This window comes from Trachypithecus francoisi, unplaced genomic scaffold, assembly GCF_009764315.1.
Source record: "Trachypithecus francoisi isolate TF-2019V2 unplaced genomic scaffold, Tfra_2.0 Lachesis_group3, whole genome shotgun sequence".
In the NCBI taxonomy this organism is placed as follows: Eukaryota; Metazoa; Chordata; class Mammalia; order Primates; family Cercopithecidae; genus Trachypithecus; species Trachypithecus francoisi.
Genome location: NW_022681468.1, coordinates 21,542,159 through 21,614,247, shown reverse-complemented (window position 1 = coordinate 21,614,247; position 72,089 = coordinate 21,542,159). Strand labels below are relative to the sequence as shown.

The 72,089-nt window shown below is 37.7% G+C and overlaps 1 long non-coding RNA gene across 1 annotated transcript; it reads left to right on the top strand.

Annotated features, from left to right (window-relative positions):
* The first annotated feature begins 19,791 nt into the window (after positions 1–19,791).
* On the top strand, positions 19,792–46,370 carry LOC117071143. The gene is made up of 2 exons (XR_004432155.1): positions 19,792–19,836; positions 45,982–46,370. It is a non-coding gene; the product is annotated as an uncharacterized LOC117071143 (long non-coding RNA).
* The last annotated feature ends 25,719 nt before the right edge of the window (positions 46,371–72,089 follow it).

Below are 72,089 nucleotides of genomic sequence, written 5' to 3'. Positions count from 1 at the left end.
ATTCTTAAGATATAAGATGAAAAAAAGCACAAGTTACATATCTTTTGCAATTACTTCTATGTAATTAATCTAAAGACAATGAAAAATCCAACAGCGTACTTGCTTTAAGAACAACAAAAATATCTACCAAAAAAGAAATAAAAAAGACCAAGCGAGATGTAAAGTTAATAAGCTAATCTCCTCTGATTTATTAGACGAGTATTTTTTAGATGTATCAAAAGATTTTCAATTTCCTAAATTTCTTTTAAGTAAGATTGTTTCTCAAAATGATACATATGGAAGGGAGGGTGGGCAGAATGCTTATACTTTAAAAAAATGTTTATACTTTAAATGGAAAGCATAAATTACATGGTGTGCAAACACAGAAATTTGAAAATTGAGCTCAAAAAGTTGATCATATGTTTAATATTATGTAGATACCTGTTATGGGCAAAATATTTGTGTAACCCTAAAATTGGTATTTGAAACCCTAACCACTAATGTGATAGCATTTGGAGACAGGGCACTTGGGAAGTGATTCGAATTAGATGGGGTCATGAAGGTGAGGATCTCGTGATAGGATTAGTGGCTTTCTAAGAAGAAGAGAAAGAATGCATCTGAGGAAAGTTCATGTGCTTACATGTGCTCACACCTCCAGAGCGCCACTGTCTGCAAACCAGGACAAGAGTCCTCACCAGAAACCAAATGGGCCAGCACCTTGCTCTTGGACCTCCCAGACTCCAGAACTGTGAGAAATACATTTCTGTTGTTTAAGCCACCTAGTCTGTGGTATTCTGTTATGGCAGGCCAAACTCACTAATATAATACCTTAAAAATCTCTTGCTGTATTATACAGGTGACAAGATAAGAAAGACTATCTTTTTATTAAACCTATGTCTTGTCAGAGTTAATGAATGAATTTAAGCAAGGAGTGGTAAAGAAGTAACTTTTTTAGAGACAAGATGGTAAAGAATCAGTCTCAATACTTATTTACAAATGATAAATCAACTTACTTAAGCCAAACAAGGTAACTTACTGGCTCATGTAAGTGAAAAGTACAAGTTGTAGCCACAGATACAGCTAGATCCAGGGGTTCAAGCAATCTGATATGGAATCGGACTTATTTTTTTCTAACACTAGGCCCTCTTGTTTACTGACTTCATTTCAAGAGGCTCTTTCTTCTTTCATTATGGTGACATGATGGCTACCTGCTGCTTAGCAAGAATGTCCTATCTTCTAAGGAACTCCAGAGGAAGGATAGCTTCTTTCTTGCAATATTGCCCTTAACGGGCCTATAATTGATACCCATTGGCCTAGGGAAATTTGAGAAGCAAAGAAACAAAAACTAGTAAAAGAAGTGTGAAATTAATGAGTAGATTCCTATTAGGAGCAACGAGGGCTCAATCCCACTGGGGCCCTCTGACTCTTGTAGGACTAGTGTTTATTTAGTCTGTTGCCTGGAAAATATATACCTGTTGAATGAACAAATTAGGGAAGCATTGAATAAATCAATGAATCAATGAGTCAACTGATCAATCACTGAACTCATCAAACCATGAATAAGTCAGTCAATGAGTGAGCCCCGGCTAAGTATAGGAATTTATGTATAACCATAATTTTCACACGTGTTTGGTTTATTCAAAATTCAGTTGCCCAGTTGGGCATGGTGGTGGCTCATGCCTATAATCCCAGCACTTTGGGAGGCCGAAGCAGGTAGATCACCTGAAGTCAGGAGTTCAAGACTGGTCTGGCCAATATGGTAAAACCCCATTTCTACTAAAAATACAAAAAAAAAAAAAAAAAAGCTGGGCATAGTGGCAGGCACCTGTAATCCCAGTTACTCGGGAGGCTGAGACAGGAGAATCATTTGAACCCAGGAGGCAGAGGTTGCAGTGAGCCAAGATCGTGCCCTTACACTACAGCCTGGGCAAGAGTGAGACTTCATCTCAAAAAAAAAAAAAAAAAAATTCAATTGCCCTTTAACAAACCTGAGTTCACAGAACAAACTGCAATATCACTATTACCCATGATGAACAGGGAAATGTCATTAATTGGTAAAATAGGCTACACTAAGGACTCCTGAGCTTGTCATGAGACACAGTAACTTCCCTGGTATTCCTGCAGGGGACAGAATTCTCTTTACTCTCCACTGATTGAAATCATTTCAAAATAGATAATATCCTAATAACAAGAGACATCAAAGAATCAAAAGAGACATCTGCTCTTTTTTTGCACTATACACTAGAGGTAATGGACATATGATGAAAATAAAACTAATGTAATTCCTTGGCTTAAATAAAAATGTAAGAGATCGCCTATCATTCGGTCCTGGAGAAGTTAAGCCATTTGCTTGGGGTTCACCTGATAAAATAGTGGCCAAGATGGAATGACAGCCTTGGTTCTTTGGCTCTCAATCCAGAGTTGTAATTTAGGTTGCTATTTAAAGTACAGTCAGTCAATGATTATATATTTCAGCAGTTTTTCAACCTTCATTGTACATCAGAAGCAGGGGAAACGCCGTTTAAAAATTCTTATATCTACCTGAAAACTTCAGATAATCATATTTACTTGGTCTGGGGTAAAGCATTTGGTGTCTTTAAAAAGTGATTTTAACATTTAGCCAGAGCTAATATTCACTATGAAAGTTGGTGACAAGGATGAAAAAAACAGTCCTTTTCAAAGATTTACTCAAAAGAATCAAATAATCAATGACACTTTACTACGTCCTGCTTGTGTATTCACACAGGGAATACCATTTCTAAACTTAATGTATTTTCTAACAGAGATCCATCAGAAGGAGGGATCTAATAAAATGTCTGATGATTAGGAATAACGCAAACACTTTTCACAGAGGCAGATAACCAAATGACTGCAATTTCTAAATTCTCCTAGCCATACTTATTTCTTGCACTTTGTGATGACTTTGACATTTAGCCAAAATATTTCATCTAAACAATGGAGCTGACTTTAATTGTTTTTGAGTTATCAAAGTTTGTTGATCCTATTATGATATTTATCTTTGCACTTCAGTTAAATGTACAACAGTTGCATATTAATTCCTATGGTATCTGGTTACCTATTAACAATATGGAAGGTTTAATTTAATGTTAGCTTGTTCAAGTGCCTGGAGATGCTCAGGTGAGAATGCATATGATTCTAATCTGTTTTCATAAGCCACAGTTGAATTAGTATCTCGCATTAGTGTATCATCTTTTCACAGTTTATCCTTTTTCAATCAGTTTGCCGTTTCACCTTGTTAGTTCTGACAGAGGCAAAGTAGAAATGCCCAAAGCTGTTGAATAAATGTAGCACTGAGTCATATATATCTCAACTGCAGACAACAAAATTCAATTCATTTTCATGGGTAATGTTGCTGTTCATTTTATAGGCCTTAATTAGAACCGATATTGTTTTTTATCCGCAAAGTTTCAGGATAAAGTAAATGCTCATTTTTAAAAAGAGAAGGGGGAACGTTCTTGCATTTAATCACACTAAACAAGCTCTTTAGACAATTTGTTCACAAATTTCCCTAATTAAAGCTTACCCTCCAGGTAATGTGGTGATCAGATCTACCAGCGGATATAAATTAGGGACATTATGCAATTAGCGCTAAGACCACAAATGGGAGTAACAGCTGGGTGGCTTTGAGGGACGCAAATAAACAGCTCCTAGGTGGCTCCTTAATATTAAGGAGTAGGTCTCCTGTTCGAATGTGCTGTGGTGATTGGTTCCTTAGCTCAATTAAGGAGGTATTTTTCTCTGAGTTTATGTCAGAAGATTAAACTTGAATATTTTTAAAAATTTGTTGCAGATAAGAACATTTAGCTTGAATTCAGAAATGGATCTTGGTTTCTATTCATTCAAAGCCTTCTGAAAGTTGTTGAAACTAACTTTACCCTGATACAAAAAAAGTCAAGAGATCAAGCAAAGGATATTTGGATATTAACGTAACATTTCCTTGGGAGAATTAAAAGGCTGAGAGACACATGGGTGTTTTTAATTGAAGTCAAGAGCAATAAGGCTGTATGATCCGCTATCTGAATCGAAGTTTGAAAATTAGTTCATATATTCAGAATTTTTTTTAAAGTGTCTCTTTTTTTGAGACAGAGTCTTGCTCTGTCGCCCAAGTCTGGAGTGCAGTGGCATGATCTCAGCTCACTGCAACCTCCATCTCCTGGGTTTAAGCGATAATCTTGTCTCCCTAATAGCTGGGATTATAAGTACCTGCTACCATACCTGGCTAATTTTTTCGTGTTGTATTTTTAGTAGAGATGGGGTTTTACATGTTGGCCAGGTTGGTCTCGAACTCCTGAACTCAGATGATCTGCCCATCTAAACCTCCCAAAGTGCTGGGATTGCTGGAATTTTACGGCACATTGGCCCTAAAAGTATCTATTTTATAGGATTTCCCAACATGCTCAGTTGTATCCACTCCCGCTCGCCCACAGCACCCCCACCCCATCATTTTCTACCTTATTAACTTAGCTTTCTAAAACAAACAAACAAACAAACGAACAAACCTTTCTGAGCTAGATAATGATTCTGATTTCATACCTCTCTTCTCACCTCTAACCTCACTGCACTTACTCTGTATCCAAAAGAGGCAAACCAAGTGGCCAGAGGCCTCTTTGAGGATACACAATATAGCAGGACGGGGTGTGAATGGTTTCCTAACGATGTTTTGGTGTCTTGTTGAGGATGTCAGATTTGAGAAAGAAAATAGAAATGGGACCAAAGTAGAACAGAAATGTTACCAAAGTGGAATGTTCTTTCCAGGAAATAAGATGTGAGCACCATATATATGGAATCCAATGAAACCCACTAGGCTTAAAGAAACTAAAAGGCCATTTTGAAAATGAATGCTCAGTTTTAATCTTTCTGAAAAGCAGAAAGTAGCTAATTTGCTGCCATTTTTATTTATTAGATACTTCTTTTGAGTAACATTTCAACCTCAAATAGTATTTAAATCTCAACAGGGAACAGCCATCTGAGCCGTTTTTAATTTCAACTAATTTGACAAGCTTTATTTCAACATGAAGTTATCCTCTCTTGCCTGTGCTTATGGAACACCCATTTATATGAGCAGGAGCTCCAGCTAATTGGCCTAGGTGAGATCAGCCCTTAAGAGGAATTAAGATCTAACCACTTAAGCACAGTTAGCAAGTCAAAATATTCTTTAGAACCTGTGCCAGAGGAACTCACTCAAGATAGCAATATCCACTTTTGGGATTCCTGGTTCAGGCCCCCTTCTAGTGTCATTTGCCATTGTGTGAAGTCAGTAAGTTAACAATGTTAGGCCAGTTTTTTTTTCAACAGCCACACTACTGAAATTTTGGGTTAGGTGACCCTCTATTGGGGTGACTGTCGTGTGTATGGTAGGATTTTAGCAGCATCCCTGGTCAGTAGCACCCACCAGTTAGGCAACTGAAATATCTCCAGACATAACTGGAGGTACTGTGGGAGGCAAATTACTCCCAGGTGAGAATCACTGCATTAGGCAAACTACGCATAACTTGCTGTGAACCAGAATACTTTAAATCTTAAGTTGCCCTGAGCCAGAGCACTTGAGCTGCAAACCTCAGCAGCCCTGGACTTAGCTCATCGCAGGACTTAAATCCTTTAATCAAGGATATGTGCTCATCTGAAAGACCTGCTGGTCAGTCACAAATGTAGAAAGAATTTCATTTTCATTGAGACCCAAAGTCCTATCATAATGGGTTTTACTAAGTTGCAAGAGAGATAGCTTAACCATAGTAAGCTTGTTGTTTGCCAGAGCTAGTCTGCTTTCATCTAATTTACAAAACTCCTTTTCACAAATCCACCAAGAAGGGCTACATTGAACACTGAAGTGGATGTGACTTTGAGAAAATTAGAAAATGAATCAAAATGTATCCAAAATTATTGCAAATCTTAAAATATCTATAGGATTCATTTTATATGACTTTCATTTAGTATTTGTGTGAATTTTAGAAGCTTTGTGATTGACCCTAGAGGAGTCCTGAAGCACCACCATGAAAGAAAATTCATGAGCCCTGCCCCTGCCCATATGCTCAGCATGACTGTGGGTCACTACAGCTCTCTGGGCCTCTGTTTCCTCACTTATCAATGAGGAGATTGGAGTGGAGAAAGATTTCCCAAACATTGCATCTGGCTGGCACAGCCTACTGGGAACAGCAGAGGCTCCATGCTTTGATTTAGCAATAGCAGCTTTCCTTTAATGGGATTCATCCATTCAGCTTCAGTTAACGATATTATCACAGGTAGACCCCTTTAAAGAGACACTGAGATGGAGACTGGGGCAAAAGGGTTTATCAGAAATCACCACTTGTGAAGAGAAGGTAATAGAAAGATTAAAGTGTGGGGTTTTTTTGGTTTTATATTTGTTTTTGTTTGTATTCTTTACAGTTTTGCAGGTTTTTGCATGTGAAGAGGTCATTTTTATTTTTACTTGAATTTTGTTTCGTTTCAATGAAGTCTTTCATATGCTTCATCCAGTTGTTTCACTTAAATCAAGACTGAAAGGAGCCTGATGAAAGGAGTTACAAGGTTTAGGAAGACAAACTGATTAATACAATACTTTCTTGGCCTTCCCAAACAATCTTGAAACTCCAGATGTTTCTCTGTTAGCTTTCTCCATATAAGCCCAAAGTTAGACCCCAGTATCTCCAATATTTCAGTATAGAGGATATAAAAGTATTCATACACAAGGCACTCATAATGAATAAAAACACAATTCAACCCTGAAATGTGTGCAAGGGTGAAGATAGAAAAATTATAAATCACAGTTTGGAGAGTGGCAGCCAATTCCTCATTCCCTAACACTGTCTACAAAACCAGTAGGATTAAAAGCTTGCAGTTCTTTTTTAGATAGCTTCTTGTCAGGCGATAGCACTCACAGAGTAGCTAGCCTTTAAAGGGATTTCCCGTTGCTTGCTAATTTAACACCGGACACAGGATAGCTTAGAGGAGAAATCAAGAGGTCATGACGAAGTTAGGAGGAAAGGGCTGTGTGTGTTGGGAATATGATACACTAGTTACAGTGAAATTCCACTAAAATGAAAACATTCAGATTACTGTACAGACCTCACACTAATAGAATTGAAACAGCAGTTTCAGCCTCTTCCCTAACTGAATCTACTTGAAACATTGCTGAAGGAAGTACGAAAAGACACGAGGAAATATATTTAAATCCACGCATTGATCAACTCAAAGGTTAAATATGTTAAGCACTTAACCAAAAGTGCATATTGGACTCTGGTTAATTCAGGGATTAAATCATTAAAGTTATTAAATCATTTCAGTTTTTTCTTTGGCATTCAAATATGCTAACAATTGTGATTCTGTAAGAAAACTACTGGTGTCAAATTATGGGTTCCTGATGCCTACTTGAATATCGTAAAGGCATCTCAAACTCAGCATGACTAAAGTCACCCATCAGCCTCTCAACCTGGTCCGCTTCCATCTTGGAGAAGTCATCATGCCATATTTACTTTGCAGTTCTCTCTCCCTCATGTGCTGGCCAATATTGGTCCCCTCATTATTCCTGAAAAAATGTCATGCTTCACACAGAGCAGGCTCTGGAGTCAGACTCTACCTGTGTTTAAATCCCCCACTACCCTCAAGAGTTATGTGCTCTCCGCAAAGTGAGTTGACTTCTCACTGCCTCAATTTCCCCATAAATAATAAAAGTACAGTGAGAGCTTTGTATTTCATACCACCCCAAAGGAGGTACAGAAATGAGTCACTTTTTAAATTCTTTAAATCAACTACACAATATGTGATGTTGGATATTTTCTGTGACATCAGTGTCTGCTCTCAAACAGATTCACAGCAGCCCCTTTGTCTTGAGTATTAGCGTAGCCAATGTTCTTCTATATTACAGACTATATGATATATAATTATTAATAAATAGCACACATATTGTTACAGAATGTATTATACTCCAGCCCTTATATGCACAAGTTGGTTTGGATCTAAAGAGCCAGCTCAATAAAACAGTAACCCTATGAATTATAGAATCGAGTCAAGAAGCAGGTACTTGCGCTATAGGATTCATGGGGCAACCAAAGGTAGCACAAAGGCATGAATACACAGTCTTAGTCACATCGGACGCCCTGTATTTTCTCCGTCTCAGTGCTCTCCCCAGCACTGTTAGTTGGCAAAGGTATTAGCCTGAGCAATGGAGCAACGAACGCATCTTTGTAGTACTTACAATGGATGCTTTGCCTATAGGTAACATGAGGAACCAGGCTGGTCAGATATTCAGTGGCAGGTTCAGTTGTCCCTGAGTACAGTTCATAGAGGAGGGAAGAGTCTGTAGGAAGTGAACTTCCCTTGAACGGAGACCCAGTTCTGTCTTCATGTACAATACAGTAAAACAGTAGAATGGAGAATGTGGTGGGAAGGAACACATATTTAAATATGCATATATTTAATTCATACACATATTTAAATATGCATATATTTAATTCATATGCATATTTGAAAAAGTAAGAGGGGATGTATTATTTCTAACTTACTTAAATTTTCAGAAGACTGAATTAGATGATATTAATACCTCCAAAAAAGGTAAACAATTAATAGATGTTAGCAATTTATTTTCTTTCTTATTTATTACCTGTTAGTGGAAGTCCAAAATCTTTCACACAAGACCTTTCTCCTCCTTGATTTTTCATGAACCAAGATTATTGGCAAGGGAGAGTCACTCCGTCAAGCCAGGTGAAGAGAAAAAGCGCTCGATAGTCTAATTAGTTTGCTGCATGTTATCATTCTATCTCGGCCAAATGACAACCCTTCTGAATGCGTGTACTACACAGTGAATATTGCTTTACTGGCATGGCGATAGCAGTCTTGTTTGCCCGTATTCCTGTAGAGTACTTAGTATTACCTGACACTTCATGCTCCAAGATTATAGAAATGTTAGTGCACATTAAAGATGCTCATTTTTTTTTCCCCAGAGCTAGACATTTTGCTGAATCCACAGGACCTTCAAACCTGACTCACATTCCACGGCAAATTAACTGTTTAGGCAGTGTGGCTTGATTACTGTTTTGATCTTCTTCTCTCCTTCCAATGAGAAATTTTTCTCTGAGGTCCTTTACAGCAAATTGTCTTTGATGCAGTCCCCACAGGTACTGATGTCTATTGCAGATTGTCAAGATAAGTGCAGTAGTTGCTTCAATTCCTGTATATATGTCCTCTGTCACTCTTCTATCAAGAGGTGGAATCTACTTCTCCCTCCTTAGAATTTGCAAGCCTTGTGGCTTGCTTTGGCCAACTGAATATTGTGGAAGCAATGCTTTGTGCCTTCTGAACAAGGCCTCAGGAGCCCTTATTTATTCTATTTTGAGACACTTGTGTTTGTTTCTACTACATGAAGAAGCCTGAGCTTGCAACCTGGATGATGAAATGATATGTGGAGAGAAAGACCCAGCTAACAAGCAGCCCCAAACTCCAAACACATGTATAAGGCTATACTGACCATCCAGTCAAAGTCATGTCAACAGCTGACTACAGCCACATGAGTGATCCCAAGTGAAACCAGCAAGTAGAACCACCAGCTGATCCCAGCTCAGATTTCTAAGAGAATTAGGAGCAATTAAAATGGTGGTGGTTTTATGCTGCTAAGTTTTGGGGTGCCTTCGTTACATAACAATAGATGGCTTATAAATGAGCTTGGAATCCTGGGAAGAAAATGCTGAAATTTGTATTCCTTTCATTCAAGGAACCTGCCTGGGCTTCTTGTACATTTTAGTTTCCCCTCTTCCAGAGTTCTCCAGGAGGAATAGCATTCTTATGTCAAATCACACCTATTCTTTTACACTCTTCCTCATGGAAAATATTATACTCTGGAACCTATCTATCCATGTCTATTTATCTATTTAACGAATTTAAAAAGACTACACATGTGCCCATTTTTTCTCATGAGACTACCTCCAACTATGAAGATAGAAGTGATGGCCTTAATTATTAAATTATTTAAAACTACTTTTTACTATCACCAATACATCACATAGCTGCATCATAATTTATTACATTATTTTCCTATTATTGGATATTTATTACTACTAAAATTCTATTAAGAGTATATTTTATATACATATTTGTTCATATTCCCAGTCTTTTCTTCAATACAGAATCCTAGAAATACCATTACTAGAGCATATAAATCTCTTTTTAAGATTTTAGTAACAACTAAAGTTGCTTTCTAGATAGGCTCATAGAATGCATATCCTTATCTAAGGTAGGTCAAAATAGCTATCTCAGCATTTCCTTGCCATTATGGACTATTAACTTTGTAAAAAACTGTTGAATGTTTGATAATAAAAAGATAGTATTTTGATTGCTACTGCCACTTCTTTTCATTTAGCAATATTTTCATAATATTTTCTTTTTGGATAATTTTCTTCTACTCTTTTTTTTTTTTCTCTCTTTTTTTAGACGTGATCATTCTCTGTTGCCCAGACTGGAATGCAGTTGTGCTGTGCAATCATAGCTCACTGCAGCCTCAAACCCTTCGGCTTAAGAGATCTTCCTGCGTCAAGCTCCTGAGTAGCTAGGACTACAGGTACAAGACACAACAGCTGGCTAATTTTTAAAACATATTTTTGTAGAGATGAGGTCTCTTGATATTGCCCCGTCTTGTCTTAATCTTTTGGATTCAAGTGATCCTCCTGCCTTGGCCTTTCAAAGTGCTGGGATTACAGATGTGAGCCATCATGCCCAACCAATCTTCTTCTACTCTTTATATACTTGTGGATTAACCTGGAAAGTACTCATTTTTCACATTACTTTGTTAGGATGTTTGATATTTTAATGATAGTTATGTGAAATTTTTCTTCATATTTTTATATGTGAAAAATAACATTTAATATTCATAAGAAAAAATGTTGTGGAATGCATATTTATTCCATTGAAGAGCCCACAAGCTTCTCATTTTATCACACCTTCTCTCTTTGACCAAATAAGTATACAAAGGTGTTTTACAGGGTTGAACACAATTTAAATTTTCTTACGGAAATAAATCTTTACTTACCCAGTTGTAAGCTAGTTTGTAATAATAAAAGACTACGAGCCTGGATTTCCAAAAAAAAAAAAAGAGAAAGAAATACTTACAAGAAGCAAATTACATAAGAGACATTAATCTCAAAGCTTATTAGGCAGTTAAATTTCTTCTAAATAAAGCTGTTTCTCAGCCTTTAAAAAAAATCTGAAGTAATACTTCACAAGCATCTGCTAATGGTATCTTTTGGTGTTACTAGAAGTGATAAAATTATGTTTGGGGGCACAACTTCATTGGACTCTTTGAAAAGAGATTTTGAGCAGCAAGGTCTCTGTATCACCAACAAAAGCGGTAGGGATGCTTGCTATATAAATTGTCTTACATACAAGCGTTTTTATTCTTAAGCTTCCTTCTGGAATTCAGATCACAATTTCCACAAGAAAAAAGGAAATCTGGTGTTTCTGACCCACAAATCCTTGGCATCAGAAATTGGTGGATGAGAGTGGGTAGGAAGTGGTCCCTTCGTGTCTGCAGTTCTTGTTGACTTTCCTAGACCAAACTATCCACCCTTCAACTTTGCATCCCATCCATGCGGATGTCTAAATTGATCTTAAATATTAATATTCAGCTTAAAACTAACAACTACGTTTTCTGTAACCAGTCTTCTTTCTCTTTCTGAGGAAAAAAAAAAAATGAGTTCAAGAGGGTGGAAGGTAGTATAAAATTTTTGGTGAATGACCTTCTTGCTACTTGGAATTTTTATTGCCATGGAAACTACAACCACAATCCTTTCAAAGAGTTCTGGCTTAAGCACAGTCAAAGTCAGATTGTTGCAAGGCCCTTTGGAATAACCAGCACCTTTGCACCCTTTCTCTTAGCCTGGGTAAAGTTTGAATCCTTAGCCTGGGTAAAGTTTGAAGCTGGGCTTTGTGGATCAGCACAGTGGACATTTTCCGGCCTGCTGTGTTGCCTCTTATACTATGCAGAGGAGAGTTTCATTGAAATCTTTGAGGTATGACTTTGTACCTGTACAAATGCCCCACATGTTAGTCACTCAATTTTAAATAGAAGTTTTATCCTTTTAAGAAGATCTGTTTCTCCTGTACACATTTGTCACTTGTATTGAAATTATAGATGCACAAGATTCATTAATTTTGAAATTGTTCTGCAAGTGTATCCTGATTCCCATGGATGATTTTCATCCTCTGCATTTACTTCATTGAAAAACAAATAGCTTGGAAATTACACACGTGTTTCAAGAAAAGCCCTGATTTTGCTGCTTCAAGACTAGGACCATTCAGGATATGAAATAGGAGGCATGAAACAGCTAGAGTTTAAGATAAATAGATGTAGAACTAACAAACAACAAAATTGTGGCCACTATCCTCAAATAAGCATAGGCTGAGATGTATTCCAGAGAATGCCTATAAAATAATTTTTTAAGTTAAATCCCAATAAATTCACTTGCTGAATTGGAATGCTGAAATAAAGAGATCCGAAAAGAGAAAATTTAAGGTTCTAAGACTTTGCTTGCTCTTTTTATCAATACTGCTTAAAATGCTGCAAGTCTCGTTTTCATTACATTAGATTTCTCAGCACTGAAAGGAGATAAGTTGCCGGCTTAAAATCAAAAAACATATGTACATTGACTATTTCATATAGGTAAGAGTAATTTAAGCCTAAGACCTAAGGTATGGTACTTGCTTTACTTCAATTGTCTTCTTTCCTGGCTAACATTAGAAAATATTAATATATTGGTAATATTTGACTTTTTAGAGTATATTCTGCAAAGCAATTGTAATTCCCCCACATATTTTTGTACACATCAACTAATGGACATTCCGATCCATACATAAGATGAAAATAGCTCTCTAAGTATATAAGTAAATTAATAATGATCAAATTCACCCCTGTTTAATCACGCAATTATCAAGTCACTAAGAAAGGCTGAAGAGTTCAGTAAGATAATAAACATATACCCACCCTCTTGGGAAGCTCCAGGAAAGCTATCATGTGCTAGCATGTTGTATTGAACTGAGAAAGCAGCCTCAGAATAACATAGAATGAAAATCATCTCTTCTTACAGTTCACCAAGTTGAGGTGCAAATTAGGGTCACACATTTCTAATATTCCTATGATATGATTTTGAATTATCTACTGGCCCTTTTCACACGTTAGATTCCATTTGTCTAATCTCTGTGATACATACCAAAAACTCCAGGAAGCTTAATCAGCCAAAAGGTCAGTCCAGGTTACTATAAATTCACAGGGAATCAATCAGAAAACTTGTTCTGACTGCCTGAAGACCATCTGCTACTATTGCTGGCTTCTGTTGGCTCAGCTTGCTGTTGAAATAGGAAGTTCCATTAATTCATGTAATAGTTGTTGAAGTGTTGTTCTATCTACCTGGTGTGCATATGTGCATGTGCACGTGTGTGTGTATGTAAGTGTGCATGCATATGTCTGTGTATGTAGGAAACTCTAAAGAGTTTTAATTTGTGACTTGACAAGTATTAGAGAATGAGGGAGAGAAGGGGTCAGATTGTGGGTGGCCTTGTGGGCCAGGCTCAGGAGCTCTGACTTTGTTACAGTCAACAGAGAGTTTCAAGTAGAGGTATGAAAATCAAATTGAGCTTATGTAACTTGCTTTATTGCAATGTGAAAAAGGGACTAACAGGAGAAATGCTGAAAATACAGATATGAGTAGGGGAGTTTTCCAAATACAAGGGCCTGAACCAAGGCAACTATTAATAGGAAAATGGGAATGTAGATAGTTGCAAGTATTCTTGTGTAACTTAAGATTTCATAAAGCATTTGAGATTTAATTTTAATTCATGCATATGAATCTGAATATGCTCTCTTTCAAAAAACTATATTGTTTTATAAAGAGTGTATGGACTTGCCATTTAACTGTTCATTTATCATCTGTTAGTTCATTATTCAAAACTTCATTTTCTGATGAAGATGATCAATAAATATTTGTTGAGGTTTCTAAAGAAGTTAAGCAACATGAATAAATTGCCTTGGTTATTAAAGAGATTGCTGTGCCATCATTTTAGGCTGACACCCATTCTGTTTTTGTTTCAGCATTACAAAATTGAGGGGACAAGTCCACACTATGGCCAAATGCATTAACTGAAAGAGAGCAATCTTCACTAATAACCCAAGTTATTTTCAAAGATTGAGGATAAACTTCCAAGGATTATTAACCTAACGGCATGATTATTTTGCATGATTCTAAAGAAGTTCATCAAGTCATAATGTTTGAACATTCTAGTGGTCTCTGCATTACTGGCTGACTGAAGAGTTGCAAGAGAATGAAGGAGGTTTTGACTTGTCAGTCATACTCAGGCTTCACTGAGAAGTCAGGTGTGTGTGCCAAAGGTCTAAATTTTCTGAATCAAATGACTAAAATGATTAAATTAAAGCCCCCCTCAGTTCTGCCTTCCATGTATTTTTATGCCTAGCCTCTTACTCTGTTAATTCCTATGAATTGCAAGTGATCATTGTCCCTTCTTCAACAGTATTCCTCTTCTTCAACAAAAAAGAAAATTCATAAAATAAAATCTACATAATTGAATCTCCTAAAGATTATTGGAAAACTACAATCAAGCATTTTGTCAAATGAATGTGCTGAGGTAAAAGAAAATAAACAAGTAATAAAATGGATTTACAATGATTGTAGGTTTTCCCCTCCCTTTTAAAAAAATATGACTATGACTTTAACTGATTTTTAATGCATCTTTGTCTTTCTTAAAGAAAATATTTTTAGAGCTATTATGTTTTTTAGCCATGCAGTATTGCAAGGGAAGTTTATATTTAAATAGATTCAATTGGTTGTTGGGTGAAATGATTAGAAAGTCTTGGGAAAATAAATTGTCAAATAGTAAGAACTCGTCCATTTCTCATGGAGCATGGGCTTCATTTTCTGACTCTCTGAGAATCCTGCAATTACAGATAGTCATTTAATAAAAATGAGAATCATTTTGCATGCTCCTGTTTCTAGAAACGCAAATACAATATACAGGGAAAGAATTTGCTTTCAGCGTTTTAAATTAAATTCACCATGAAGTTGTAATATGAGTTCCCTCAAGTTCTTTTAAATTAATATTTAATATTCTTAGTTGGTGTAACAATTTGGTAGTAATATGGGTTTATGAAAAGATAATAGGAAAAATAGAAATAAAATGTTTGGCAGCTGTCTTTCCTCTTGCCTTTTTCTCTGAGTGTGAGTTGTGCTGAGGCCACAACAAGGCCTCCTAAGCCTGTTTTGGGTTTTGTAACAGGATACCATACACCGGGTAATTTATAAGGAACAGTGGCTTATTTCTTACAGTTCTGAAGGCTGAGACATACAAGATCAAGGGGTGGCATCTGGTGAGGGCCTTCTTGCTGTGTCATCCCATGGTGGAAGGTGGAATGACAAGACAGCACAAGAAAAAGAGGGGGGATGAACTAGCTTTTACAACAATCCCATTTTCTCAATAAGAACCTACCTCTGTGATAATGACATTAATCCATTCTAACCACCTCTTAAAGATTCCACCTGTCAACACTGTTGCATTGGGGATTAAGTTTCCAACACATGAACTTTGGAGAACACATTCAAGCCATAGCACATGCTAATCAGGTGCTAAAGGGAGCTCTCTATTGCCTACATACCAATGTATGGATCCCACATGGTTTGAAAGGATCAAGTCTTTCAGCACTTATCAACTTAAAGATACATCAGTATAAAAATTCTAAAAGAATAAGGTATTTTAGTGGTCATCTGGAAAGCAATATAAACATAGTCAGTTTTCAGTTGGTCTAGAAATAAGAATGTTGATGGGCACATTTCTCCTATTCATATGTCCCATTTGTTGCTTGAATCAAGTTACAGACAACTTTTCAGCCTGTGAACATTTAACATAAAAGAATTTCGTTGAAATGCAAAGTTATTTTTATTTTCATAGTGCTATGTTAACATTGTGATACTGAGAATAACAATAGTCCTACCCAGTATGTTTGGATACCAGCTAACATCTGTATCTATTTTATTATATGTTTCAAGATAGGATGAGATAGGAGTTAGATCATTCCTGTACTAAAAGGAGACTGCTCCTTAGGTCGTACATGTAAGAAACACCTGGCACAAAGAGCTTTGACATTTCATGTAGATTCTCCTCCATTTACCCAGGAAGAGCCAGGATAGAATGAGGCACTCATTAGAAATGAATAGTCTCTTAATTCCTCTTTCTACCAGCGACCCTTTCAGTAGAATGAATATTTATTTAGACAAACAGCATGGTGGTCCATATTCCGGTTTTAATCTTTCTTCAGATACTTGTCCCAGAAAGTCTTTTATTTCAAGGTTTTTTACTATGTTGTCATTTGGTTGTTTAGATTGTTTAGATTCATTATTTATTTTACATGCTAGATATGCCTTTTAGTCCATGGATGCCATTGAATTTAATTTTATTTTTCTAAAACTTGGCACAATTTCTATAACATAAGAAACACTCAATAAATATGTTTCCATGGTTTTGTTTAGGAGGGAAAAGATGAATATTACGTTTATGCTGCTAATCATAAGCACAGATGTCTCTTGCTGTACATACATATTATCCCACAATTTAAAAATTGAACTCTTTTTTCTTAGAATGAACATGTAAAGAGAGACAGAGAGTAGGAGCAGAGGTACTAGTAAGAAACTCTGTGCTCTGTATATGTGATAAATCTATCCTTAATAAACTAGTAAGTTCTTGTTATTTTTCTTCTTCACTCTTTTCTCCTCTTCTGTTATCTTTATTACATGAATTAATTCTCCTGAAATAAGTCTATCAAAATGGAAATTTGAGCCAAAATATATGAGCACTATGAAAAATGTGTTCTATCTCTTTCACAAATACACACATACACATACACACATACTCTCTCTCTCACTCACAAACAAAACCTTCATGCAATGTTAGAGCTGAATGAAAAGTTAGAGAACGTTTTCTGCGGCTTACTCTTCACAAGGGATTATGTATAGAGGGCTCCGATTGGGAATATGCATTATAGAGTCAAACACACCTGGATTTCAGTCTGGAGACATTTGTTACTTAAGTTTCCGTTTCTTTATCGATAAAACTGGCATAATAATACTAATTTATCGGGGTTGTTTAGTATGATAATAAAATGATGTGCTTAAGGTATGTGTTGCTGTATATAGAACATAGCTGCTCAATAATTCTAGCAATTATTTTTTCCTGAATCATATATGAAAATGAGGTGGTATTTTTACTTATGGCTTTATCATGAGTGTGTTTTTATAGACATGCTCTAACTGACTTTAAATTTCACAAAGAATGATTGTCAAAGTCAATAAAACTGCAGCCCGTTGCATTTTGTCTTTTACAGGTATGTAGTGAATGAGAAGAAATAGTGTGACATTATAAAAGAAGCATTGCAATAGGAAAAACGTGAACCGAGTTTCAAAACTTTGGTCTGACACCCTTTTTGTATAAACTTGAGCCTGTCCCCTGGTGGTTTTGGGCCTGAGTTACTTCACCTTATAAAGAATTACATGATCTCACTCACAGGAAGGCAGAAATCTGGGCCAAACCCTTGGTTTTTCCAGTCATTTGCAGATCAGAACTCTCTATTCCTATGAATGGCTTTTTCATATGTATTTATCTTACACTTTTTTTAACATGAAGTTGTCATGGACTAAGTAGAAAGAAGCTAGACCAGCATAGTCCAATAGAAGTTTCTGTAATGAAGAAAATGTTCTTACCAGAAATTAATATGGTAGCATTAGATGGTATGGCATCTAATGAATCAGTAATTAATATGGTAGCAATAACCAGGGGGATGGCTATTTAGCACTTAAAATACTGATAATATGACTCAGGTACTGAATTTTTAATTGAATTTTAATTAATTTAAATTTAAATATAAAGAGCTACATGTGGCCGGTGGCTAGACCGTGGGACAGAACAGACAAGACTACAGGAAGTCCTCAGTTAACGTTCCCAGTGTGTTCTTGGAAACTGCCACATTTTAAGTGAAATGACACACAACAAAACCATTTTTTTCATCAACCTTATAAAAAATGATGTTGAAGAAAATGATGTTATTTGAGGACTTGCTGTGTATCTTTCGCTTAAAGTCACAGTTTCTAAGAATCAGTGGATGATGTTAATTGAGGACTTACTGTACAGAAAAGGGTCAAGTCAGATGCACCCTGCAGGCCTAGTTATTGTGTTAAAATAGATTTGGCAGATTATTAAAAGAGCTCATCTGTTTTTAGAATAACAATATACATGAGCTCATGAGAGCAAACATACTTCAAAAGGAATCCACTTATGTGTGACAGAGCCTTGACATGGGAAGTGGTAATATCCTCTACTTAATTTTTAATTGACAAATAAAACTTAAATATATTTATCACGTACATTTTTTGAAATACATATACATTGTAAAATGACTAAATCAAGCTAACACATGCATTACTTCACATCCTTACCTATTTTTTTTTTTTTTTTTTTGTGGTGAGAACAACTAAAATCTACTCTTTTGGCAATGTCAAGAATGTAGTATATTGTCATTAACTACAGTCACCACATTGTACGATAATTATTTTTATTTAGTTTCCTCTAAGTATTTCTCTATTGTATTAAAAGGGAGTGCTGCTGACGAAAACCTCGTGCTTAGAAGGCAGTGGGTTGGATTCCCACCCCATCTCATCTTGAGTCCTTTCTACTTTTGGGTTATCAAACAGTGCTGAGTGAAGGAGAAGAACAGTCCTTCTGTAGAACAGAATTTAGAAATTTGTATTATGTGCTGCCCCAGTTTGTGGCACTGTATGAAATAAAAAAAAATTATTTTGGGTTACAATAGGTAATTTAAGGGAATACTGGAAAAGTAGATCCCTTTTTAGTAATTGGGAAATCCTGTAAAATATCTCAATATTTTGTTTAATAATTTTATCTATTTTACATACCTAATACTTAACAGTTTATTTAAATGAAACCTGAATACCAAATGCAGGATTTGTGTTTGTTCAAAAATTTTCATTCATTTTTCCGAAACTGTTTTTAAAAACTACAAAGCAATCATTTCAGTGTTTCACGTTTCACAAAGCATTTCTATGAGCACATGTCATTTGGCTCTCAAAATAAAATAGTCCTACTGTTCAGGTGTCACAGTGGTCCTGGCTTTTTGTCTGTTTGTCTGTTTGTTTCTAAGATAATGAAAGTGAGTTTAAGCCAATTTAAGTGACTCCAGTGGGCTCATAATTGAGTGTTAGAATCAGAACTTCAAATCCTGCGTCTTTGCTACTAAACTGCCCCACTCTCTACCCTACTTATCGTGCTGATTAGGTGGCTTTTCTCTCATAGAATCAATATGCCACCAAAAGGGAGATTGCTTTCTTGCCTAATGCTTCTTTTGTTACTTATACTTTGCCCCGGAAAAATTCTCCCTTTGGAATTTTGCAAGGGATAAAAGCAAGCCCTACATAATGTGATTAATGGTTCTGAAAACCATTTTCCTTTTAAACTGCTTTATGGATCATATATGCTTTAGAATTATTTATTTTTATTTTTATTTGACTTGTTTGGCTTCCTCTTTCCTCCAACACAGATTGATTACTGGGGGCCTACACAGTACAGATTTAATTTTAAACGTGTATTTAAAGATACAATTTAAATACAATTTCCAGCACGGGTCTGGCTGAGTTTTCCTTCTTTCAACATAGAAACTCTAGGAATGTCCGTTGTGCATGACATGAGGGCAGTTTTATTGACAGTTTATGCGGGCAGGGGGAGGTAAGCTCATATAACCTTGTTCCTTACAGAGGTGTAGAAAATCTCTAGCATGATGTAATGGTAAGCACTTGATGTTTTCTTCAGATTTTTCCTCATAAAAGGAACAGTTCTTACTGGAAAACTGTTCCAAACAGATGTTCATAACTCTAGCACTGGTATTGCTTACCATTAGAGTATGGTAGGTCTTTGAACATTCTTCACAGGGTGCCTTATTCAAGAGTCATGACTTTATGTGCAACATTTATGTTCACATTACAATAAGACTATTTATGATACTATGGGTTTTGACGTTACTCAGGGGGTCCTCAAGTTAGAGAGTCATTAATATGTCGAGCTGTCTTTGAGCTATACACTTTTTTCTTAATATTTTCTCGTTTTTAAATAGCACGCAAAGCAATTATGAGACCAAATAAAACCACAAAATGTGAAAAGGTTAAAAATGAGCAGAAACAGTCACCATTTCCAGGTTATGATATACAAATATATCAACAAATGTCTATGTGTATGTTCAAATAAATATTTTAAGCCATGTGTAGATTTACTTAGCTTAAAAATGGACACCAGGAATATGAAAAAGGAGGAAAACATTTAAGAAGACACATTATTACAAAACAGTATCCATTGATCCTCTATGAAATATGTTTGTTTGTTTTGAGATGGAGTCTCACTCTGTCACCCAGGATGGAGTGAAGTGGCGCAATCTTGGCTCACTGCAACCTCCAACTCCCGGGTTCAAGCAATTCTCCTACCTCAGCCTCCCGAACAACTGGGATTACAGGCTTGCGCCACCATGCCCAACTAATATTTGTATTTTTGGTGGAGACAGGGTTTCATTATGTTGGCCAGGCTGGTCTTGAACTCCTGACCTCAAATGATCTGCCTGCCTTGGCCTCCCAAAGCGCTGGGATTACAGGCATAAGCCACCATTCCTGGCCTGAAATATGTTTTTTTATGCAATTGGATTATGCTCAGTAATATTCTGACTTGAACATATGTAAAGTCAGAACTGTGGAAAGGAACTAACAACAGGGCTATTGGTTGTACTTTTTTTTTTTTTTGAAAATTACATGAATAATTGTTGATTCCAGAGGCTTTAGTAAAGATTATATTCAGACAGAAACACAGTTTAAATCAAGCAATCGGTTGTCTATGGATGCGCCTACACAGTGAATGCAGCAAACAGCAGCTTAAATTGCAAGACTGCAGTGAGTACATGCACCTGGAAGCAGGGATGAGGGCTACTTGACTTCTAGTATGGTTGTTTAGGCATTTCTGGACAACTAATAAGAATTTCTTTTTCCTTTTAACTTTTATTTTAAGTCCAAGGGTACATGTCCAGATTTGTTACATAGGTAAACTTGTGTCATGGGGGCTTGTTGTACAGATTATTTTATCACCCAGGTATTAAGCCTACTACCTGTTAGTTTTTTTTACCTGTTCTTCTCCCTCCTCCCACCCTCTACCTTCCAAAAGGCCCCAGCGTGTGTTGTTCCCTTCCACGTGTCCCTGTGTTCTCATCATTTGGCTCCCACTTATAAGGGAGAACATGCCATATTTAGTTTTCTGTTCCTGCATTAATTTGCTAAGGATGACCTCCAGCTCCAACCAAGTCCCTGCAAAGGGCATGATCTTGTTCCTTGTTCGTGGCATAGTATTCCATGGTGTATATGGACCACATTTTCTTTATCTAGTCTATCACTGATGAGCATTTAGGTTCATTCCATGTCTTTGCTCTTGTGAATACTGCTGCAACAAACATGCGTGCATGTGTTTTTACAAGACCTCTGTACTCACAGTCAAATATAACCTCTGACACCTTGAGTCTGGGGACACACTCAAGACAGAGGAGAAGAGAGCAAAAAGAGAGAAAGGGTGGGAGGGGGACAAGGGTTGTAAAACTAACTGCTAGGTACTATGTTTGCCAGCAGAATGACAGGACCATTCATATCCAAACCTCGGCATCATATATATGTGTGTGTGTGTGTGTGTGTGTGTGTATCCATATAACAAACCTGCGCATGGACCCACTGAATCTAAAATAAAAGTTGACATTACTTAAAAAAAAAAAAAAAGAGGGGAAGGGAGAGGGAGAGAGGAAGGGAGGAAGAAAGAATACAGTGTGCAGTTTAGCATGAATCACGCTACAAAGCAGACAAATTTGTGTCACATAATGCTCACAATACGCATGGAAGCAGATAATGTTTTTGTTCCCAGTTCACTGATGAAGTCAGCGAGGTTCTAACAGGTTAAGAACCGTGTCCATGTTACACACATAAAATGCTGTACCAGCTGGTCTATCGGAATCCAAAGTCCACGTCCTGAACTTCGCTTGCAGCCTTTGACTTAAAACTGGAGGAGCGTAAGGAGAGGTACTGAATATGAAGTGGGACTAAACGGATGGTGGACTGCAGGGTTGGACAAAGAGAACAGTTTGACATAGTATCTCCAAGGTCAGTGGGCAAGAGGGTGTTTACAATGTTCTTCAAGGGAGGCAGCTGTGGCCAATAAAAAGGGAATTTCAGAGAGAATCATGGGAACCTAGGGTGCTGTGAAAGATTAAAAGACAGAGGAGTCCCACAGAGAGAATTAATGAAAGACCACAGGCACAGCGGGAAAGCCAGGTAGCAAGGACCCTGCTCAGGGTCAGGGTTCAAGGTCAATAGAGTAATGATATGAGCAGCATCAGGGGGTCCTCACATGTGACAAACCCCAGTAAGAGAAATGGCGTTTCTTTCATCACCTAGAAAAACACTGTCCAAGAAATTTTAGTTATAAGGAAAATGATCTGTATTTATGCTTCTTAATGCAGAAACCACTAGCCATATATGTACTCAAAATGTGGCTACTGCAATTGAGAACGTGACGTTTTAATTAAATTGAAATATAAATAGACACACGGAGCTCGTGGCTACCGTATGGGGCAGCACAGACTAGAGCTGTAGGATTACAGGGAGAGGCAAAATATAGATTGACCTATAACTGACATCAGATAGTAAAACAGCATTGATATCAAAAACAGAGACTGTGAGGCCTTTTAGCACTTTGTCAGGAACTCGGGTGACAGTTGGACAGTATAGGCAAAGCAGCTGTTCCAGGCCTTTTTTCTGCTCTCACTGAAAGCAAATTCTTCTTTCTTATTAGGAATCTGGCTTGATATATTCTCTTTCATGTATGTTCAAGCTTATTTTCCTCTTCCCTTGCAAGCATAGTTATGTCTCTCCCACACTAAAAACAACAAAAATTACCAATAATAATAATAATGTAAATACTTCCTCAGCTTTCCTTATCCCTCCAGACACACCTGTCCCTCCCTTCTCCCTCACATTGCCAAGCTTCCTGAAAGGGCACCACATAGAAAAGATTTTCACATCTTTGTCTTTCATTCATTCTCAGCCTACTGATCATGATCCTCTTGCTGAAAACAGGCTCACTTCCCTGAAAATACTAATGTTGATAAATCCAAAGACACTCCTAATTTTTAACCTTAATTGAATCGTGTGTCTGCATTTGCCCATGTTAAACACTCTCAGAAAATCTCTTCTCTGTTGGCTTCAATACCATAATTCTCTCCAGACCTTTTTGTTCATTCTCTTGGTCTCCATGTTTCATCCTTTTTTCTTTGCCAGTTTATTTGTCTACTTTTAAATGATCAGGCTCCATAAGGCTCTTCTTAAAGCTTTTGTTTTCTCCACCAAAAATATTTCCTGGTCCTTCTCATTCATTATAAAAATCTCTCGGGAGGCCGAGGTGGGCAAATCACAAGGTCAGGAGACCAAGACCATCCTGGCTGACAGAGTGAAACCCCGTCTCTACTAAAAATACAAAAATTAGCCAGGCATGGTGCACGCCCTTATAGTCCCAGCTACTTGGGAGGCTGAGGCAGGAGAATCGTTTGAACCCAGAAGGCAGGGGTTGCAGTGAGCCAAGATCACACCACTGGACTTCAGCCTGGGTGACAGAGTGAGACTCCATCTTAAAAGAAAAAAGAAAAAGAGAAAGAAAGAAGAAAGAAAGAAAGAAAGAGAGAGAGAGAGAGAGAGAGGGAGGGAGGGAGGGAGGGAGGAGGGAGGGAGGGAAGGAAGGAAAGGAAGGAAGGGAAAAATCTCTAACAATACTATTACTTAATTTTGTGTGACTCACTGGTCCAGGCACTTTATAGGCATTAATTTATTCACTATTGATAACAGGGTTATAGCAGATACTACTATTGTCTTCGTTTTAAAGATAACACTGAGACTCAGAGAAGCTAAACAATTTGCTCAAGGTTGAACCGTTGTTAAGTTACGAGGATGGAGATTGAATGTAAGCACTGTCGCTCTAGGGTCCACGTTCTCACCTTCTATACAGTGCTGGCTATATGACGACTCAATTTATTGCTCATTCCATTTTTCTACAGCTCACATTGGAGCACATTAATTCGTCCATGCATGTCCATCCTGATAACCCAATAAGCAGCAAAAATGCTTTTGATAAGCACGTCTGCTGTCTGCCTGTGTGAATGTTCCAGCGCTTGCTCAAACTGAACAAGAACAAAATGGAGCTATTCTCTCCCAGCCCAACCCACCCTTCTGTATCAGGTTATAAGCATCACCATCTACCTGAGAGCCCAGGTGAGGATCAGATGTTCATTCTGGACTTCCTTTTCACATTTCACACCATCTTATCTTTTGCATCCCCCGTTTCTTGGCATAGTTCAGGGCTATATCATTTCTCAGTAGAATTACTCGCATACACTACTATTTGATCAGTATATCCTTAAGTGCACCCAAGCCCCCCAAAACACTCACTCATATAAACAATCTGGTCCTAAAACTCTTGCTAGCATCATGTTTCTAAAATGCAAAATAGAATTAACTTTTTTTTCTTACTTAAAATTATTTAATAGCTTCCCACTGGACAATTTTAAAAACTCCCAAATGCTTTAGCATGGCAAGTGAACTTCACACATACCTTCCTTGCCTACCTGTGCAGCCTTGCCTCTCGACTCACACCTGTGTGTGGCCTCTTTAGCTTCCACCTTTAGCTCCCTAAAAACTATGCTGCTTCAGGCGCTTCCATCTTCAAATTTGTTGTTCCTCTGCCTAGAAGCCCTTTGCCTCTTTCATACCTTTCTTGCCTCTTTCACACCTTCCTTGCCTCACGCAGGACCTACTAGGACTTTCTCTTCTCATGCCTTATATTTTAAAGACAGCTATTATGTTTCAGTTATACAGTTCCTCTTTTCCTCACTACTTTAAGAAGAGGGACTGTGTAGCATTTTTTTCCTCTTGCCACCGCATTTTATTGCTTGGATACTCAATGAATGTTTGATGAACAGCTGAATGAATGTCATTTCCCCTTCTTACATGAGCACTTTGGCTATTTATGAGAATGGAGAGGAGTCTCTTGGAAACTGACAATAAGAAATTTAGAATACCTCCTCCATTCCACCCCTTCCATCAGCCCTGAAATTCTCCTCTCTACGCAGATTTTTCTCACATTTTAAGGAGGGAAATGCCACTCTGGAGATTCTTTCCCTTTGGTAAAATGCTATTGGCAAGTCTCCTAGAGCAGCAGGGTGGGGCTCTGGGGAAAGGAGGGACCACACACAAACAGCAACGCTCAGAGAATTTTCATTCCTGCTTTATCCTCCATTACTGCACCCACCTCAAGAATGTCCTTAAGTCTGGCAGTAGGTTCTGAGACAGCTACCAGAAAACATGTAGAAGCCGCAGAAAATGTATAATTTTGCCTGAAAAATACAGTCTCTTTGCATTTTCTAAAGTACAGTGAGAGTTTAGAAGCTATTTTCTGTTCTTGGGAAGAACATGGCAGGGAAAAGGTGGGGGTTGTGTTGATCCCCCACAAGTAATGCCAAAAAAAATTTTTAAGGCACATTTTATTGCAAAAGTATTGTGTAGCTCCTATGAATAAGGAATGTAAAGGGATGTAGTTATCTCATGGATTGATGCTCTTCCTAATTATTGAGTAGAAACTATTACCAAGGCATACCTCTCCTTGTGTGGGCCACATACCCATGGCACCGATTCAGTAATGCTACTACTAGTAATAACTACAACAAGAGCTAATATTATGTGCTTACTATTTGCCAGTCATTGTTTTAAATGCCTCACATAACTAAATGTTTCACATTTAGTTACTAAATGCTTAACCCATAACTCAATAAATCAAACAATATATAAACACCTTTCCAAGGAAATCATCTAATTTAGGTAGTTTTTAATGTTTATTAGTTTATGAATGGCAAAAGTAAGGCCCAGAGTGGTTGGTTCCTCAAGTTTCTACAGCTAGAGAGTGTAAACGCTAAAAATCCTGGGCCTATGACCAGCATCTGGGGAGTCAAAAGAACTCCACGACGTGAGGTTTTCAGTACTGAAAATGCTGTTCTACCTTTGAAGACTCTTCTTATAGGGACTGAATCCCAAATTCTGAAGCGTCACATAACCACAAATTTTTACCGATCCATTATTGTGTTAAATGCATAGGTGTGCATGACTACCATTTTCTAACTAATTAATGTATAATTGAATTCCCAAGTATAGAATATCCCTTAAGCTGCCCCAAATCAAGGCAATCTTGTCCTAACATGAAATCATCACCTACATAGCAAACATCTCACTGTGCCTGTGTTAGGTTCTGATTTTAAGAAAAGAAGGGGAATCCACACTGCAGTCCATTAGCCATCCATTAACCAGTTACAAAGCTCCTACTCTGTAGCTGGTACTGTGTTAGGGTCTAGACAGAGAGATGGGAATAGCACTGCAGCCCTGCCTTCAAGTGTGTTTGGTGTCATGAAAGAATCCATTTGTGTTCCTAGACTGAGCTATATTTTCCATTGATTGTCATTTTTGTGTGCTTCTTAAATAGTAAGATTATTCATATTTGCCTTATCTTTGTAAGAAGCACAAGCCATAAATATTCATAAAAAATGGAAAAGAAAGTGATAAAGAGTTGAGCAGATATAGGCATAAGAAACTAATGGTGAAGAAACAAAAGAAAATCAACTGCAAATATAGGAAGTGTCTGGAGAAACCTAAAGGCAATTGAAGAACAAGAGAGTACACTGGGGTCACACATGGGCCAGCCAGGTCTCTTTGGAGACAACTGTTTACAATGATGTCCAATTCCTACTTGGATGATCAAGCCAAAATTGGTATGTATCATATCTCTGGGGAAATGTGAAAGGGTGATGTCTTTAGCACCTAAGCCAGTGAACACCTGGGATATTTAGTCGAGTAACTGGATGTAACTTAACTAGAAAGAACTTTCGGATTCTTTCTCAGAAGACCATTAAGAGAATCAGGCGTTATACTTTGAGAAATGTGACCATGTATCAAATTTACAACCTGAAGGAAGTCAAAACATGTTGACAAACCAAAGATAATTGCAGGAAGGAGCACTGGAAATAAGACAAAATTAAAATTTAAAAAGTGTTTTCCCAAGGGGATTTGTTTGCCCATTCTGAATAATGAGCATGCAAAAGATTAGACAAGTGTACTGTGGGCTTTGGTGAAGGCAAAGAAGGCTGAGGACTGCAGGAAAGCCGGGCACTCAGAGCACAGGTAAGGGGAGAGGGAGGGAGATGCTTGTAAATGAAGGCAAACTACATATTATAGAGGCACACAATCAATTAAATATTTGAGTTTTATATTCACATGAAAACAAACAAAATGTCAGAGGTCTGTTGCCTGATCAGCTTTGGAAGCTTTAAATCGAAAATGGGCAAGGATTTTATGCTCTGCATTCAATTACTGAGTAGAACTCACTTTGAGCCTCAAAACAAACAGGATATTTCACGGAGATCCAGAGAGCAGAGAGGAAAGGCTCTTGAATTCCATCTGATATTACACTCAGTGTTCAGCTCTATAATTCTCTCCACCAAACAAAAGAGCCAGCTGTGTCAGTGTCATCCAAAATCTGAAGTCCTTTCCAGCTAGAAGCCTCAGGGAAAAAAAAAATTCTATACTAAAAAATTAGTTTATTTTCTATGTAAATAGAATTCAGGTTAGAGGAAAAAGTCTCTTGTTTTTCATTTGTTTACAGACTCCTAATCAATTAAAATATGTATGAATCATTTTCTAGTGGAATTCATATGAGAAAGTAGAGCAAAGGGATGCATTTCAGATATGGGAGATGAGAACAAAGGAAAGGGGGATGAAGAAAGGAAAGGGAAGAAAAGAAAGAAAGAGAGGAGGAAAAAGAATAAAGAGGGAGGGGAGAGAAGGAAAGAAAGGAGAAAACTAGGAGGAAATTTCCTCTTTCTGCTGAGATATTTGACATACATAATCAAATGTAGCCTCACAACTCTTCTGAGAGATAGGTTGTACAATTAGACCCAGATTAGAGAGAGGAAAGTAAAGCTTTGAGAAGTTTTGTAAGCCAATGTCTCATATTTAGCAAGAACTGGAGCCAGACATCCACCCAAGTCTATCTGCCGCCAAATCCCATGCTTGTGAGGTTAGCCTAGGATGGAGAGGGGGTGATATTCAAATTAGCTTCATCTACGTCCCATCTACCTGAGATAGATGTGTGGTTACCCAACACTGAGCATACATCATGCCCAAGGAAGTGACTTTTTTAGTGGAGTAAAATTTGGAAAAACTCATTTTGGCCAAGTATTTTATACACTATATGTAAATAGAGTAAAACATGATTAAAAACAAAATATCCTATTTTTATCAAATCCCACTCAATTCTCTACTTAAAAATAATCCGTTCATTTGAATTCTCACATAAAGAGATGAGAAATGTACAGGACATTGAAGAAGTAGGACAAAGAAGGAAGAAATTTTTAAGGGAAAGAATATCACCTACTAATTAAAAATGGAAAACAGAAAAGACTGCATTTCCAGTGGCTTCCTAGACAGGAGTCTATGTTTCCCACTATTTGAGAATGATTAATGAATTGACCTCCTCTGTGCCACTTTGAAAACACACCAAATGTGCTTAGTTTGGCAGAGTAGTAGAGGAAGAATTATTCACACAGAACAAAAAAGGCTGCTGTTTGCCAGTAGCTATTAACTCGTGGCTATATCAACACTTGTGCTGTTAACAATAATCTTATCCAAGAGTCTATTCTTGTAGAACCTCGGGGGTTGAAGAAATATTTTATTGGCAGCATCCCTAATCTTATAAGTAGCAATATGTTTTGACAAAATGAAGCCACACAATTCTCACCTAGTCTTGGGTTTTCTTTCTTATGAGAGCATCTGAGGCTGAAAATAAAAAGCAATCACAAACCCCCACCACCTTCCCCTGCCTTCTGCAAAGAAATAGGCTTTCCACTCAAACCTTGAGGTTCCAATTTCTTTTAAATTTTTCAGTACTCGCAGTTTCTCTAAACTTATACCTTCTAGGCTTTTGAATCTAACCATCCTACATGGATGCGTTTTTTTAACCTATGTGCACAAGAACACTTTAAGATATAGATGTGGTCTCAAGATTAACATCTATTTTGTGATCAGCTACTGCTGAAATATCTCCTCTTGCTGTTATATGCTGGCTCTTAGTTTTGGGAGAAACCCCAAACTGCTACTTAAATTGAGAGTTTTTAGGTATTGTAATAGTGCCCACAGCAGGAAAAGAAAAAAATTGGGTGTAGTGGCAAACTAAATTTATAATAGAAAGTGGAAAAAAATAGCCTAGAGCACACATAGAAAAGTTCTACTGGGAATTAATCATTTCTATCTATTGGGTCCAGTATGGAGTATAAAGAAACGAAGATAAGTGTTATGAACAGACAGCAGTGAGTCCTCAGCAATAAGTCGTTACATGAGCCTAGCAAATTGTTGAGTCTATCTTGTGATCTATCTCCATAGCTCCGTGTTCTACTTCTTGAGATTTTTGTTCCACAGATTTACTGAAAAAAAAAAAAATCCACTGAGTGTTTATAATTTGCTGAGAAATCTTCTAGATACTGGAGCTACAAAATAGATTGAAAAAGGCTCCCTACCCTCAAGTTCCCTCCCCAGCTCATGTCCTCTGAGTGGAAATAAGGGCAGCATATAAATGAGTGATTTGAGAAGAGTGGGAAGATGGTACAAGTCTGCTGCACAGAAGAGATGCTGGCAATGGCAAGTTTGTACCTTATAAATTATAGTCCCTCAGCAATATGGTTGTTGCCACCATCTTCATCCTGACATGTGGTTTGCTGGCATAACATTGGCAGACAATTACCTTCCAGGAGACCTGCCGGCATGACCCCACTATTATTGTAATGTAGGGGTTCCTCATTAATACCTTTCTTTAAAAACAAACAAAAAACAGAAGTGCAAGTTCAGAGTGATGGTGTTGGTGGTCTAGTCCTTGTTCTACTTCATTAATTGTCCATAGTAAAATTACTTAATTTCCACATCTATTTGGGTTTTTTTTCCCACTTTTCCAGTAAGTGAATTGCACATAATTCTCTTTAAGATCACTCAACTTCTAATTACTTGATTCATCAAAGACAAGCTCATAAATTCACTTCTCTTCAAGCAATACTTTTTCTGAACATTTACTATTTCTACAACACTAATCTAGATATTCAGAACATAAAGTCACATGTAAGATCTGCTCCTTTCCTTGAAGTTGTTGAAAATCCAGTGGGAGATATGGTAAATCCATAAAAGAGATATAACCAAATTAGGCTATGAATATTTACATAAACAAAAGGAGTCATTAATGCTGATGGGGGAAATTGAAAACATTTCCCAAATGTAGCACTTAAGTTGACCATTAAAGAGGTAGAAGTGCACCAGGCAAAAAACAAAACAAAAAAAGATAGGCTCAACGGATGGAACTTCATGAGTAAAATATTTGGTGGGAAATTAACAATACCTAAAATTTACTGAGCAGTTATTAAGTGCCAAAAGTTTCCTATGTATTAACTCTCTTAAATCAGTATCATAACTGTAGAAGGCAGGAACCAACATCTCCACTACAAAAATGAAATACCCAGGCCACAGAGAGGTTAGGTAGTTTATGCAAGATAACAGAGCTAATCAAGATTGAAATTTGATCCCAAACAGTCTAAGTCCATCTGTACCTGAAACCCCCAGCTCATACATGTTCTAGGAAAAGGTAGCAGTCTAATATGGCTAAAATACAAAGTGGGATATAGAGGAAGATAAAATGAGGAGAGGATAATGAAGCCAACATGTAAGGGCCTTGAATGCTGTGCTAAGAAACATGGACATTCTCATACAGTAGGAGGAAGCGGGTTGGGGATAAGAAAAACTACAGTGAAAAAAGATATGACAAGTGGGCCGGGCGCGGTGGCTCAAGCCTGTAATCCCAGCACTTTGGGAGGCCGAGACGGGCAGATCACGAGGTCAGGAGATCGAGACCATCCTGGCTAACACGGTGAAACCCCGTCTCTACTAAAAATACAAAAACTAGCCGGGTGAGGTGGCGGGCGCCTGTAGTCCCAGCTACTCGGGAGGCTGAGGCAGGAGAATGGTGTAAACCCGGGAGGCGGAGCTTGCAGTGAGCTGAGATCAGGCCACTGCACTCCAGTCCGGTCGACAGAGCGAGACTCCGCCTCAAAAAAAAAAAAAAAAAAGATATGACAAGTGAAAGCAACAGAAGTTGTCATTGCTAAGGAGACATGGGGACAACAGGGAGCGATGGGGACTGTAGTGACATAGAGAAGCCTTACATTTGCAGAATACGTGGGGACAGCAAATCAGTCCAAAGGGAGAAATGCCAACCTACCATTGCTGGTTGCTCTTTTTCAAGAAAAGCAGTAAATATCATAAGTTGATTCCACAAATTATTAAATGTTGACCAATCAAAAAAATTTTAGACCATGGACTAAACAAAATATGCCTGCTGGCACCCAGATTGAAATGGAGAGACATCTGTGCTTTTAGAAATCATTTCTTCTTTTTTTTTTTTTTTACCTGGGAAGCAATGTAAGCTTATTAGTGTTTTAGGAAAATAAATCCAGTGGTATTATAGAAAGTTGAATTGAGAGGGAAGGGCCAGAGAGAGATTATTGCAGTAGGAAAAAGATGACAAAGGCTTGAACTAGTGGCAGTGGGAAAAGCAAGGCAGGAAAGAGGTTTCGGAGGATAATTGATCTATTAAATGTGGCTGTGGATGAGAAAGAATGTATCAACAATAACCAGGACTGTCTAGCTCTGGTGATTAGAAGGAAGGCAATGTATTGATGGAGACAGGAGACATAAAAGGAAGAGCACATATCTGGAGGAAAAGAGTAAGTTCAATTTGAGAAGTGTTGAAACAGGGTTTAGGAAGCATTCGAATAGTATCCAGCACTTCTTGGCTTTTCTATTGAAAAGAATACTCATTCATCAGATTAAGTCAGATCTGATTCACTGATCACAACCGCTTCCTAGAAAACGCTAAGAATTTAAAGCATTGCTAAAAACTGTTTATTCTTATGAGATTTAAGCACAAAATCAATTATCAACAAGAATGAGTAACAACAGGATTGCAAACAATATTCCTTTTAAAAAACTTGCTCCTCCTTGCTTTCCTTTGAGTTTTGATTATGTTCTTCTGCAGGTATTTGACTCCATTACCATGGGCAGCAAATCTATCAAGGGAAATGGTGTTTGGTTAAGATTTTTTTTTTTTTCAAAAAATCATCTTTGAAACTTTGTAGTTTTGCATTAGTTTTCCTATACGTATACAATCAGGTTTCTAGGAATTTCTATTATTTAATGATCATAATGTACATTTAGTCCTTATTAGTAACCATAAAGCTTTTGTTCCATTAATCCATTTTAAATGACTTTGGAATCAAATATTGTATAACCATAGATCTATGAATATTAATTAGAGACAGAATTTAAAAAGTTTTAGTTCCTTCAGATTTCTGTGGATTTTGATTTGATGAATTCTTTGGGGTAAGGAAAAATGGTATACATGGGTTATAAGAAGTTTAGGAGTCAGTTAAATGGAGGTGTCTAATCCCAGACTGTATTACACATGCATGTGTCTTTGATTTGCCAGCACAATGTATGATTTTTTTAAAGGAGATACAACTTTTCTAATGGGAAACTTCACATACAAAATACTTGGATTTCTAATTGCCTTGACTGATCAAGAATTCTGCCAAGGGTGTGCTAAGTCTGTGTGTGTGTTGGGGGGGGGGGGTGTAACCACCCCCTCTTCTTTTAAACAAGGCTCAACCTATTCTAAAAGAAATTAGAGTATTAGAGTCATATGAACTGAAACACATATTGAGATCAGTGGAACATAAGTAGGTAATGTCTCAGGATGAGTCTATATGTGTACCTGTGTAAAGACACGTGTATTTTTGTTCATTCAACAAACAGTTATACTCATCACACTTGAAAGACATTGTGCTAGATGGTGCAGAGAAACTCTAGGGCAAAGACATTTTCTGACTATAAGCAACACACAATCTGAGGACACATAAATAAGTAAGTTTAATACGAAGCAAAACCTGCTGAAAGAAAAGCAGAAGGTAAATGTTATTAGAGGACTCCAATAATTATAAAGTTGATGAGCGACCAAAGAAAGTCTTGTTAACGAAGTGTGGTCTTCTCTTATCTTCCTGTCTTGTTGAGCTATTTCTCATTGACCTAGCCAACATAAACCCAAAAGACTTTTCTCAATCCTTCAACTTAGACACTTTCGAACAATTCCTTTTAAACAAGCAGCTTCAGCCTCTGATCAATAAAACTAGAAGAAACCATTCTAAAATTAATTCTTAAATAATATCAAGCACTATGCTATGGAACAGTATTGCTATTCTCAAAGGTAAGAGTCTTGGGGAAATATTCATGATTTTCCCAGATCTTCAATTCCAAGAACACTTTGTGGCTCATAAAGTTTGTTCTTTAGGACTGCTATGTCACTCACCCTGACTGGTACATGGGAGTCCTAACACACTCATAGATATTAATAGGATACCTTTTCTTCCTACGCTCCAAACTGCACTATATATGGCTGTAGTTAAATTAACATTCAGCCATGACTACTTCAGCCTCCTTTTATAGCCACATCATTAATAGAACTCAGTGTGCATAAGGCTGCTCCAAAAGCTCATGTCCTTTGTGTGACTCTGTATTATTTTACTGAGACCAGATAGACACTTACTAGGAAGGCACTATTGGTAAGCTGGATAGTGACAGCAGTATGGAGGGATCTTGTCAATCTGTCTTGACCTTTGGTTGCCTGCAGTATGCTCACCCTTTGACCATGTAGAGCAACATCTTCAGGCGCTGGCATTGTACTATACAATGGGAAAATGGGATGTTTGGCTTCTGTGAATAGACATGAGAGGTCCTCGAACACCTTGAGATAATAAGATAACACACATATTTCTCAAAACAAAATATATGTTTACAGATGAGGACACAAATGGCATTTAGGTGACTCTCCCAAGGTTACGTAGCAAGTGGATTAAAAACTTCAATTCACATTTCAGAGATCCTGAGTTAAAGCCTAGTGATCTTTTCTTATTCTTGTTCTTCCAGTATTTTATTAAACATGTAAATATTAACCTACTCAATCCTCATAAAAACCCAATGGTGAACTGACTGTTGGCATGGCAGGTGAGAAGTTTTACTCCCCCACTCTCCAGTGAAACTGGTGAAAATTATTTTTAAAGGCAACTATTCAAAATTCTCTGATGCAGACAATTTTATTTCTATTTTTATATTAATAAGCAAAGAACAGAGGCACAGAATGGTTAAGTAAATTGCATAATGTCATGTGGAAAAGCTGAGATTTGAACCTAGTTCATTGGTTCTAGAGCATATTCTCAGGGTGAGAATCGAGGTGTGACAGGCACCATATTCCTGATTATGTTTTTCTAGAGGAAAAATGGTATCCATGGGATATAATAGGTTTAGGAGTCAGTTAAATGGAGGTATCAAATTCCACGGATTGTATTACACATACAGATGTCTTTGGTTAGCCAGCATGATATATAATTTTTTTAAGGAGATACAACTTTTCCAATGGGAAACATCACACGCAAAATACTTGGATTTCTAATTACCTTGGCTGATTAAGAACTCTTGCAAATCCTGACCAATCCTCACGAGCACATGGCAGATCTCAGCTGGAGAAGAAGGGCAGCGGCACCACTTGGATGAATGTGTTCACCACTGTATGCTGTCTGGCCTGTATCACAGTATCCAAGTGATTTCTCTAGGCCTTTAATTTCATGTCTTGCCCCACACTATAATGACGCCTAAATAAAGCTTACTCTGGGAGGAAGATTTATTCCTGGCAGGGGTAGGCAGGGGTTGGGGGGGACTTTGGAGTCTGACTAGCTGGTTGAATACTAGATCTGCCTCTTACTCCTGTGTGACCCTCAGCAAACTAAACCCTAACTTGGATAGCTTCTGCAAAATTCAGTTTTGTCCCCTACAAAATGAAAGGCTAACAGTAGCTGAGTCAGAGAATTCTGCCAGGTAAAACACATAGCAGAGGGCCTGGCATATAGAAAGCTTTTCATAAATAGTATTAAGCCCTTCCTAAACATTATTAGGCACTGCATAATACTAGCTGCTAAGCTGTTATTGTATCTTTTGTAATTTTTGTGATGAAGGGGAAGTGTTTATGAAAATTCCTAAAAGCGCATGATAATAAAATTATCCACAACGAAAATATTGAGTCCTAGAATCAATTGATATGGAAAATTATTCAAAGTAGCTTTAGGTAGAGATGAGGAGATGATTAAAAATTAATAATTTAAATCATAATAGTGGAAGAAGAATAAAAGACAAGTAAATGAAGTACCTAGTAATGATCAAGAGCTGTAGAAATAAAAAGAAGAAAAAGCAAGATTTTTGTAGAAGGAAAGAGAATGTGTACATTGAAACAAAAATTGGGGGGAAGTTTATAGAGGAAAAAGAAAATACATAAGGGAAAGGACAAAATTATCACTAAATAAATCAAAGGAAAGTCCAAAATAAATGAAACTCAAATTCAAAACAAAAGAGAGAAAAACAGGAAGGAATACTGTGTTTCTATAAGTCTGTGGATTATGAGGAATCATGAAAAGGAAAAAAGAGGCTTGGCACAAGATCTTGAAGGATAAATACGAGCACATCACAATTGAAAATAAGATAATCAAAACAGATAATTAAAATGCAGAAGCTAGAGTTACAGCCTTTGGAACTCAAACGAAATAAACTTGTTTTATTGTGAGTCTGGAAATTGGGAAATAGCTGTACTGAGAGTGAGTATATCTGCAACCATCACATTAGCTGACGGGGCATGTAAACATTTCAGAGGTAAATGAACTAACTCTGAGATGGATGATTATGGATGTCAATTGTGGAAAAAGAGAGATTTGATTTTATAGCAAATGCTGCAGCCCCCTCTTCCTCTCAGACAATGGCACCAAGAAATACAAATGGATAGGTTATTTAAGGATATGTCTCCTTTCCTTAAAGAAGAAAAAGAGCTGCATTTAAAGAGAATATAAGATTTACTTAGAAAAAAAAATCGAGAGGACTAAAAGTAAATAAAACTAAACAAAGGGTGCAAATATACAGAACCAATCTAAAACAAATACAGAATTTAAAATGTTTACATATATATACCTGCAGAAAGGCTGAAAAATTACTTCTAAAAGATGAGTCACTGGACTGTGAGAGTTTATGTGTCAGAGAAAAAGAAAAGTTCAACTTTTCAAATCATTAATATCTTCCATAAAAGCTGCATATATTAGAAAATACACTTGGAAGATAACCTTATTCCTACAGAACAAGAAGATGATTCAAATTCTAGAAGAAATATCCAAGGCGTGAAAAATTTTATTCCTTTGTCAGGACATCGGAGTCCATCGAGAAAGTTCGAGAGGAAGCACTCTGAGAAGAAGAAATGAAGCTCAAACAATTCATAGCCTGAAGATATTTTTAGTTTGAGATACATTTAATGAGAGCAGTCAGGGGAAAACAAGGATGAGGAATTACCGCATAAATCAGAGAGCAAAATGAGAGCCATTTGTATTGGTACAGTCAAACTGAAGGAAAGAAAAAAGGGAGGGTAAGGCAAAAATGAAGGCGCATGCTAAAACATCTTACTGTGTTCATGAAGAGAGGAGAGGTTGATGGGTTCGAGTGCAAATGGATGGAAAAAAAAATATGGAAAAGAAATTGGGTAATTTAACTGTTTCAATTTTAAGAAAAGACATTTAAAGAAAATTATATGGCTTCAAAAACAGAAAAGAAGCCCAAGATGAAAAATCCAGTGATTGAATGTGAGACCTCACTCCACAACCTGGAGACTGGATAACCAGTGAGTTGAAAAAGAGGGGTGTCCTCAGTCCCCGTGGACTGACCCTAAACTGTATACCTTATCTCAGCTAAAAAATCATAAATAACAGTGAAATAGCTAACACAATAAAAGAATGCAGTGATCATATTTTTAAAGGATGTTTGAGAACGTATGAAGAACTAGAAGTGACAAACATCACTGTCCTGATAAAATTGGTTTTCCAGGAAAAGATGCTAGTCTGACAAGAGGCAGGATGTGGCCCATGCAGTCCTGGGCCATAAGGTATTCAGTGGATTGTATTCTGGTATCATGACAAAGAACATAGCTAAGGCTGTTTTGTACCATTTAGGTCAAGAAAAACTTGCAAGGAGATGGTTTGTTAGATAAGTTGGGAACACATATGAATATGTTATATATCAGGTCTAGAGCCATCACCATAGGAAGACAAAAAATAAATTAAAATGATAAGGGACTGAGGTGAAGCTGTTTGTTATGTACTTGTATATGACACCTTCAGATTTTCTCCAAAGAAAAAACATGTTCGATTTGAAAGAAAGTAAATGTAAAGATGAAAAAACAAAAAGCAAAAAGAAAGAGAGTGAGAGACTGGTAAGTCGGATGGGCCCAGATGTATCTTATGTCGCTGAGATCATCCTGGAAATAATGAAAGCAAAAGAGATGAGGAAATTTAAAATATGTGACAAGTACACAACGAAATATGCAGAAAAGTACAATACAATAAAAGGAAAGGAAAGAGACTTATATTGAGACAGCATAAGGTGACAGATGATCTCTATGCTTCTTATTATTCAAATTTCACAACAGAATTATAAATATATAACAGAAATATAAAATATAAAATTCAATTCTCCATTTTACACATTAGAGAATTGAGAATTAGGCGGGTTAAACAACTTGCCCAAGGTCACACAGTAAACAAACAGAATAAAAAACAAACAGAGGTGAAATTCAATTTACTGTCTATCTTACTCGTAAGCTTTTATCTACACACCATTGCCTTTCAAAACAAAGACATAAAAGTGAGAAATAAAGGGAAATACAATTATATTGAAGCTGTATAGTTGAAGGATGGGTGTATTGTCTGTAGAGCACAAGCCTGCGACAATTTTTTTAAAAGGAAGAAAGAAATGTTGGCATGATTTCCGCTCACTTGTCAGTTAAAAGAAAATTCTCTACAATATTATGCAAAGGTACGTCTGACCACGTGACTACTCAGTAACTGGGCTGTGCGTTAAGTATCTATGCTAAAAGCACAAAGCTGCAATTTTGAGTGAGAGTTCCTGTTAAGAAAATATCCCCTTCTAAAATAACACATAATTAAAGCAGATTAAGTATTACTTGACTTCTCTTTTGCCGCTATTCAAATGTTATCGCATTGCGCATAATTAAACTAGCAGCTATCGTTAAAGTGTTCCATTAGGAAGCTCTAGGTAGGACACACTTGCTGTCTTCACTCAAAGATCACTCTGGGGATCGTATACCTGGAAAATTTTCATTCCTTGAGGAATCCTGGAAGGGCACACTGACGGATTTATATCAGGGCACCGTACTTTCCTTTTTTCCCCCGATGAAAAAGTGCCTGCACTTTGTCTATAAAGGCACACCGTCTTTTTAATTTCCAGGAGTCACATAATTGAACAACGAGATTAATAAAGTGAAAATTAACACAGAATAAATTTTTAAGTCTATTTTATTGAAAAAAATAAGAAATATGTAAAGTTTTGGCATTACTTTTATAACAATTTTTTATGCAGCTGGGCACGGTGACTCACGCCTGTAATCCCAGCACTTTGGGAGGCACAGGCGAGTGGATCACCTGAGGTCAGGAGTTTGAGACCAGCCTGACCAACATGGTGAAACCCTGTCTCTACTAAAAACATAAAAAGTAGCAGGGCGTGGTGGCGGGCACCTGTAGTGCTATCTACTCAGGAGGCTGAGGCATGAGAATTGCTTAAACCCAGGAGGTGGGGATTGCAGTGAGTTGATTGTGCCACTGCTCACCAGAGTGGGCAACAAAGTGAGACTTTGTTTCAACAAAAAAATTTATACACACCATAAGATGACATTTTGCATGGAACATATTAGTGGCTTACAGGTTATATTATAGGTAATATTTTTCTGCATTTCCTGATTTTTTACAGTAAAAATTCATGACTTTTAAAAGTTTAGCAGTGTGGATTCAAAAGAAATACCTATTTCAGTTCACCCTTAGAGATTAAAATTGAGTTAATTATCACACAGACTGAGGTAAACTTTGTGATTTTTCTGATAAAGAATATTTATGTGCCTAACCAGAATGTATAAAAATTTAGATGTCAGTTTATACCCTAAGCAAAAGCTGTTGTAAACCAATTAAGATTATAGTCAAATGAATGAAACTTTAAAAGTTTTGTAGAGCATGATTTCAATTAGTAATAATAATAACAATTGCTATATTTACTGAGATTACTATAGGCCAGGCACTTTTCTAAGTGTTTCCATCACTTAACATGTTTGAATAATCATGTGATATAGATGCCATAATCGTCCTAGTTTTCACCAATGGAGGGGCTGAGGCAATGCTAAAACTGTTTTAATGACATTCTTGAAAATTGATTATAAGTTTATGAAAATAATGCCTTGTGAATAAGTTGAAATAAATCAGCCAAGATTGATGTTTTCATAGACGATCTTAAAAATATTTTTATTGTGCATCTACACGTACGTTTATTGCAGCACTATTTACGATAGCAAATACTTGGAACCAACACAAATGCCCATCACTGATAGACTGGATAAAAAAAATGTGGCACATATACACCATGGAATACTATGCAGCCATAAAATGAATGAGCTCATGTCCTTTGCAGGGACATGGATGAACCTGGAAGCCATCATTCACAGTAAACTAACACAGAAACAGAAAACCAAACACTGCATGTTCTCACTCATAAGTGGGAGTTAAACAATGAGAACACACGGACACAGGGAGGGGAACATAACACGCTGAGGCCTGTCGTTGGGTGGAGGGGAAAGGGAGGGAGAGCATTAAGACATCCATGCAAGGCTTAAAACCTAGATGATGGGTTGATGGGTGCAGGAAACCACCATGGCACATGTATGCCTATGTAACAAACCTGCACCTTCTGCACGTGTACCCAAAACTTAAAGTAAAATAATAAATAAATATGTGAAAAAAATATATTTTTATTGTGCATCGAAAGGAAGCTAGAAAATATTTCTCCTTTCTTTATTGAAATAAAATAGTTTAGAGCACTCACTGCTCCCAGTCCCCATTCTTCAAAACATGTACATGGACCACCTGCGTTGGAATCCTCTGGAGAACAAACCCAAATCCCAGAGGCTCAAAAGTCTGCATTGTTAAAATGCTTCCTAGCAATATTTACAACTGCTAAAATGTAATGACTTCTGAGTTTGTATGGGAAATCAGAAACTTTTTTTAAAAATCATGAATTTCTGATTTTCACTTTCCAGTTTGACTCAATTGCTTTCTTATGTGTTATTGGAAGTGAGATGTTCACAGCAATTTTTTTTTTGCCCCACATATTCTTAGTATTCATCCCAGAATGCCAACGCCTCAACACTTCTTTCTTTACTTCCCCCTTTCTCCCCTCCCACATTCTTGCAATTGCTGAGGAAATCGTGACTGAGGCAGGAAGTGCATCTGCTGACTTGGGCCTAGTATTTCAGTGTCTGAGTTTACTTTACATCTTCCACATCCCATACCTAGTGGCTGTCTACACCACAGTGGACTCGAATATCCCTATGTGGGAAGATTTATTTGTTTCTTCAAAGGATGCAGAAATCAAAAGGGATCCAGTGGGGAAGAAAAGAGACTAGCTCCTATCTTTCATGGAGCCAACCTTCTGCTGGGAGAGACAAGAAAAATTCCATAAATGAATAGAAAAATAAATAAGTATAATGAAAGTTCAGAGAGCAGTAAGACCTACGTAGAAAAAAAAAAATGTTATAAGGGCACAATTACAGAGTGACAGATGGAGTAGAAGATGCTAGATTAGAAAGGAAAGGCCTTCCGGAGGAATTGACATTTGAGCTGAAATATGAATGAAGTAGGAAAGTGAGCCATCCAAAAACCAGGAAAAGAGTGTTCCAGACAGAGAGAAGAGAAAGTACAAAGGCCTGAGGCAGGAGTGGGCTTGGTTTGTTCACAGAAAGCATGAAGGTCAGTGAACATGGCTAGAGCAATACGCATGAGGGGGAGACTGGGGTGAGATGAGCAATAAGGTAAGGATTGCCTCACATGTGCCATTGTAGCCCATGGGGCTTGGACTTCATTCTGAGTGTGACAGAGACCATTGGCCAGTCTTGAGCAAGGCTGAGAAATTACCTACTTCATATTTTAAAATATGTGAATATATTTCACTATAGCCGGTGTTTAGAGAATTATCAGAGCCACAGAACCCCTTCAGTAGTATGTTACCATCCAGGTGAGAGAAGATTGTGGCTTAATTGGAGTAGTTACAGAATAGATGTTGAGATATGGTCAGATTCTGTGTGTACATGTTTGTATTATGCAGTTAGAGACCACTGGAGTTGCTAATAGATGAGGAATGTGGGAGATAAAGAGGAGTCACAGATTTCTACAAGGTTTTGGGCCCTAGTATGAAATGTTGACGCTAGGGACTGAGATGGGGAAGACAGGTTGCAGGAAGGCTTAAGAGTTCTGCTTTCGATACATTGAATTTGAGCATCAGTTAGCCGGTCAAAGTGAAGAGCCAGTAGGCGGTGCAAGTCTGAACTCAGGGAGAGATGAGAGTAGAGATCCAAACGACAGAGGAATGGGTGTGTAGATGGAATGCAAGTTCATGACTCTGGATGAGATCACCCAGGGAGGAGTGTACACACAAATAGAGAAGAGAAAGATACATGGATTCATGTGGCTCAGTGCCCAGTAGCAAACTTGCTCAAGCCTGTTGTTCTATGACAAAGGGTGTGGTTTTTTAACTGCCTGCGATTGACCTGACAATGGGACCATGATATGTAGAATATAATTGTAAATAAATTGGAATATAAATGTTACCTGTTAATGTCATACAACCTCCTTGAAAAGGCAATTTTTTCCTTTTTGTTGCAATAACAATGTGTGTGAACGAATATATTAACACCCCACAGTACAGGATTCATTTTTAGCAGTGAGTTTCAGTTTATCCTGAGAGGCAGGCAGATTCACTTACAAAAACTGGTGGTACTATTGGGAAGAAAAACTGCCCTTTTGAGTAAGTGCTTTATAAAGGCAATTAAAGCAGAAAGATGTGTTTATGGGCTTTCACCCTTCAAAATGGCTATAGATCAAATTTATTAAAAATGTAATTTGGAAGAGAAGCTGGCAATACAGTAACAAAAATGAAACTAATTTATCTTCAAAATGTGTGGCGCTTTTAGCCCTAACAAGCCTAAAGACTTTATCACCCACCTACAAGTAGGAACTGAAAACTGCTTTTCAATTCCAAAGCGTTTTGAACTAGAATGTGGCTGGTGTTTATATGATCACATGAGAGTTTATTCTAACAGTTCAGGACAGAAAATATTATATCTATTTGTATATTTCTGAAACTTAGTAGGAATAATATTTAGGGTCTACTTTTGAAAAACCAATATAGCAAAGATAGAAAGAATTTGATGATGTAAACAAATCTACTATTAAAACACATGTATCCAAGTGGTTTTAAAAAGGCAGTAATTTTTTGTATGTTTAAGTCAATACTTTTTTTCCTGTTTTGCAAAGACACTTGTTCTTTTTAAATTTTTTTTAAAGAAAATAAAAGAATCTGTTTTAGATTTAGCAGGACACTGGAAATACGAGATGTTGTGAAAATTCAGATGATAGTGTTTCTTAATATTTCTCCTACAAAATTACTTTTTAGAGGAATTCATCTTATTTTAAGAGGAAATATATAACCTTTTTTTCATTCAAGAATAATGTTCCAATGGATTGTTTTCTATAACAGAAAGTATCATTTCCAACAGCATTCAAACTATTTCAAAATCCTAAATTGAAACAAATTGAAAGGACCTAACATTGGATAAAGTTGTTTATCAGTAAGGAAGGCGCAGCTTACAGAGTCAGTTTCACTGTATTCAAATAAAGAATGTCCTGTAGTGTTTGTGGGTAGAGAGGAAGAGTCTAGTGAGTAGAGGGAAAGGGTGATGAAATAGAGACAATGTGTGGCCCCCCCAGTAAGATTAGTTGAACTAACTGTGTAGACAGGAAGGGCAATTCTGACTTTACATGGAGGCTCTGCTCATGGTGCCTCATGAGTATGTCTTCTCAGGATCAGCACTGTTCACAAATGTAAATCCCCATGTTTCCTTTCTTGCCTCTTGCCCACATTCTTAAAAGATTACACTTAACTGTCAGAGCTAAAGAGTAGATCTTCATCTTCAATTCATTCAACATGAAAAGATTATTATTAATAGCACACTGAGCAAATAATGATTTCAAAGAGTCCTTGTTATTATGTAAGCCTGCCTGCAAGGTGATTTCAGAATAAGAAATGGGAAGTGTTTATTTTAGCAGAAATGTAATGTGCACTTGCCTTTCAAACTCTGTAACATCGTTGTAGTTAAAATAATTGAATGATGGTTAAATGTCTACACTGATTGGATTATCTTGACATTAGCCTGAATTAGCTAGCAAAACAATTATTTTTAAAATCTAAGTAGGTTTTATTATTAATTGTAATTGGAAAGCACCATCCACTTAAAGTACTAATATGCACAGTTCTTCAGTGACCTTGATTTAAAAAAAATAACAAAAGTTTTTCTCCTCTTCACAATTTATAACCCAAACTACATGTAAATTAAATGCTGTATTTTTATTTTGTACAGACCCACCCACCCATACACACACACACACACACACACACACACATTCTCTATGATTTTCCTAGTTCAGGAAAGTGATTATAATCAAGCAACAAACAATAGTGGTTCTCCATTTGCTATGCTGACATTAAAATTAAAGAAAAGACATTTTAAAAGCAACAAATGCCACCCAAGTCACTATTCAGCTTCATACCTTTAGCTATAAAAATATAAAATAAAATAAGAAGGTTTTATGAGATCGAATGATTTTCCATCTCTGGGCAAAGGAGAGGAATAACTGATTTGCTTTGTGAGTGTATTTCACCAATGTCTATATAGAATGTGACAGTTACCGACTGCACAAACTGTATCCTTTTAGAAATGTAGTAAATTTAAAGCTTTTTATGAGTCTGTGTGAGCCAAAGACATGATAGCTGAAAAAATCACATGTTGAAAAGAAGTTTATTTTTACTTCAGTATCTGCCTAATAGTGCAAAGCTCATCTTTGCCTGGAGGTGGTATAGCTATGTAAATGAAGATGGGATGATAATGTGTTCATATGAAATGGGATGGATCTTCTGTCTTTATTTGTGTGCTATTTTCACATGAAGAATAAATGAGAACAAGATATTGATTACTATAAATTTTGCTCATTTTAGTATAAATATGTCCAAGCACATTTGAGATTAAATGGCAGTTATATTTCTTAATTGAATGTCATTTTCTCCGTCTCTTTGATAGCTATGATATAAATAGATGCAGATAGAGCATAGATATAGAGATGTAGATACAGCTAGATCATAGGCAGATAAAACATATATAGATGAATAGATCATAAATCTACCTACCTATCTATAGCTATATATAAAAAGGAAAGAGAGAAAGAGAGAGACCAAGGTCAGCAAATATCTCTGTAAAGGGCCAGATAATTAATATTTAAGGCTTTACTGGCCATATGGTCTCTGTCATAACTACTCAAGTATTTTTGTGTTGTAGCACAAAAGTCTTAAACAATATGTAAATGAATCAGTGCAGCTGTATTCAAATAAAATGTTATTTATGGACACTGATAATTAATTTCATATAATTTTTGTGTATCATAAAATATTTTTTTAAAATAATTTAAAAATATGAAAACTATTCTTAGCTTGAGTTCCAAACAGAAAGAGGCCTCAGGGCAGATTCGGCATGGGCCATAATTTGCAACCCTTAATATGTATAATATCCAATTGTTATTTTTAATCTCAAAGAATCCCATGGCTCTTTGTAAAGCTGTCATCTCATTATGATTTGCAAACCTCTCCAGAGTGAATATGAACTCTACACAAGAAAGTGAAAGTTGGTTTTGAAGCAGAGGACTTTTTAAAAGAAAATGCAATCGTATTGCACAAAATGGAACACAGCCAAAAGAGAAAAACTCACACCTCTACTTAAAAGAAAGAGCAAAGCAAGACTACATCTCAGCTAAATGTTTCATTATAGGATAAGTTAAGATGTATAATTAGTCAAAATAAGATCCCAGTATTTTCACAGTATTGCAAACACAGTACAATATTAATTTTCACATTATATTTTATATGCAAACAAATTGAGTTTGTCAAAAAAAAAAGTGTTGCTTTCCTCACAAAAGCTGTCTTTGATAATAAATAAGAATTCTACTGAAAAACTGAAGCTTTCCATATGTGACAAATTTTGGAAATATGAATAAAAGAGAAATGTAGCATTCTGTCTTAAATACATAATTTTACAGATGAAACTTCTTAAACTAATGCTGAAAAATTTGAATGCCCAACTCTGTCAACTTATGAAAAAGAATGAATGGATACATAAACAAGTGGGGATTTTCTTTGTTTGCTTGTTTTGTTTATTAAGATTTCATGTAGCATCCAGGTCACTGATAGAGTGTAAACAATGGGAATAGTTCCCTCCTCCATTCAATTACAATTCCTAATCAGTTGGATTTGTCATGTGGTTCTTTCAAGAGAGTGGTATAAATGCTGCTTCTTATCCAATCTTGATATTCAAAATATTTCTAATCTTTGTTTTTGATGAAGGAGTTCAGGTGTTTCTGTTAAAGACTTAGACTTAAGAACTGAGCACTAGAACCTACATTCAAAGTGTTTCTCTCATTTATTTCTTTGCCACTAGGAATTAAGAATGGGTCAATGAAATATACAGCCCCTTTCTGGAATCTACTTGTTCTGCTACAACCATGGATATCCCCACCTTTCTGTATCTTTCAGGGAAAAGGGTAATAGAGGAGTTTCAGAGTCCCCCCAAAACAAAACAAAAACTGAACAATAAACAACAGAAAAAGAACACAAAAAAAGATGGAGGTACTCTTGCCTCTTTCCTTGTTTTCTCCTGCTACCAAAACAAGCAACAAAAACTACATTGTCTCATTGGATGATTGAGCTAAAATTTTGTAGCAAATCTACAAAAGAAAAGAGGTGGAAATCTACCCAGGAACTACTGTAAAACACTATACAAAACAACCACTTTGGCTCACATTAGAAAGTCTTATCTGTTTCTTTGAATTCATAGGCCAGGTATTAATCTATCTTTACAAGAGAAGAAAGCAAAGATCACAGATGACAAGTCTTGCTTTCTTCTAAATATCTTTGAATCTCTATGTTTGCCATCACAAGTTCTCAGATCAATTAACTATTGTTTATTTCCAAAAAAAAATCTGGCTTGGCTTATGAAGATGTATATACATATAACAACATAAATATGAATGCGATGAGACAACAAGACCAAGGGAAAGTAAATTTGTGTAATTATTGAAGGTAGTAAGCATCTAACAGACATTTTTGTCTGTTATAGGTTAGATTTAAATTTGCCAGTGAAATCAGCCTCTTCATGGGGATTTCCTGCTTGTACTGATGAGCCAAGACCCCTCCCTTTATACTCATTTTCACAGAAATTCTTTGCTAATGCATTGCCTCGCTCACTCTGTAACATTCATAACCATCTTCAACACCACCTCCAGACTGACTGCAGTTTGACATAAAAAATGGCCTTAGAAAAGGCTCTGGCCGGGAAATTTCATTCCAACACGGCAGAAATGTAAAGCGTCTGTTGTGATATAAGTACTATTTATCAGGCTCCTATAAATCTCCTTAGCACAGTCAGCAGAGTCCAAGATACAAACTTCCCAGCAAGTCTGCAGGTAAATTCAGATAAAGCAATCACAACTTGGCCTGGGGAGTGGATTCATGCTCTCTAGAATAAGAGTTGCATGGTGTGATTCTGTAAGAAGGGTCAAAATACTAGTAATAATAATAATGATAATAATTCATTCCACAAATACGCATGAAACACCTATTAGATATTCATCAACATGAATCACAAGTCCTTGCAATAATTATATTGCCATTCATTATTTTTTTTTTTTTTATTGAGATGGAGTTTCACTCTTGTTGCCCAGGTTGGAGTGTAGCGGCGTGATCTCGGCTCACTGCAACCTTCGACTCACTGCAACCTCTGTCTCCCAGATTCAAGGGATTCTTCTTCCTCAGCCTCCCGAGTAGCTGGGGTTACAGTCACCCACCAACATGCCCAGCTAATTTTCTGTATTTTCAGTAGAAATGGGGTTTCATCATGTTGGCCAGGCTGGTCTCAAACTCTTGACCTCAGGTGATCCACCTGCCTTGGCCTCCCAAAGTGCAGGGATTACAGGCATGAGCCACTGGACCAGCGCCAGCGGATGAATTTTTAAGTCTGTTGTATGAATGCCTGTGGGGTATTGCCCAAGAATAAGGTGCTTTCCAGAGTCTTTGTCTAAGGGTTTGTGATTAACACTCTTGAACCATCTGTGAATGGCTTAAGAGGCCATGATGATGGCATTGCTATTGATATTGTGGGAAGTCCTGCAGGGAGGTTTCTTCTCCACAGAAGGTATTTCACCATTATCACAGCAGAAATTAGTATCTAAGGAACTCAAGCCATTTCTGACTAAGTGAATGGTAGCTGCAGATGGAGCTGAGGCCGTAAGGGCCAGATGCCCTTGGGCCTTACCACGTCAGTGCCTGCAGGACTAATTTTCAACTTGCAGTGTTTGTTTCTCTTTGCCTGAGGCTCTTCTCTAGTCATAAGATCTCACTCTGCCTGTTTCAGTACTGGGGAAAAAAGAGTCCCCAGGAGCAACCCTCAGCCAGTGACTGACTGGGAGTTGGTGTAAAATGCCCCAGTTGCCCCACCCTGGAAGTAGGATGTTGCAGATCCACTTATGATGCTTTGGGCCCCAGAGAACCCATCTGGATAGAATTGCAATCTCTCATTGGAAACTTGCTTAGAAAAAAAGTTTTCTGGACTTTCTGAGGACTTCCCCTCCTCCCCATTCTACTTCTTCATTAGCAGCATTTCCAGGAACCACATACCAAATAAATAACTTGCACTTGAATCCCCATCTCTGGATCTGCCTTACTCCACAATGAACCCACTAAGCAGATTTCTTAAAATATCTTCTGAGAGTAAGAGTGAGTGGCATTTCTCTTTTACATATTATTGGTATGTGGGGGAAAAAAAAAAAAAAGCTTTTAAAAAAGAGCTTGAAATTAATTTTTTTCTCTAAGAAAATAAAATAAAAGAAGTGCTTGCATATCTAACCAGTCTCCTTAAATCAGATATGCACACCTCGGGGATAATGATAAAAATTGAGAAACTGAGAAAGCTACAGTGAGTTCTGATAAAGCATTTATGAAGTGCCCTAATCCAGTCAGTCATCTTGCTGTTAGCCAACACTTTTTTATTCTTTATACAAAAAGGGTCTTCATGGATATTTATGTGGCCTAAACGTTCCACCCGATATTTATGAAGTCTATTTGACGCAGTAAAGTAGCATGGTATCAGGACCATGGTTTGAATTACACTCTGAACCCTTCTTCTTCTTAATACTACATTTTGAAATTATTTCCTATACCTCAAATGAGAATTTGACTATCTACCACCCCTCAAAATGGCTCCTGTTAAAAGAAGTGCTAGTTATAAAAATATATGGCACTCATTAAATGTCTAAATCTTTCTGATGTATGGATAATCAAATAATTATCATTGCTCCAGCAGCACTGAGATTTCTATTACTCCTCTAATTTTTCAAAATGGTAGAAAGTCCTTGGCTTCTGCAATTTCACATGTGATACTTGTCATTGATGTGCTGATTCTGGTACTAATATAAGTTAAGAAAATCAGAAAGTTTTAAACATTTTGATAAGCTGTTTGAATCAATAAGAAATATATACAATTTTAAAAAATAGATAATTGTTTATTATCCATGCTCCTGGCATTCACCTCATCCCTGGTTCAACACTGTAACACACCTGCCCAAGTAGGAGGCCATAGCCCTGTGCCTCGATCAGTTTCAACCACCATCTGCTTCAGACTGAAACCTAACTCAGCCACTCAAGCAATTACTGGAAAAACAAAACAAAACAAAATAAAAACAAACACACAAGAAGAAAGACACATGTCATAAGGGCCTTTCTAGATTATCAAGAAGACAGTAACTTCCAATTCTGGAATGATGCATTTGCATGGATTAAAGACATTTTAATTGCCACTTTTGCTTTGCCTGAAAGTATTTCATTTGTGCTTACAAACAGAATCAGAATGGTAGGGTAGAGAGTTTGGAGGGATCAGTTGCTTATACCTGATGAACGATAATGTTCAGGAACAATGAACCGTGAAAGAAATGATAATGTATGGACAAGAAAACGTATTGCTCTTACAGAAGGCATGCCATTTCACAACAGCTTCCTGTCTGGTTCGTTTTTATTTTTAAATATTGTATTAATTTGTATTAACTCATAGTCGCTTTGGGGTTTTATTTTCTAAGGAAAAGAGTACATCCTTAACTGAGAAAGCGGATATGAGCCCTGAAATCCTTTAAACTGAATTCAAACACCAGGATGTATATATCCATTTATTCACCAAACATTTATAAAGTGAGCCCTAGCTTTTAGCTGGGCAGGTTTATAGATGCTGGGTATACCCAATCACCTAGATCATGACACATAAATTGTCAAAAATTCAATAAAGATACTAAACTCAAAGTAGAAGCAGTAGGTAAGGTGTGGCCAGAAGAAAAGAGTGATCAATTCGTTCTGAGTACAAGGAAAATTTCACAGAGGAGGTCATACTTGTACTCAAGACTAGAAGGAAATGGGGATAGATGTTTGTTAGATGGTGAAGAGCCAAGAGAGCATCTCAGTCAGAGGAAAGAGTGTGCTCAGAGGAATGACACAGCCAAGTGCATTCAAGCACCAGGCATTTCATTAGGACTCAAGTAAATGTGTAATGAAAATGGCCAGAAGCAAGATTGGAGAGATTGGCAGGAACCAGAAGGTGGAGACCTGAGTGGCTGGAATTTTATTTTGGAGGCAACAGGAGCTCGGGAAGATACTGGGGAGGGGTGAACAGAGGAATAACAGCACAGCATACATTATTTAGAAGGATTTCCTCAAGACCAATGGGAAACTAAAAGTAAAATTCATGCAATATGTTTTAGGCCTCAGGGTTGGGAGTGACAAGCACATCTACCACCTACACACCCTGCTCTCAGACACGCAGGATGCGATCATAAATATTTCTGTTATTACATACAAGTGATGGCGGGAGGTGAGTGATGGTGATGGGAAGAAGAGCCACAGAAGATGAGAAGGAATGGCTGGTGTTCTCGTCAGATATGCCACAGCCTGGCAAACATCTGTCTCTGGGCCCCTCCTCTATTTTATTATCCACTACTTACTTCTCTGAAACATCCTACTTCCATTCCTAACTCAGAAGCATATTTTTAAAAAACTTTTCATCTGCAGAAATATCTATCCATAGGAAAGATAATGCTTTTTTTTTCTTTTTTCTTTTTCTGAGACAGAGTCTCCCTCTGTTGCCCAGGCTGGAGTGCAGTGGTACGATCTCGGCTCACTGCAACCTCCGCCTCCCGGGTTCAAGTGATTCTCCTGCCTCAGCCTCCCAAGTGGCTAGGGTTACAAGCATGTGCTGACATGCCCAGATAATTTTTGTATTTTTTGTAGACACTGGGTTTTGCCATGTTGGCCAGGCTGGTCTGGAGCTCCTGGCCTCAAGTGATCTGCCCACCTGGGCCTCCCAAAGTGCTGGGACTACAGGCTTGAGCCATCATGCCCAGCAAGACAAGGGCTTTTTAACATCCATTTAGATGTCTACATATGACAAAGTTATCCACACAAGTTGCTGTATGGTGAAAATACATCTTTAGGGGACTCTGTGTGTGTGTGTGTGTGTGTGTGTGTGTGTGTTTAATTTCTAGATGTCAAACACTTCAGTAAATTGGCCTATGCAAACCACGTATATGTCCACTGTCTCCAGTATGATTAAACCTGGGGAATAAAAGACTCTGAGATTCCCAGGCTCTGCATCTGTCACTAATAATTATAAATAATACACATGATGCTAGAATGTGCATTATGCTTTCAATCTAGTTTTACATCTGAAATGTTTCTTACATAAACTGCCACATTGTCCAATGATCAGAAATTACAGTAAATCAAATTCAGTATCAAACTCTTTTACCTTTTCTAATGGCAGAAGGCAATGTCTTCCTCATCCTGAACATCAAATACATCCACGATGACCTGCCTGTAATAATGTCATCAAAAGTGCACGGATCACACCAGAAAACACATGAAATGAATTTTCATCTATGGTATTGCTTCCAGATAAAACTATCATGAAAAAAAATAGTTTTTCAGTGGCTGCAAAAGAGAATATGGAAAAGATATTTACCCCAGCATCTATTTCTCCTTATCCTTCATCATCTCTCTGACTGCCTGTTTAATTGTCAACCTGTCTCTTGAGTTTCATACCTTTCCCAAATGTGTTCTCCCCCTCTGCCTTATCTCTTCAAAGCCATCAGTCACACAGCAGATTTGTAATGAACTTGCTCTCTGCCAAGGCAAAAAAAAAAAAAAGGTGACATCATTTTCAAAAAGGGGGAGATCAGCACTTTAATCTCAGTGAGATAGAAAATAGAACAAAGAAAATGCCTGGCAGGAGTAAAAGGGGGAAAAGATGGGGATGGAGAGCAGGCTTTCTTTGTTTCTCCATGCTTTGTACAATGAGCTTTAGAAATTTGGAAACCATTTGTTTTCCATTCTCATCACATCCTGCTGGCCATTTATGGTCTTGTCCAGAATAATTACTGGAAAAGGAGCATGGCATTCTCTCTCTCTGCTTTTATGAGTTTGGTGGGAATGGGTTGAGGGTAGAATCCTTAAATGTTTATTACAGAGTTTTGACATGGTGGCAGCATTTCAAAATTTTCTTGTGAAGTAGCTAACTCATGCATCTGGTCAGACAGGTGTATTCTAGCTGTGTACAAATTAAAGCTGAAATAAGAATGCAGAGTTATGATGGTGGAAGAAAGGAGCAAGCATATTGTTTTAAAGCGCTGAAGACCCCATCAGACTTAAATTATAGATATGTGTATCAAAGGTAATGTGGAAATCAGCTCTGAAGTCTCAGAGGCTAAGACATTAAAACAGCTGTTTACAATAACTTGGGATATATAATCAGAATGATTTTATAAAAAACATAATTCTCCAAATTAATCAAGCTGAAGAGAAATGTGGGTTCTCTCCATTTACTTGTGGGGCATGTGCTGGAGATTATCAAACGTGTACCATTTGTAAGATAAATGTGATGAATCACCCTAGATAAAACGATAGCAAAAGCTTTATTTGTAAAGTGAAGCTGGTGTAGCATTAGACCTGTGTGTTGGGCATGAACCTCCCGGGTCACAAGCTTACATGTGCCAAGAATGTAGCTTTATTACTTGATCTCTGTCCTGGAATCGTCACTGTTTCTCTTATCAAAAATCCTAACCTGAAGTCAGTTCTTGGTAAACTCATTCAGTTCCAGATTTTGCTCTTGCTCCTATTTCCCTGTATTGATTCAAATTCCATGAATTTTTCACAGTGTCCAGGTCCTGGCCCAGTCCCACCTGTAAAATCCTTCATCTACTAAGGTATGTACCACCCTGTCGGGTTTCCTGTCTTAGCACCTCTCATCTCGCCCCAGCCAACCATCCAATTTCCTGTGGTATCACTGGTTGACATTTCAGAGGTAACCCTGGGTCACTGGCATCACCACCATGAAGTATTTTTAGCTCCTGTGGCCATTTCTCAGCCACTTTCACATCCCTCAGCATGGTGGAAACCACAAGAAACTTCTAGATGCTCTTCTGTTCCACTTTCTGGTTTCAAGTCTGGGGAATGGAAATTTGAAGACCATTATAGGACTATTCAGTCTTCCTAGATTGAACAGACCACACTTTCTACTTGTGGCTGCCATATCACTCAGGGAGGACAGGAGATGAAGGCAGTGTAGTCTAACAGGCTTTCGCCTCCCAATTTCCATCCAAGAAAGTAAGGCCCTGACCCATAAATGATTGGTTAGCTCTAGGTCCCAACCATCAGTCTGGGATACAGTCCAGAGAGGGTAGATGTAGCAGAGCTTGCAGCCCTTTCTCAGATACCCCCATAACCATTTCACTCAACTGCTCTCCTTGATGACGCTCCTCTTTTCTCCCAACCCAGATGCACAGTGCCTCTTCTGTAATTGGGAAAACAAAGGGAGAAAGTTTACCTCCAGTCTGCTACCTAAAACTTGTGTCATCAAGTTTTTAATATTCAAAACTCCAGACTTTCAAACAAAAATTAAAATTTTCTTCCATAAAAATTGTCTCTATAGTATTTTGAGATATTTTAAAGTTTAAAGAACTGAGTTTTGATCTTTTAAAAAAACTGAGTTTTGATCTTTTAAAAAAGGTCTGTACATTTTTAGTACAGACACAATTTTCAAGAAATGTATTTTCTATCTGCAGTTGGTTGTGTCCACAGATGAAGAATCCATGAATACAGACAGCCAACTATACTATATACTGAGGTCCTCAAGACTCAGTAGGCAAATCCACACAATGGAGTCAAAATACGTAACCAAGAGATTTCATCCATTGGCTCAACAGTATCCTATGGACCTATGCCATTCTAGGAAGGGTTTTGTCTAAACAGAGTCCAGCTGAAGCCCTAAGAGCCTCTTAGGGATTGGTACTAAGAGAATCCAAAGTTATACTGTAGTTAATGGTGGGCACTCGAGTTAAAAGACCATGTGAAATTCGACCAGGTGGACACAAGATGAGTCCACAGAATACATGGACACAGCTGGAGTTGAGGAGAGGAAGTAGGAAGAGTGAACGGATCAAAAGAAAGCAAATGCTAAAAGCTGCGGAAATCATGACTGAAAAATAGAAGTGAGAGACTGAATTACTGGCTCCTTAACTGCAATTGCATTTGCTCTCTGGATCCCCATCCTTGTCTTATTTTTCTGCAGATTCTATCAGTAACCAACATATGATGTATTATGACATAGTATATCATATATTGTATGTGTTTATATACTATTTTCATACAGTCACACACACACACACATACACGCAAAGATTATAGAATCCATAGAGAAGGAATGTTTTAGTTTGTTTTGTTTACTGGTGTTTCCTTTGCTCCTTAAAGAGGTGATAGAAATTTCAATAAATGCTTGTTGAAGGAAAAAAGAAAGATAAAAGAAAGCAAGAAAATGAGGTGGAAGGGAAGAAAGAGAGCAAAAGAATGAATGAAAATTGCTTGATTGTTAATTCTCCAGACTCAAGAGTACTACTGCCTGTACTTCCTGCTTGTGGATTCTATGATGTTCCCCGTTTTCCTTTCACTTGCTTCCTTTACTTGACTTAAACTAGTTTAAATGTGTTTCTCTTTTGTGGAGCAAAACGAACCCTCACAACAATAGGTCTAGTGATCAATCCCAGTCAGTTTGCAGACCCTTTTCTTTATTTCAGGCAGAGAAACAAACATTCTCATCTTTAAGTTTTCTTTAATCCTCATTATTAACGCTGACCACATGGTAGTCATAAGCTTGTTGAAAGAGCACGACCAAGAGTGCTGATTCACAAGGGGAGATGGTTTTAAAAATAATAGTAAAAAAGAATGAAAAAATACATCCATTATACCCATAGGGATCACAGGGATGTTGCTCATAGCTGCCTGCAAAGTAGTATATTGGGCTTCTAGATAGAGTTATATAGAATGAAATTGCCTAAGGAAAGAAGTGCCTCCCACTCATAGAGTTAGAAAATATACAGCCTTTGCAAAAAGTACAAAGGAGGATTCATAGACTCTGGAGTAGTTTGATGTTCCCACAAAAACCGTGTGTCTCATATAGGAACTTGAGAAGATGGAAAACTCAGTTCACAGCAAGCCATAAAAACAGAAGACTAAGTGAATTCATCTTGTAATTTGTTTTATTATCTCAAGATTTATATAAAGCAGTTCTACCTAATGCACAAATCTTTTTTAGTTTTGTTCTCTTTCCCTTTTTCCCTTCTCTGTTTTAAACTTTCTATGATAGGTGGTCTTAGAAAGTGCTGAATTAAGACTTGGCAAAGTAAAGTCCTATACATTTGGCTGGTCCTTCGGTTCTAAGAGTCTCACAAGCTAGTATCTCACATATGTGTGAGAGACTAAAGATCAAAGTAGCAGTAACACATACTCACAGATATACTCACAAATGAGAGACTTACATACACAGAGATATAAACACACATATACACTACTACCTTTTTGTACTTTAATGTGATTTAGTTTGGGAAAGCACTGCTTCTGCACCTAAACAAATTCTTCTTTGTAGCAAAATGCTTATATCCAAGCAGGACACAAAACCAAATAAATCCAAGGTGGGATTTATTTTATAATAAAGGCCAGGAATTATCTATTGAGTGAGTTTCAATAACATTTGACAACACGTTTGACATCAAAGTATATTAGTGAATGTTTAGTCCGTTTTCACACTGCTGATAAAAACATACCCAGGACTGGGCAATTTAAAAAAGAAAGAGGTTTACTGGACTTACAGTTCCACATGGCTAGAGAGACCTCACAATCATGGCAGAAGGCGAGGAGGAGCAAATCACATCTTACGTGGATGGCAGCAGGCAAAGAGAGAGCTTGTTCAGAGAAGCTCCCGTTTTTAAAACCATCAGATCTCATGAGACTCATTCACTTATCATGAGGACAGCATGGGAAAGACCCACCCTCATGGTTCAATCATCTTCCCCTGGGTCACTCCCACAACGTATGGGAATTATGGGAGCTACAAGGTGAGATTCGGGTGAGGACACAGAGCCAAACCACACCAGCGAGCAATAATACTTTCACACAGCTTTGCAGTTTACAATGTGGTTTTAAAACTATTATTCATTCACTCCATATTTATGTATTTATTTATTATTTTTTTTTTTTTTTTTTTTGAGACAGAGTCTCATGCTGTTGCCCAGGCTGGAGTGCAGTGGCGCCATCTCAGCTCACTGCAACCTCCACCTCCCAGGTTCAAGTGATTCTCATGCATCAGCCTCCCAAGTAGCTGGGATTACAGGCGTGCACCAATATGCCCAGCTGATTTTTGTATTTTTAGTAGAGACAGGGTTTTGCCATGTTGGCCAGGCTGATCATGAACTCCTGACCTCAAGTAATCTGCCTGCCTTGGCCTCCCAAAGTGCTGGGATTACAGGCGTGAGCCACTGTGCCCAGCCCATAACTATTTATTGACCACCTATTATGTTCCAGGCACTGTTCTAGGCTGTTGGAATAGAGCGCAGGCAAAAATTTCTGTCCTCATGGTGATTATATTCTAGAAAACTGTGTCATTTAAAACCCATAATAATTCTGTTATATACTTTCTTTCGGGGGAAATGTGACTGTATTAGCCTGTTTTCCCACTGTCATAAAGAAATACTTGAGACTGGGTAGTTTATAAAGAAAAGAGGTTTAATTGACTCACAGCTCACAGTTCTGCATGGCTGGGAGGCCTCAGGAAACTTATAATCACGACAGAAGGCAAAGGAGAAATATATGCCTTCTTCACAAGGCTGCAGGAGAAAGGGCAGGGGAAAGTGCCATTTATAAAACCATCAAATGTCTTGAGAATTCACTGACTGTCCCAAGAACACTATGGGGATCCAATCATCTCCCACCAGGTCCCTCCCTCAACACCAGGGGATTACAATTCATATTACAGTTCAAGATGAGATTTGGGTGGTAAGACAGACTTAAACCATATTAATGACTTAAACCTAACTTTCTACTTGAACATGCTGCTTCTTTTAGAAACATCTAACCAATACAAAAAGAATAAAGCCATGAACCTCAGTGAGTTCTCTATACTAGGAAACATACAAGTACACTAATATGTTTTGTAAATTGATCAATGGTTTGGGGAGCTATACCATGAATTTGACTAGTAAACAAACATTTTAAGAAGGTACTCAGGAAGGAGACAAGTCATAGTAATTTTTGATTGTATCTATAGAAAGCATAGAATGTGGCTTTGCATATACTGCCAAGTAGTTGTCATTAATTTTGTTTGGCTCTGCTCTAAATTAAAACCGAGATATATCACATAAGAAGAAATTTCTGTTTTCCATTACAATTATAACCCAGTTAGTACCCACTTGAGCGCAAACATGTTTTCTTAACTAAAGTGACTAATATTAGAGTTTTCATTTCCTTTAATAAACCTTGATACTTTCCACTAAATTTAGTTTTAAACATTTTTCAAATATTATCAGATTCAATTCATATTTCAACAGATCCAATGAAGTGGAAAGACCCAGCCTATCCCTAAATTATTTTTACCCATGACATAGAAAAAATCAGTATCTCTTATAGTTGGCTCATCTTGAGCGATTCATTTGTAGTTTTCTGAATACTTCTGTAAGTAAGCTATTCAAGCATGACTATATATATACACACTCATATATGTACTATACAGATATATATAATACACATATGTGTATATATGTGTATATATACACACAGATGTATATGTGTGTATATATATGAATATATACACACAGTTATATATATATGCATTTTGTACTTTAATGTGATTTAGTTTGGGAAAGCACTGCTTCTGTATCTATGAAATTTCTTCAATTTCCTTGAATACCCACACACTTGTGTGTGTGTATATGTGTGTGTATATACATCTGTATGGTATATATATGTGTGTGTGTGTGGATATATATATAGAGAGAGAGAGTCAGTGCAGTAGGTACCGTAGTCTTAAACTCGTATGGTGTTAGACTTTATTTGAACTTTATGAGAAGATAAGCCAGTTTGATTGTGTTGAGGTCAATCATTCGCAACATGGTTAACTTCTGGCTCCCCTTCTCCTCTCTCGTGGTTTCCAGCATTTGCTACGCTTTTATTTGTAATGCTGAAATCTTTACTTGGGTTACAGTTGCCAGATTAGTATTATGTCTTTTAGTTTCTAACAATGCAAGAACATATTAAAGGAATGTGTTTAAAAAGAAAAAAAAGTGTGACTATAGACTAAACCTGGGTGGGGGCGGAGGGCTGGAGGAGAAAGATAAGCTTTAAAAAATATGCAAATAAAAGTTAAAAACAGGAAGGCCTCCAAGTCACTAACAATCTACATATTCATTTAAAGTTACATGATAAAGTTTAAGTCAAATATTTTGTAGGAAAAAAAAATCCTTCATTTTAATTTTCTTGACATTTTAAGTTAAAGAGCATAAACCTTCCTCCAATCCAAGAATATTCTTGGGCACTGTAACCTGAGAGAATTCTCCTTCAAATCACAGGGTTCTAAGTGATAGATAATATGTAATCTTAAGATACATGTATACACACACACACATGTCAATGTAATCTTAAGATGTATGTATACACACACACACGTATGTCAATATAGATCTTGACAAGAGAATGTGCAAAACCACAATTAGAAAGATAGATCTAACTTTTAATTACTCTAATATTCTATAATCTTAAATCCACCATTTGAGATTAGTTTACACATAATAAAAGGCTTTCCAGATCACGAGGTCAGGAGATCAAGACCAAAACCATCCTGGCTAACACGGTGAAACCCCGTCTCTACCAAAAATACAAAAAATTAGCCAGGCATGGTGGCATGCACCTGTAATCCCAGGTACTCAGGAGGTTAAGGCAGGAGAATCGCTTGAACCAGGGAGGTGGAGGTTGCAGTGAGCCAAGATCACACCACTGCACTCCAGCTTGGGTGACAGAGCAAGACTCCTTCTCAAAAATAAAAAAATAAAAATAAAAAATAAAAAGGCTTTCCTAGGTTTGCAATATTTGCTATCCCCTGAGCAGAACGTGGGATCACTTATTAGTCTGGGTCTTGTCAGGGGAAAAAAAACCCACTAGTTATTTTAACGGAAAAAGTTGTTATAAAGCATGGACAAACAAGTATTACAGAAGCGAAAGACACAAGAGGGACACTGTGGATTCACATAAGTAATTACTGGAGGGAGCAACCGTCTCCCTCAGCGTTAATGAATAATGGGATGAGGGTGGTATTATTAAAATTTAGAAGTTTAGAGAAGAGTCTTGCAGAGCCTGAACCTAGAATTCTGGTGGAGGAGTCCCTGCTAGTTGGTACTAACACATCAGGGGTTCAAAAAAGGGACCCCATGGAGTTAGGACCTAGATTAGCTGGCTTTAATAAAGTTGAGGAGGCTTTAAGAGGCTATTTCTAGCATGTGGATAAACTATAAATGGGGAGCAATTGCAGCTTTTGGAATCTACTTTTGACATCAGTGAGAAGAGCTATTTCAAGGATGACCCCAATAAGGACAGCAGATAAGAGCAGAAAACACTCACTCCCTGTTACTGGGGAAGGTGCCCTCTACTTGAAGATCCATGAGAGTCCTCTGAAGGAGGTCCATGCCTCCTCCTGCCTTCCAGTCCCCTTTTAAGTCTGACTATTGTCAGAGCCTAACAGAAGACAGCTGGCAAAGAAGTGTGGTTTTCTCCAGAATACAAAATAAAACATAGTAGGAGGGTTTAAAGCTGAGGAAGGCAACTGCTTAATAACTGTGCAGAAGGAAAACCACCTGTATTAATTTGCCTATTACTTATCATTACTGTTTGCAAAGCTGTACTTGTAGTTCCACAACAGAGTAAACAATACTAGTAATTGCTAGCAATTAATAGCATTTACTATATGCTAGGTTTTTGACTACATATTTACTATATGCTGGGTGCTACATATGTATTATCTTGTTTAATTGTCGAAACATATCTAATGAGATGGGAGCCATCATGAAAAATGAATAGAGTTATCCAAATTGAATATAATTACAAATTTTAAGAGAGAAGTTTCCTTAAGCCATTCTTTGGTCTAGTCTTTGTCTACAAGTATATGATTTTGTTGTTGTTGTTGTTGAGATGGAGTCTCTGTCACCCAGGCTGGAGTGCAGTGATGCAATCTGGGCTCACTGCAACCTCCACCTCCTGGGTTCAAGCGATTCTCCTGCCTATGCCTCCTGAGTAGCTGGGATTACAGGCACACACCACCACGCCCAGCTAATTTTTGTATTTTTAGTATAGACGGGGTTTCACCACGTTGGTCAGGCTAGTCTTGAACTCCTGACCTCATGATCCATCCGCCTCAGCTTCCCAAAGTGCTGGGACTACAGGTGTGAGCCACCACACCCGGTCAAGCACATCATTTTAAAACCACACTATCCTACTTAGGAGTTCTCTAAATCACCTGTAACAAGCAGAAAAGACAGAGCAGGTTTCCCTTGATAGGGACTATGTGCCTCAGCTTATATGAACATCATAGCCTTTTCTCTTAGCCACATTTTAAGAAAAGGTGGTAATATCAAAGAGGGAATAGGAGCATGCTAGAAATATGAATTGGTTGACTTTAGAAGCACTTTGATTAAAATATTTTTTAATTCAAACCATAATGATACAGTTAATAAATCTTCTCAGTTGAAAATGAAGAAAAGAAAAATAATTCAACTCCCAGAGAGGTCATTAAGAGCCAGAGCAGCCAGGCGAGATTAGAAAGATAAAATGAGAAAATAAACTAGTAGTTAGCAAGGTAGTAATAGCTGCTAATAGAAAACAAATGTATTATTATAACTATTTTTTTTTTTTTTTTTGAGACGGAGTCTCACTCTATCGCCCAGGCTGGAGTGCAGTGGCCGGATCTCAGCTCACTGCAAGCTCCGCCTCCCGGGTTTACGCCATTCTCCTGCCTCAGCCTCCCGAGTAGCTGGGACTACAGGTGCCCGCCACCTCGCCCGGCTAGTTTTTTGTATTTTTTAGTAGAGACGGGGTTTCACCGTGTTAGCCAGGATGGTCTCGATCTCCTGACCTCGTGATCCGCCCGTCTCGGCCTCCCAAAGTGCTGGGATTACAGGCTTGAGCCACCGCGCCCGGCTATTATAACTATTATATAATCATATATATAATAGCTATAACTATTGTTTGTTGTTTCACCTCTGTGCCAAGCATTTTGCTTGATAAATGCACAGACAATTACAAACATATGCAACTCCCCTCAATGACATTATGACGTAGGCATTGCTCATAGTTTTGAACATAGGGAAACCAAGACTTAGCCAGAAAAATGGTGGAATAGAATGTACTCAGATTTATCTGACTCTAAAGATTTCATTGGCTGGGTGCGGTGGCTCAAGCCTGTAATCCCAGCACTTTGGGAGGCCGAGACGGGCGGATCACGAGGTCAGGAGATCAAGACCATCCTGGCTAACACGGTGAAACCCCGGCTCTACTAAAAAAAAAATACAAAAAACTAGCCGGGCGTGGTGACGGGCGCCTGTAGTCCCAGCTACTCGGGAGGCTGAGGCAGGAGAATAGCGGGAACCCAGGAGGTGGAGCTTGCAGTGAGCTGAGAACCGGCCACTGCACTCCAGCCTGGGCGACAGAGCGAGACTCTGTCTCAAAAAAAAAGATTTCATTTGTTCTACTTCCCACATGACCAAATATTAATGGGTGATAATGCCCACTGACAAGGAGAAGGACTACTTCAATTTCTCCACTGAATTCCTTTTCCCTTTAACCCAAGCTTGCACATGTGCCCATGATACCATATAGCAAAGAGACTGAAGCAAAACCTCAGCTATTCTATACAATGTTCCTACTTTCACCCTGTCTCTCATCTCAATCACAATTAAGGTGACTTTTCTCTTCTTTCAAGGATAAGATACTTCACGTCTTCAAGGTGTGGCAACACTACATGAAAGCAGACAACCAGCACTCAGGGAAACGATCTATTTGGTGTGCAAGTAATATAAAATGCTTATAGCTTTCTTGCAATTGACAGTAGGGCGTAGAGATTGTAACCCTGTTTATGTTCAAATCCTGGTTCTTCTACTTACTAGTTTAATGGTATTACGCCAGTTATTGCACTACACCAAGCTACACCAAGCTACAGGTTCTTCGTATATAAAGAGAGGGATTATAAGTATCCTCTCTAAAAAGGGCATGAGGCTCTACTAGAGAAAGACATGAAAAGCAGTTTGAATAGTGCATGGAAAACAGTAAATGCCACAAATGTTACCTCTCATTAGTGGCAATAGGACATGAACAGACCCTTCTCAAAAGAAGATATACATGCAGCCAAGAAACATCTGAAAAAAGGATCAACATCACCAATCATTACAGAGTACTGATACACACTGTCACGTTTTATTTTGCCCTATAACAACTCTTTGTGAAACAGGCCTAATATTTATGAATCCTTGAAATCAGGTGTCTACAAAGGTGTTCCTGATATGAAAATGCCATCAGATTTCATCTTACACACTTCTCTCATACTGGGATTTTAGAAACCGAAGCCATTTATATCATATGCTGCTCTCGCAGGCCCAGTCTGAATTACATGCTCTCATGGAAAGCATCTGCAGTCCATGACCCATCCACCATCGTCCACCATCATCCACCACCATCCTGGTACAACACTGTTTTGAAAGTACCTGTACTTCAGAAAACCAAGCACCGCATGTTCTCACTCATAGGTGAGAGTTGAACAATGAGAACACACGGACACGGGCTGAGGAACATCACACATTGGGGCCTGTTGAGGGGTGGGGGTCTGGGGGAGGGATAGCATTAGGAGAAATACCTAATGTAAATGATGAGTTGATGGGTGCAGCAAACCAATATGGCACAGGTATACCTATGTAACAAACCTGCACATTGTGCACATGTACCCTAGAACGTAAAGTATATATATTTTCTTTTTAAAAAGAAAGTACCTGTAATTGACATTGTGTTATAAAGTGAATAATTTTATAATGAGAGTTTCCTAGCATTTCTGGTAGTGAACCACATTGTGTAAATTCAAAACAGCCTCTTCACACATGACTCTTACAAACTCAAATATGTTCAGCATGGGCTTTTTTTAAGGCTTTATTTCTCTTCAACTTTAAGTTCAAGGGTACATGTGCAGGATGTGTTTTGTGGCATAAGTAAATGTGTGCCATGGTGGCTTGCTACACAGAGCATCCCATCACCTAGATATTTAGCCCAGCATCCATTAGCTATTCTTCCTAATGCTCTCCCTCCCCAAAACCCCTCTGTGTGTGTGGTTCCCCTCCCTGTGTCCATATGTTCTTATCATTCAGCTCCCACTTACTTATAAGTGAGAACATGCGGTGTTTGGTGTTATGTTCCTGCACTGGTTTGCTGAGGATAATGGCTTGCAATTCCACTTATGTTCCTGCAAAGGACATGATCTCATTCCTTTTTATAACTGCATAGTACTCTGTGTTGTATATGGACCACATTTTCTTTGTCCAATCTATCACTGACAGGCACGTAAGTTGATTCCATGTCTTTGCTATGGTGAATAGTGCTGCAATGAATATATAAGTCCATGTATCTTTACAATAGAATGATTTATATTCTTTTGGGTGCATATCCAGTAATGGGATTGCTGAGTCAAATGGTATTTCTGCCCTTAGGTATTTGAGAAATCACCCACTGTCTCCTACAATGATTGAACTCCTACACTCCTACTCACGATGTAAAAGTGTTCTTTTTTCTCCACAACCTCACCAGTATCTGTTGTTTTTTAACTTTTTAATAATAGGTATTCTGGCTGGCATGAGATGATATTTCATTGTGGTTTTGATTTGCATTTCTGTAATGGTCAGCGATGTTGAGCTTTTTTTCATATGTTTGTTGGCCACATGTATGTCTTCTTTTGAGAAGTGTCTGTTGATGTCCTTTGCCCACTTTTTAATGTTGTTGTGTTTTTGCAAATTTGTTTAAGTTGAAGGCAAAAAAAAAAAAAAAACCCTTTTATTTTACTTTGTCATTGCACTATATTATTTTAGTCTAGTAGTTAAAAACTTTTTGTTGCAAATAAAAGAGTGACAAATCATTAATTTAAATAAACAGTAAGGGTATGTAACTGTCTTGCATGACAAGAAAGTGGAGGCACATGTCCCCAGGATGGGCTCATGACACACGGAAGTCATCAAAGAGCCCGTCAGCTTCCGTTCCTCTTCCTTGCTATTCTCTGTGTGTATTCTTCTCAGTCTCAGAAACTGGACCTGTATGAATGGAACCTCGTATACACAAGGCACTCAATACTCTTAAGTATTTTGGAATTATATAAAATCTGAATGAAAAAAGACAACTAAGTAAGAATTTAGTGGGAAATGTACAAAGAAGTATTAACTCTGGTCTCTTCTCTCGCATAAATCAGCAATACGACTTGAAGAAAGTCATCTAACCTTCTAAGCCTCTATCTCCTCTGCAAAATGAGTATAAATGTCCTTAAATCATTAAATGCATTTGACACCGTTACATTGCAAACATTTAGTAAATGAATAAACTAAAAACATAATGAACGTGTGAAGAAATATGTAGAAATATATGCTTAAATATAATTAGACAGCTCTTAGCTTAGAAAGTTTAAATTGGTGGCATCTCAACAGAGAAAAGGTAGGATTTGCCTAATGCAATCATGGATATTTGCCCTTCCTGTATGCTGATGAGACTTGGCTGATCCAGGCATGCCTATGTGTGAATAAGCCTTATTGTTGAATCTGTCTCCAGCTCACCTAAATCTGTCTGAAAGGTAGATAAAGCCAGACAGCTGAGTCATTCTCTAACAATTGCCAACTCGTGATAGCTTTCCAAAGCCAGACAATCTCCCTGTTTGGTCAGCCTTCTTTCCCCCCATCCCCCCATGATTATCATATAGTATATGTATTATTTTCTATCTATTGTGTCATAAAACAGTGATTCCAAATGCTGGGAAGGTGAATGATTTCTTGGAGAAGTTAACTTTAAGGTTGAGGCTGGAACACAGACCCAGTTATTAGACAGAGGAGGTGGAAGGTACAGGAGACCAAAAAGCTCAGAAACAACTACAAAAGTTTATAGTCACTGCTGGGTTTCTTGTGTGAAAATTATGATCGTATATGCATATATAGGTTTTTATTCACAGTTCCTAGCTCACAACTCTCATTTTCCATTTTCCATTGTTATTGTCTTGTTACAACGTTGGGGGTACTTTAGGTCTCAGAAGCACAACGTTTCTCTCTGACTTTCTCTTGTCCTCCTTTCACTTGCCCAGGGCAAGATTCTCATCTGATTGTGGATCATAAGACCTCATCCCAGAGAGGGTCCTGCTGCATATTCTGGGGAAGAGTACACTGTACAGACAGGCTAAGAAGAATCTGAACAGACAGGTCTTGCTGGATTTAGATCCTATCCTTTGTGGCCAGTTACATTTCCACATGATCATTCATGCTTCAGTGATACACAACCAGAGAAGTCTCCATAAAAGGTCCAAAGAACAGGGTTCTGGGAGCTTCTGGCAAGCTGAACACATGGCGGCCATCAGAAAGGTAAAGAACTCATCTGCATGCCCGGAGGGTGGCATGCCCCAAGTGCACGGGGACAGAAGCTCCTGCACTTGAGACCCTTCCAGTCCTCACCATATGCGTCTCATCATCTGGCTATTTATTTGTATCCTTTAAAATAGCCTTTGTAATAATGGGTAAACATAAGGAAGTGTTTCCCTGAATTCTGTGAGCTGCTCTAGCCAGTTAACTGAACTCAATTAACTGAACTCAAAGAAGGGGTCGTGGGAATCCCAACTTGAAGCCAGTTGGTCAGGATTTCTGGAGGCCGGGACTGGTGACTGAGAGGAAGGAGGGGGCGGTCTTGTGGGACTGAGTCCTCAATCTGTGGGATCTGACACCATCTCTGGGTGGATAGTGTCTACCCTACGGAACTGAATTAGAGGGCCTGTTGCTTAGTGTATGGGGAGAAACCCCCACACCTTTGGTCACAGAAGGCTTCTCTGTTGATGATTGTTGTGGTGGTGTGAAAGCAGAGGGAAAACGTAGTGTGAGAGAGTTTTTCCCTGAAACAGTTGTCATTTAACCATGAGCCAAAGAGAAAAACTAAAACTCCACCATGAGAGACCAAGCCACGCATAGCCAGAATCACACTAACATTTGCCCTGATTTTCTCATGCACAGTTTCTCCCACTACGGCCTACTCATCTTTTCTTGGAGACAAATGCAGGTTCACTTTCCCCAGGGCCTGGCCATAAAACCCAGCTGCCAGAAATGTGCTGGCTGATTTTGTTTCTAGCATTACTTGTCTGCTACTTACTTGAGTCTGTCAGATCTAGAATAAGAAAGAAAATTAGAGGACCCATATTTTGAAGATCCAGGCTGTAAGAATTGTTAAAAACCATCTACCAATAATACTGGTCAAGCCACGTATTTGTATGAGTTAGATTTCTATGCAAGGATACTTTTGTCTGTTACTACCATCTTCATTTTGAATATCGCTACTTTGTTTTTATAATGTGGGCCAAAAGGTGTTGTTTTAATAGAGCTTCTTTTTTTTGGAGGGGGGACAGAGTTTCACTCTTGTCACCCAGGCTGGAGTGTAATGGCGCAATCTCGGCTCACTGCAACCTCCACCTCCCAGGTTCAAGTGATTCTCCCGCCTCAGCCTCCCAAGTAGCTGGAATTACAGATGCATGCCACCATGCTTGGCTAATTTTTGTGGGGTTTTTTTCATTTTTTTAGTAGAGATGGGGGTTTGACCATGTTAGCCAGGCTGGTCTCGAACTCTTGGCCTCAGGTGATCCGCCTCTTTAGGACTTACGAAAATATAGCCAGCCAAGGGCTTCCTATCGGTAACAATTAATGTTTCATCAAATCTACCTGAAGATCTAGTGGCTGTAAGATACCATTAAGGCCTATAGATTACTTAGCTTATCCAGATCATAATAGTACTTAAAAATAGAATTACTAGCCATATTAAATAAAATAAAATGATAGTTCCCTTTGAGGTTTTATACAAATACATGGGATGGTGGAAATTGTTTTAAAAATTGGCAGACTGTAAAAGGAAAGTGGAAGTTTTCTCAAGTGCATTGCTCTAAGGGTTAACCATAATTCAGTATTTACTTGCACACTTGTAGAAAATTAGCTCGCTGTTTGTTTCATGTGATGAGTTGTTAATACTACACAGTATATCAAATTGACATCATAACTAAACAGAGACGTTGGGCAGTTATCATAAATAGAACAATGAGAATCTAAGCATAGGAGTTAGGTTTCCCCAACAAATGAGTTATTCTGCATAATGCGAAATTAGTCATTACTGCTTTCTGGTTGGAGACACTTTGGTTTCAATTTAAAATGTCATCATTCTCCAAATCATATTTATTATAATTGTGGGTGATATTCAGTTTGTTGCAGTGAGGGCCTATTCTATCGTTCTGTTATTTTTAAAAGAATTTCACGCTTCCCCAAGTGAAGGACTGATGTGTGGTGCTAGAACCATTCCTCTGATGGCAAAGCCATTCCAGCAACATTCTTAACATGCTTGAGGCTGATGGCATGCCCAGACAAATGTTCCACTGTTCCCTATTTATTCCATTTCTGAATCTCTTATTTCCTGGCATCAAGTAGTAATCAAGCTCCCCAGCAGTCCTCTAAGAAATAAAATAAAAGCAATGGAAAACCCAATGGAAATATATGTTAATACAGGACTGGAGAAAGAAAAGCATATTAATGAGTGGAACTCCAAACAGGAGCCGAAGTCATTCATTTAAAATGGGAATCAGATGACCTCTTTAAACCTTCCAGTGGGAAGGGAGGGTAGGGGGTAGATTTTGACTTAGGCTTTATATAAAGAACTTCAAACTCAGACATGGTGAAGATATCCCCAAATGATGTTCTACCTTGTTATGGACCCTATGGTGCCCCCCAATATTCATTATGTCAAACTCCTAAGCCCCAATGTGACTATATTTGGAGATAAGGTCTAAAAGAAGATAATTTAGGTCAAATGAGGTCATAAAGATAGGGCCTTAATCCAATAGAACTTATGTTAATATTAACATAAGAAGAGGAACAGACACTAGGAATGCACTCACACAGAGGAAAGCTTGTGTGAAGACAGTGGGAAGGTGGTCATTTGCAAGCCAGGAAGAGAGGCCTCACTAGAAACCAACGCTGCTGGCACCTTGATCTTTGACTTCCAGACTCCAGAACTGTGAGAAAATAAATTTCTGTTGCTTCAGCCATCCAGTCTCTGGTATTCTCTTGTGGTGACCAGAGCACACTAACATATAGCTGTGGTCACAGAAGATGAGCTGACATATTAAATGATATTTGTCCTTTTTTTTTTTTTTTTTCAGATGGAGTCTCACTCCGTCACCTAGACTGGAGTTCCGTCACCTAGGCTGGAGTGCAGTGGTGCAATCTTGGCTCACTGCAAGTTCCGCCTCCTGGGTTCATGCTATTCTCCCACCTCAGCCTCCCAAGTAGCTGGGACTACAGGTGTCCACCACCACGGCCACCACGCCCAGCTAATTTTTTTTGTATTTTTAGTAGAGACGGGGTTTCACCATGTTATCCAGGATGGTCTCCATCTCCTGACCTCGTGATCCATCTGCCTCAGCCTCCCAAAGTGCTGGGATTATAGGCATGAGTCACCCCGCCCAGCCAATATTTGTCAGTTTTTAAATGCTTGTTCTTTTATGAAACCACATTGCTCAATGCCAGTAATAACAATAATCGCAATTTACTGAACTTTCCATGAGCACTGTTCTAGGTATTTTAATTTCTTAAAGTAAGTCTTATTGTTACCTCTATTTTGCATATAAGAAAAGGAATCAGGGACAGTTTAAGTAACCGATCCCAAATGCTCCAAATGTTGTAACTAGCAAAGTGAGCTACAAAATAACATCTTTATAAATCCTGTTACTATCAGGGGAAAAATACAAGCAAATAACTGCACATGTGTGTGCTTAAAAGTATTTCTTTAACAAGTGTGGAAATTTTAAATTTTTCACAATTTAATAAAAGCCTTTTGGCATTATTTATTTTTTAATATATTACAAGTCTCAGAAAAGGAAACAAAAGGGGCATATTTAGGAAGATCATTATACTGATTTGTATTCATTAAGTATATTCATCTAAACATGGGGGAAATCATTTGTCTTTGAAAACAATTGTAGGATTACATAGTTAAAGGATTATTTTTTGGTAAATCGTTAATAAATAATTTAATCACTTTTTCATTTATTTACTGATTTTTATATATCTCTGCTTTAAAGTTTAGTGCAAAATGTTTCTTTTGGATCTCACAAGGGGCTTAAAGACCAACAGATTTTCAGGAGTTAAGAAAGCTACCGTAATCTTATTTTTAACTTGTCAGTAAGTAAAAACCTAACTAATGTTGATCTTTCTCTGACAACAGTTGCTTGGAAGGTTTCATCTCTTTGATTAATACTTGAACACTAAGGCTTCCAAAGCAAATTTACGAGCTGAAATTACTAAAGCTACATTAAATACCGAAACATGTTACTACTTTATTTTTTACATGAGCTAAAAAGAACAGCCATTAGGAATAAGCAACAGCAGGAAGGAGGAATTTTGTTTTCAATTTGTTTTCTTCATTGGCTATTAGAAATTTATAGGATGAAAGGTAAAAGTATGGTGGTATTGTTTATTTGTTTTGGAGCTAGACTGTCCAGATTTCAATGCTGGGTTCCTCTTCTTACTGGATGAGTGACATTAGGCAAGTTACTTTCTCTTCTATTGTCTCAGTTTCCTCATCTGTGAAGTGGGATAATAACTATTTCTCAGGACTTTTACACACCATCAGTGAGTTACAACATGCAAAGAACAGTGCCTGGAACACAGTATTCCATACATGCTAACAATTAATATTTCCAATAAATATAGCAGTTAAGTAAAGTCATGGTTCTATGATATTCACCCATTCACTCAACAAATATTCCTTCATTCAACAGACATTTATTAAGTGTATGCCATGCCAAAGAACTGGTCGTAAAGATTTATTTTTTGGTTTTTAGGTTTTTTTTAGGTGGGGAAGGGGGGCAGAGACTTGTTCTGTAGCTGAAGTTACATTACAGTGCAGTGGCACCATCTCAGCTCACTGAAACCTCCACCTCCTGGATTCAAGTAATCCTCCTGCCTCAGCTTCCCAAGTAGCTGGGATTACAGGCATGCGCCACCCACACCTGGGTAATTTTTGTATTTTTAGTAGAGACAGGGTTTCACTCTGTTGGCCAAGCTGGTCTCAAACTCCTGGCCTCAAGTGATCTGTCCCCCTAGGCCTCCCAAAATTCTGAGATTACAGGCGTGAGCCACCATGCCCAGCCAATATTTAAATAATTCATAAGATCTTTGGTCCAGAAGCTAGCATTCTAGTAGAGCAAACAGACACATAAATGGTTGACAGGTGCTGACTATTGAGCCATCTAATGGAAACACAGAACTGGGAAGTTGAAATAAATTTGGAGAAAACACTTTGGAAGGCATATTGCTGGAGCTGAGTTTTGCAACTTTGATGACTCAGAGTTAGAAGAGGAAACAAAGGCAGTCATGCCTAGCAGGGGACACCACATAGCAAAGACATAATAGCCTGAGGAGTTTGGGAAACAAAATATAGTTGTGAGTTCCTTATAAAGTGTGCTTAAGGAGACTGTGAGTAAATCAAGTTAAAATTGATCCCATATCTCACAATTCCTGTTTTCCTCAACACTGTGGTGGTTCCTTTCTTCTGGGATCATTAATTTAATTCTGACTGCAGGAAAGAAAAAAACCATAAGACTTTTGCCCAATTGTCTGTATTGGGTCAACATTTCAATAAATAACCAGGTCACAGCCATCTTGGTCTAAGAGCTATGATTAATTAGACGTCATCCAAAATACACTAATATTGGCATAGACTAATTTTACCTGCAGCTGAAAATATGTTAATATGCGGCTCAAAGATGGCAAGACAAGTGTTAGTCCAGAAAGTATTACATTTAAAATTTTAAAGCTCAATATTAAATAGTCCTATAAATTGCAATAAAACATCACATCTGATTTAAACATACACATTTTCTAAATTATGGAGATGAGAAATTGCAAACTAGGTGTAAAAGCAACTTCAATTAATGACTGCTATTTGTGATCCGGCCTATTCTTTTGATGCATACAGATTATTGAGCTCATGGTACACAAAAGCGTAAAAACTGCAGGAAGATTTGAGATGAGAGAAATATTTAGTCATACCAGTTTTATTGTAGGTCATCAAGGCCATCTCTTCAGGTGGGCCTAGATCAACAACATTAAAATGAATAATTTACTCAGCTCTGACTTGAAGCCAACTGACTGTTTTATGCCTAATGAAAAATAATGTGGGCCTTTGTAACTCTTTAGCCTGATTGCTTGTAATGCTCATTGATCTGATGACAAACAACGCATAAATCTGTTCTTTAGCAACAGATGCAACGGTGTCGATTAAAAATGACCGAGAAGAAATTGGAACCTGATTACCAAATCCATAGAGCCCAACGTCGTCATTCATTGACTTATACATAATTACCTCATTGAGAAGAATGAACTCGATGAATAACTCTTTCAAAAATTGAATTTTAAGGGACATTTTATGAGATATTTGCGAGTATTTTTTTCTGAGACAAAAAGATAAGTTTCTAACAGCCCTGAGGATTCAACTCATGCCCCTTTTAATTTTCTTTCTTTCCTTAATGAAGAAGATCATAGAGTCAAATTTCATTTGCCTAGCGCTGTACACTAAATTGGTTTCCATCTAATGCTCCTTAAATGTTAAAGGAGCTCAATTCAACAGAACAAGCTTTCATTCTTATGAGAGATATCAAACACACTCATCAAACTATTCAAGAACAAAGAGTTACAGCAGATTAGATCTGTTAGATGAGTTATACAGTCAATAATTGTTTTCTAGAAATCATCAAAGAATAAAGGATTCTCCTCTTTTACAAAAGAGGAAGCTGAGGCATAAAGCAGTTCAGCAGTCACAGCACTTGCTCAGAGT